Here is a 72,089-nt window from a genome sequence, read left to right as displayed (position 1 = left end):
TCATGCACTTTTTGGAAAAAGTTACTATTTACCAGGAACTTGTCAAATATTTATTTTCATCATTGCACACTTCTTCATTTTTGGATAGGAAATAAAACCCTCTCTTGTTTCTACCCACTAAAGGCTACCCAAATTTGTCAAAAGGAGCTTTGGCTGAAGAGTGACATAGCTTAGGTCAGTTAACACATGGCTTTGCAGAGCTGGATCTGTGAATTACTTGGTGGATAATGCTCCACTGATTTCGATTCTTGTGAAAAGCCAGAGGAAGGGGTTCTTTTGAATTGTTGAATTCCAAACATAGAAGCAACTAAGAACAAATCCCTGAGCAATCTATCCATGGATAAACTGGCAATAAAATCTGAAAAGAAGGAAGGTTGTTTGCCACTATAAGGAAGCTCGTTTGCAGTTCCCTCAGAACCCTGGTAAGAGGGTTGAAGCAGCACTGAAAACGCTCTGCTTGCTGGATAAGTTTGTCTCTAAATGTGATCAGCAGCAAGTGAATCTATATGTAGTCACAGTAAAGGCTGAGAGGAAGGAGCATTGGGAACACACATGTTGAGTGACAGAATTATGCATATTTCCTAATGCACAAGTCATGTCCTCCTCTTTCTTCTTCTAGTCTACCTCCTCCTCTCTTGCTCTCAAAAGGGATGTATAGAATCACAGTGCTTTACTAAGCAAAAGACATTGTGCTTCAGATTAGATCTGTAGCTACTTTTGGGTAAATTATCTTAATATCCAGCCTAAGATATTCTATTTTAAAGTAAACCCAACACTTTTGGTAGAAAACTTTAGTCATTTCACAGATTTAATGTCTATTCATAAGAAAACCGAAAATAATTGGTTTCATCATTCATCCAGCAAATATGTATTGAGTACTTATTATGAGTAAGATTTATGACTGAACAAAATTGAGCTATTAACCAACCTTGTCAATAATGTCTTTAAAAGAAAAACCTCAATTCTAAATGGTGTCTCTTTAAGAAAAAAAAAAATTATTGCTATTGAGTGTATTTGAAAAAAAATCTTTCTGGTTGAGCATTTTGGAAGTTTAACTAGCTTTTTTTCTTTGAGTAAAGTTTTTCTATTTACATCGCTGTGAATAACTATATGATCTCAGCTTATCCTTGAATTTATCTAGTGTCTTTAAATCCACTAGAATGAACTTGACCAATGACCATGATTAAAAAAGAAGTGTGATGGCAACATCTTAGAATAGAATCATTCACTTAACAACTTCCTTCCACTAATCTATTTCTATCTGGTCCGTGGCCACATATAGTTCCTGATTTCTTTCTTTAAACTCTTCTTCATCTTGAGTTTTGTAACAAATGCAGTATATTTATATCTTTCTCAGATTGTCAGCATTATTTTCAACATTTCACTTGATAAAATATTTAGTTTGTGACTTTTGTGTTTATGTATTTATTTTAACCAATTTTTGTATGCTATTGTAGCGTAAAGATCACAAGGCTCATCAACCAAGAAATATAAATAAGGTCATGTTAATGTTAATATGGAAATTTCCCTGAGCAGTTATCTCCTACCTGTACAACTGCAGGATTTCAGCCCACTGGAAAGTCTCTCTAGGTATTGCTGAGACCCCTTAGAGGGTGTTTCACATTTGTTCAGTACTGATTCTTCCATGTCTCCACTGTTGATGATTACGTCAACTTATCTTTCATCATATCTGCTATATTTGCCATGATTGAGGCATCTCAGTGCAGCCTGAAACAAGCCAGAATGTAAAAGGCATTACTTTTCTTTCTATCATTAAAATGCTCTTCATGAAGAAAACAGACTGAAAAGGCTACGTTTTTGTATAATTTAGATTATATGACATTTTAGAAAAGGCAAAATTATAGGGACAAAAAAAACCAAACAGATAAATATTGACCAGTGGCTTGAAGTGACAAGAGGGTTATGTAAAATAGATCACATAGGCCATTTTTAGGGTTGTAGAACTGTATTTTTATTGTGGTTGTGCAATTTGTCAAAACTCATAGAACTGTATAATATAAGGGATCTATGCAACTATGTGTACATTTTATCTGATTAAAAATATCTTTCATAAAAACATTTCCTTTAACTTCTGCCTACCTCTATAGTAGAGTACAAATAACCACTGTAACTGAAGTGGATACTGAGGGAAAGGCACACATTGTAGTCTATTCCTCATTCTTTTAGCTTCACCAGGTATATATTCTTCCTACTGCTTAAGCCAAAACAGAATACTTTAGGTAAATTTCCTCACAAAGTAGACTCTTAGGCCTAATGATTTCAATTCTGTGTATACATTAAAACAAATATATAAATTTTCTTAAATTCAACTAAAAAGAACCCTATATTCATTGCAAAGTTGTTCTCTAACAATGTTAAACTTTTAATCAGTGGATTGTATAATAAAAAAGCATATTTGATTGACTCAATGTATGATTCATTGTAGCAATGAGTTTTGCACAGACGGATAGTCAAAAACTAAATAAATACCTATATGGTGCAAAACATATCTGCTATCTTTTTAAATTTAATTTTTATTTTTTATTTTTTGTGGATACATAGTAGGTTTATATATTTATGGGTTGCATATGACATTTTTAAACAGACATGCAATGCATAATAACTAAATCAGAGAAAATGGGGTACCCATCATCGAAGCATTTATCATTTGTGTTACATAAACAACTCAGTTATTATCTTTTAGTTATTTTAGAATGTACAATTAAATTATTTTTGACTATAGTCACCCTGTTGTGATAACAAATATTAGGCCTTATTAATTCTTTCTCTTTTTTGTACCCATTAATCACCCCCAGTTTCATCCCCCAACCAGCTACCCTTCCCAGCCTCTAGTAACCATCCTTTTCCTCTCTATCTCCATGAATTCAATTGTTTTTATTTGTAGCTCACACAAACAAGTGAGAATATGTGAAATTGTCTTTCTCTACCTGGCTTATTTCACTTTTTAACATAATGACCTACAGTTCTATTCATGTTGTTACAAATGACAGGATCTCATTCTTGTTAATGGCTGAATAGTACTCCATTGTGTATAGGTTTCACATTTTTTTATCCATTTATCTGTTGATGGACACAAGTTGCCTTCAAATTATTGCTGTTGAGAAAAGTATTACAATAACCATGGGAGTAGGAATATCTCTTTGAAATACTCATTAGGATATACTTTTTGGTACATAACTATGAGTTGTATTGCTGGATCATATAGTAACTCTATTTTTAGTTTTTTGAGGAGCCTCCAAACTATTCTTCACAGTTATTGTCCTGATATACATTCCCACCAACAGTGTATGAAGATTCTCTTTTCTTCACATCCTCGCCAGCATCTGTTATTGCCTGTCTTTTGGATAAAAGCCATTTTAACTAGGGTAATATAATAACTTTTTATAGTTTTGATAATGATCAATAATGTAGAGCAACTTTTCATATACCGGTGCTGTTTGTATGCCTTCTTTTAAGAAATGTCTGTTCAGATCTTTTGCCCCTTGTTAAATTGGATTATTGGTTTTTTTTTTTCTTTGTGAGTTCTTTATATATTCTGGTTATTAATCAGTTGTCAGGGCGGTAGTGTGCAAATATTTTCTTCTATTCTGTGGGTTATCTTTTCACTTTGTTGATTGTTTCCTTTGTTGTACAGAAGTTTTTTATTTGATTTTATTTTTAACTTGATGTGATCCCTTTGTCATTTTCACTTTGATTGCCTGTGCTTGTGGGGTATTACTCAAGAAATCTTTGTCCACTCTGATATCCTCAAGAGTTTTTCCAATGTTTTCTTTCAGTAGTTTCATAGTTTCTGATCTTAGATTTAAGTCTTTTAATCAGTTTTGAATTGATTTTTGTATATGGCAAGAGATAGAGGTTTAGTTTCATTCTTCCGCATATGGATATCAAATTTTACCAACATCCTATATTGAAAAGACTGTCTCCAAGGTACGTTCTTGGCAACTTTCTAAAAAATGAGTTCACTGTAGATGTATAAGTTTATGGCCACATTTTCTATTCTATTCCACCGGGCTATGTGTGTGTTTTTAAGCCAGTGCCATGCCATTTTGCTACTACAGCTCTGTATTATAATTTGAAGTCAGGTGATGTGTTTCCTCCAGTTTTTCTCTTTTTGCTTAGGATAGCTTTGGCTATTATGGGACTTTTGTGTACTGATTTCTATCTAGAAGATCTGCTCAATGCTGAAAGTGAGATGCTGAAGTCTTCAGCTATAATTGTATTGGGATCTCTCTCTTTCATTAGTTCTAATCATATTTTCTTTATATCTCCAGGTGTTCCATTATTGGGTAATTATATATTTACAATTGTTAATCCTCTTGCTGAATTGATTCCTTTATCATTATGTAATGACCTTTTTGTGTATTTTTACAGTTTTTTTCTTGAAAAGATTTTATCTGATGTAAGTATAGCTACTGCTGCTCTTTTTTTGTTTCAATTGGTATAAAATATCTTTTCTCTATTCCTTTATTTTCAGTCTATGTGTGTCTTTATAGGTGATGAGTGTTTCCTGCAGGCAAAAGATTATTGGGTCTTGTGTTTTTAATCCATTCAGCCACTCTATGTCTTTCAATTGGAGAGTTTAGAGCATTTCTTTTCAATGTTATTATTGATAAGTAAGAACTTACTCCTGCTGTTCTGTTATTTTTTGTGGTTGTTTTGTGGTCTTCTCTTTCTTCTTACCTGTTTTCCCTTTGGAGAAAGTAATTTTGCCGGGTGGTATGATTTCGTTTCTTTTTATTTTTTTGTCTATCCATTGCATGCTTTTTGAGATTACCATGAAGCATGCAAATACTAACTTATAGGCCATTATTTTAAGCTGATAACAACTTAACACTGGTTGCATAAACAAACAAGCAAAAGGAGAACTAATAAAAACTCTACACTTTAACTTCACCCCTCCACTTTTTAATGTTTTGTTGTTTCTATTTATATCCTATTGTGCTATCTATGTCTTGAACAGTTTTTTAGTTATTGTTCTTGATTGGTGCATGTTTTAGTCTTCCTACTTAAAATAATATAGTTTACACACCACAGTTACAGTGTTATAATATTCTGTTTTTCTGTGTACTTATTATTGCCAGTGAGTTTTGTACTTTCAGATAATTTCTTATTACTTACTAATGTTTTTCCTTTCTGACTGAAGAACTCCTTTAGCATACTTTTGTAGAATAGGTGTGATATTGATTAAATCCCTCAGGTTTTTTTTTTTTCTAAAAAGGTCTTTATGTCTTCTTCATGTTTGAAGAATATTTTCACCTGATACATGATTCTAAGATAAAGTTTTTTCCTTCAGCAATTTAACTATGTCATGCCACTTTCACCTAACCTGTAAGAGTTCCACAGAAAAGTCTGTTGCCAGATGTAGTGGAGATATTGAATGCCATTTGTTTATTTTCTCTTGCTGCTTTCAGGCTTCTTTCTTTCTTTCTTTCTTTTTGAGAAGGAGTTTCGCTTTTGTTACCCAGGCTGGAGTGCAATGGCGCGATCTCGGTTCACCGCAACCTCCGCCTCCTGGGTTCAGGCAATTCTCCTGCCTCAGCCTCCTGAGTAGCTGGGATTACAGGCACGCGCCACTATGCCCAGCTAATTTTCTGTATTTTTAGTAGAGACGGGGTTTCACCATGTTGACCAGGGTGGTCTCGATCTCTTGACCTCGTAATCCACCCGCCTCAGCCTCCCAAAGTGCTGGGATTACAGGCGTGAGCCACCGCGCCCGGCCACTTCTTTCTTTTTTCTTTGACATTTAGGAGTTTATTAAATGCCTTGTGGTAGTCTTCTTAGGGTTAAATCTGCTTTCTGTCCTATAAGCTCTTTGTATTTGGATATTAATATTTCTCTAGATATTAATATCCTAACCTGATATCGTCATTTTGAATGTACTTTCTACCCCTAGCACTTTTTCTACCTCAGCTTTAAGGCCTTTTGAATATACTTTCTACCCCTATCTCTTTCTCTACCTCCTTTTTAAGGCTAATAATTCTTAGATTTGCCATTTTAAGGCTATTTTCTAGATACTGTAGGCATGCATCATTCATTGTTGTTCTTTTTTCTTTTGTCTCTTCTGATAGTGTATTTTCAAATAGCCTGTCTTCAAGCTCACTAATTCTTTCTTCTAATTGATCAATTCTGCTTTTAACAGACTCTGATACATTCTTTAGAATACAATTGCATTTCTCAACTCCAAGATTTCCGCTTGATTCTTTTTAATTATTTCCAATATCTTTTCAAATTTATCATATATAATACTGAATTCTTTCTCCGCATTATTGGAAATTTCTTTGAGTTTCTTCAAAACAGCTATTTTGAATTTACTCTCTGAAAGGTCATATGTCTGTGTTTCTCTGGGATTGGTCCCTGGTGTCTTATTTAGTTAATCTGGTGAAGTCACGTTTTACTGCATGATTTTGTTCCTTGTGATGTTCGCCAGTTTCTGGCACTGAAGAGTTAGGTATTGACTGGAGTCTTTGCAGTCTGGGGTTGTTTGTACCCATCCTTCTTGGGAAGGCTTTCTAGGTATTCAAATTGACTTGGGTGTTGTGATATAAGCTGTATCTTCATTAGGAGACAACCCAAGCCTAGTGGGTCTTGCAGACTTTAAATGTAGCACCTGAAACTCTTGAGTAAGATCTGGGCAGATTATCTGGATTACCCAACAGAGACTCTTGTTCTCTGCCCTTACTTTCTCCCAAACAAATGGAATCTCTTTCTCTGTGCTAAGCTGCCTCGGGCTTGGGGTGGGGTGACACAAACACCCCTGTGGGCACCAGCACTGGGACTCTGCTGGGTCAGACCTAAAGCCAGCACAGCACTGAATCTTGTCCAGGGCCTTCTGTAATGACTACCTGGCTACTGCCTATGTTTGCTCAAGATCCAACTGCTCAACAATGAGAAGGTAGAGAAGCCAGTCAGACTTGTGTCCTTCTCTTCAGGATGGCAATTTCCCCTAGGCCCCAGACAGTTTGAGAGATGCTATCTGAGTGCCAGGAACTAGAGTCAAAAACTTTAGAAGTCTACCTGGTGTTCTACTCTACCGTGGAAGATCTGGCCCTTGCTATGAGACACAGTCCTTCCCATTCTTCCCTTCTTTTACCACAGACAGAAGGGCCTCATACTGTGGCTACCACCACCACAGGCCCACAGAGAGTACTGCTAGGATACCACTGATGTTCACGTAAGACTAAGGCCTCTTTAGTCAGCTCTAGTAAATGCTGCCAAGAATGGGACTCACCATTAAGGGCAATGGGCTCCCCTCTGGTCTAGGGAAGTTCCAGAAATTCCATCCAAAAGCCAAGGCCTGGAATTGGGGGCATCAGGAGGCTGCTTGCTACTTTACCGCACTGTGGTCCAGCTGGTACCTAAGGTTCAAGACAAAGTCCTCTTTTCTTTTTCCTCTGCTTTTCTCAAGCAGAGGAGTTTCTCACCATAACCACCAGACTTGGGAATGGACTGGGGTTTCACCTGAAGCCAACATGTCTAGGAGTCTCACCCAAGGCCTACAGTGTACTACCTGGGTATCGCTGCTGGTTATTCAGGGCACAAGTCTCTTCAATCAGCTGGTGATAGACCTTGCTAGGACTATTATTTTCCTTCAAGGCAGAGTGTTCTCTTCTGGCCCACCGTGTGTCTGGAAATGTCACCTGGGAGGTAGGGTCTGAAATAGGGACCTCACAACTCTGACCAGTGGACTATACTACTGTGGCTAAGCTGGTTCTAAGACGCAAGACCAAAGTCCTTTTTCCTCTTCCCTCTTCTCTCCACAGGTGGAAAGAAGGGATTTCTTTTGCAGCCATGAGCTGTGCTACAGTTTGGAGATGGGCATTACAAGCACTCTCCTTAGCTGTCCTGGCTGAGTCATGTGCCCCTCAAGTCCATGGCTCTGAGTCAACACTAGGCACAACACTAGGACTTATCTAGGAGTTTCAGTCCTTGTGGCCTAGACTGACTTTCAAGTTTATTTAGGTCCCCAGAGAAATTCAGCCAGCAGTGGCCAGACTTGCTGGAATTCAAGTTCTGTCCACTGGGATGGGTGATTTTCCCCTGGTTAAGGGTGGTTTAAATGCTCTCTCCATGGGCGTCAGCTGAATTCAGAGGGTTTTGATTTCTGTTGTGACAGGGCAGCACTGAGTACAAAGTCTCACAATCACTGTACTATTCTTTTCCTGAATGCACAGATTTCCCTATATCACGTGGCTATTGCAGGGGGAGTGGGGAGGAGTGGCGTCCGCAATTTAAGACTGTTTTTTTCTACCCTCTTCAGTGCCTTCTTCAGTGATATAAAATTAAAACTGGATATTGCAAGTGCTGACCTGGTTTTGGTTCTTATGAAGGTGAATTTTTTGTGTAAATAGTTGTTAAATTTGGTATTGCTATGGAGGGGACAATCACCGGAGGCTTCTATTCTGCCATCTTGCTCCACATCATCCATTTCTGCTATCTTGATTTTATAGTCTCTACTTTGAACTCCTCTCAAGAGGTTCTCTTTCCATCTTTATGGAGTTATGAACATTAAAATGGTTTTTATAGACAAGAGAAATGTCTCTTATTTAAACCCACTCACTCTGGTTTACCCTTTTTTCTTTTAAGTTTCAGTGTTCTTATCTCTTTCCATAAAATAACTTGTAAAACCACTAAGATGTCTTTCCTGAGTCTTTTCTCCTTCATCCTGCCACCATTATATGATCCAATTTTTAACTTCAGAACTTGATCTTCTTTTCTGATTTAGATTATTATTATTCTCACTATTTGCATTAGTTGTCTTTATTTATTTTTCATGTTTAAAAAAAAATTTTACTGCCTAGAATTGAACACAGTCCTTCAGAAGATCTGGAGAAAAGATGAGAAATATCACAGATTTCATTTAGATATTATATTTATATTCTTGTCACCTGAGTCCATGTAAACTTTTTTGACATGCATGTAGCTTCATTTTCTGTAGATTCTGGTTTTATTTTTCTCTTTTATTCCAGTTTCATATCATTCATAAATGTTATCAATATGCATTAAATATCCCCATTTCAGTCATGGATACAGTGTTTTTTAAGGCACAGGACAAAAATAATACCCCCAAGATTGGTGTGACCCATTAATTGGAAGTCTTTGAGTGTAGTTTTATCAATCAGATGTAAATTCATCTAATTGTTTAATTACTCAACTCATATTTCTCTACCTAACTCATAAGGATATCATGAGAGACCTTTAAGTATTGTATTTAAAACTGGATATTTGATGTCTGCTGCATTTTTCTGATTTTCTAGTCCAGTAAACATGTCAAAAAGAAAATGAGTTTAGTCTAACAAGGCTTATTCATAGTCAACCCATAGTAATGATTACTGCTTTTCTAGTTGCTTGCAACCCATCATTGTAACTATCAGTTCTGAATTCTTGCCTGAGATTGATGTGAAACCCTCTGATTTTCAAAACATAAATATTTTTTCCTTTTCAAAAGTGAAAATTACAATTTTTCCAGCTTCAGTCTTATGTAGTATTTTTTGTTCTCAATGAATCCTAAGATTTTTTTTTCAAGGAATATTCCATAAATAAAAAGAAGTTTTATAAGGAAGCAAAAAATATTTTTACTAGTCTATTAAAGTCGTATTTAATAATTTATAAATATTAATAAGAAAGTGACAAATACCCAGGGGAAAAATGAAAAGAATGTAACATTTTCTGAATAAAATCAAAATAAATGTTTATAATTTATATAAAAATTATACTCAAATAACAAATTATTGTTTCTCACCTATGAAGTTGCCAAAAATTCATTCAGTTCTTTTATTTATCAAAAAGTTTTAAATTGTATAATCTGCACCAGGTTCTGTTCTAGAGATTGGGGATTTAGTACATGAAATATTACAGATATTTTCTTGCCTTCCAGCCATTCAAATTATAATTAAAAACTGAGGGAACCAAACAAAAACATAGACTTTCTAAATTAGGTTATTTCTGGTAGTGACATGAACTAACTTGAAGAATTATCTTTAATGGATATTCTTAAATATTTAACGTGTGAACATAAATCTTTTTTAGCCTTCTAAGCTGAGTATTTATTAAACATAGAGAATCATTTTCACAAATTATCATGTAGGGAGTTATCACTCAGAAGGGAAATAGCATAAATATGAAAGTTATTAGAAATGTAGAGGAAGTAATTCACTAAGCGAAAGAAAAGTGAATAATTTTATACAAAGATTTTAAAGCACTGTAATATGTAAAACTATAAAGTTATAATTTTTTCAATGGTAATGCAGTAAAGGAATAAAGTGCAAAGAAATAACATATTTATCAAGAATATTAATTAGGAGATTTAAATATTAATGGTTTGAATCTACAAATTCTCATTCTAGGATCCCAAACTAAAAATATGATAAATAAAATAATTAATGCTTTCCGACAAGCATTATTTTTATAGTTAAAAAAAATGAACAAATTCTATGGCCTATATAGGGCAAATAGGTAAGTAAATTATAATGAAGCTATGTTACTGATTGTATGCAGTGGTCAAATATGGCATATTCCAAGACTCAACTTACCTTTGATTAACAAATCAAGTCATAATCATAAGTAACAAAAATGTTATAAATAATATATAATGTAAGATTTCAACTTTTTGATAAAAAGCCTAACCAAATTAAAACATATAATACACAAAATATTTATAACAAATAAATAAACAAACAAGATTTACAGATTGGAGAATACCATCAGCATAATGAAACAAATGAACAAAAGTATACAGAAACAATTTCAAATAGAACTTCAAATGAAAACTAAATAAAGAAAACCCTGCTCCCTTTAACATTCAGGGTGAAAGTAGAGTAAATGTAATGTAAGCTTTTTCATTACATTGTGAAAAATTCAAAAGTGCTGGTAGGGATGTAGAGAGAGGGAGAGAGAGGAATCCTCTCATACATTGTGGGAGGGAATAAGGGAATAAAAAAACGATCAGGAAGTATTTTGTAATATGTTTTCAAGGCACTTACATTTTGATTTCACTTCTGGGAATATACAATATAGAAATGAATGTGTCAGCATGTCTGTGCAATGATGTTTATTACAGCATTGTCTGGTTGGTCATAAATAAGGTAGGAAAAAATACATAGTTTTATACATATAGCCTATAATATTATGCAGCTATTAAAAGTAATATTAGAGATGTATGTATCAATATAGATGGAGCAGTATATTTTTACAAAAAAGCAAATTGCAAATACATGTATGCTTCTGTGTTAATAATCTTTACTTAAAAATATGAAAAATTAGAGGTATAATATGTTCCAGACTATTAATATTGATTTCACTGGAAGAGGAGAAAGAAGACAGGGTAGAGAAAGATAAAGACAAGCAAAACAAATGGAATAAATACCCACAGCATGATTTCAATCAAAAATGTAGAAGACAAACTTCAAATAGTAATCATATTTTAAGTAGGTAAGAATTGAATATGCTTATAGACCATGTAACAGACATAAAATAAACTATTAATATGAGTCCAGAAAAATTTTTGTTCTTATTTATTAGCATTTTAATTTCATTCTGAGGCAAACTGACATTTCTATTAAATAAGCAGGAAAAAATAAAGAAGGAAAGAAGAAAATGACTGGTTTATTGGAAGTTCCAGTGTTTTTAATTTTCTATGGAAATGACATTGTGAAATATGTGTATGTATATATACACATACATACATATTCTCTAAGTATTTTGTAATTAGCATGTTTTATAGTTATAACTACATTAAGTTATATAATATGAAAACCTTATACTAAAAGTCGTGATACAGAAATAATTTAGTAATGAGACTTCAGATTGAATGTTTCTAAAGAGATTTCAAAGCTCTCAAGAAATGAACACTATGTATTTTAAAATTATCCCAAGAAAGAAGAAAAGAATGTATTGAGATTACATGTTTAAAATGTGAAAAGAGAAACATATCCAAGCATGAGATTTTTAAAAGTTATGGGTACCCTCCCTATATAGATTCAGGGGGGCAAAGTAAGTGTTACTGCTTCCTCTTCCTCTCCTTCCCTCAGAACCTCCAGATAACCAAATAGTGAAAAATCTGAGTGAGTGCTGGAAATCAGGCAAGATTGTCTACACTTATATGCCTTGAACTTCCTTAATTTCAATTGTAAGATGAGAGTGAAGGATGACAAGGATATTAGCACAGGTTTGCATCATTTGAGTAGAGAAATCTCAGTATCTCAGTTATCACTCCACTTGCAATTTATAATTTAGAGATAAGACCTTTGGGCATGGTCTGTCTAGAAGCTAAACGGAGGATAGATGGTAGATTGAGATCATATAGTGTTAAACCTTTGGGTTTTACTTTTGTTTTGCATCTAAAAAGCAACATGCTTACAAACAAATTCAATTCAAAGTCATGTTTGAGCTAAGGTTACCACAAACAGAAAGCAGAGAGTTAGTGCTTCTCCTTGGCATTGTGAGTTATGCCAGACTCAGGGAAAGTAACTAACATTGTTGGAAAACAAAGATAAAACTTGAGGTGATTATATCAAGTTATAAGCAGCAGAGGCAACTGTCCACAGGCTAAAGTGTTAAGTATGGACAATAGGTAATGCAATTCACAGCAGCGACTAGGTTGCTTGCAAATTTCAAAAATCTTAATTTTTAGAATATCAGCTATTGGTCCACTTTATTCACAATCGGATTCCTTTCTCATTCACAATCACTGCTGGTTTAATTCATAGATGACTAGAGAATCTCCATAACCCATAGAAAATCCTGTTACCAAGAATCACTAAGTATTTGTATTAAAACAATTCTAAACGCCGTACATTATAAAGCCAATACAAAGGGATTAGAGTTAATATTGCAAACAGAAAAAGAAAACTTTGCATATAATAAAATTAAAACCTCATAATGATGAGAGATTTTTTTATGAAATAAAAATATGCTGTTACGCAAAAGGTTACACAATAGGCTGTTGCACAAAACAAAAAACAAAATTAAAACAAACACATAGCATATTGATTCAACATTTCCTGATCCTCCTAAATTAATATCTCCACCATTTACTCAGTTACTCAGCATAAATCCTAGGAATCAGGGCTTCATTCTTTTATTTACCTCACAATCCACATCCAGTCCATCAGAAAAGAGCTGTTGGCTCTACCTCCAAAACGTATCCAGATATATAGCATCTCCAGTGCTAGCACAATAGACTAAGACAGAACGACCTGCCTTGATCACTATGAGAGCCCCCTACCATTTTTCCTGTTTCCGTGCTTGACCACTACAGTCCATTCTCAATGTAGCAGCAAAGTATTTTTCCCAGAACAAATCAAGTCATAACCCTCCCCAGATTTTTACACTCCAATTGCATGCTTCTATTCCTCATCATTATAGTGACCATACAAGATGGCCATTGTCTACCTCTGAATTTTTCCCAACCCTTTCTCCAGAATCCACTGTTCATCAGTCACCTCGGCCTTTCTTGCTGTCCCTTGTCTCAAAGGTTTTAAACTATTTCCCTCTGAAGTACTATTCTTTCCCTGAATCTCCACATGTTTGCCTCCTTCATATCACGGGGATCTTAGTTGAATTATGCACTTCTCAGGAAGGCCAGACTAAGAGAGCTAAACTTGCCACCTCAGTCCTTCATCAGGGAATCTGTACCCAGGGTTCTCCTTCTCTGAAGGGCCTTTTATTAGCACTCAGTAAAGTAGCCTTCAGTCTCCAATCTTCTCTATTTACTTTGTTTTTTCTTTATATCTGTACTATATTTCATATAATAAAAGTTGTTTTGTGTTAACTTGCTTATTTTGATTTTTAGCACTAAGCAACCTATACCATGTAACAGAGACTTTGACGTATTTATTGTTGTATTTTCAACAACATTTTTTTGTAATTATAGGTGCTCAATAAATATTTGCCAAATTCCTGATTTAACCATTTGTTTAATTTTCTCTCAAACACGTATTATTTCCAAGTAAATATTACTCTTACTTATTTTAATTTAAGTAAGGATGATATTGACAGAGAGACTGTGAAGACTGTGAACATTTTTTGTCATTGTCTTTGTGCTTCTGGGCATTAAGAGTTCTCTAATGTAAAATCAAAACAATTGGGAAAATAAGCAACTTACTCTGGGGCAGAGAAACATTTCCTTTTGAATGGTGACATTTTAATGATTTATGAATAAAAGGAAAGAGAGAAAATCTTCCATTGTCATTGCTTTGTGATCTTGTTGAGCAGCTTGTCTTAGTTTGGACAACCACATACTATGCAATACTGTGGCATTGCCATGTCGAGATAGTTGTAATTGTCAAACAGGGAGACTCTAAAGGCAATTTACATGTTTTTAAAAAGGTTTCAAAAAGATTCTAGACCATGCATAAACCCACAAGTTACAGTCTGTTATTCATTACATACAATCTTAAGAGCTGCTCAGAGTCGTGATTGGTTGGCATGCTGGCATTTAATGTTCTGCATGAGCCACAAGGCACAGCTAGAAATGCTGTTCAATGTTTTGAATCACTACTTTTATTATCCAAACTTAAAAAAATGCCTATACAATAAGTGCTTTTGATTTATATTAAAATACAAAAGGAATCTAATATAAAATAATCATAGCTTCATAATATTGTATTTCTAATCATTCCCTCACACTGAAATATTTTATGGTTTATGTAATATACATACATAACATTTATTACTTTACATGGATACTCTCATGCTTTCTAATTATTGATGGGCAGAGAATTTCTTTTATTACTGGTTTATGGTTGAATTTATTCTGTTTTTCATTTCAATTGTCTCATCTATTGGCTATCTGTCTATCTATCTACATTAACCATCAAAATTTGGAAGGAGTAGGTGTAGTCATACATTAGAAAAATGTAACTAATATTTTAATCACCAAAGTATTCTTTAATTGAATGACTGAATCTCTTAAATTCTTAGATTACATACCCAAGGAATTCAGCTATTCTGCCTTATTACAAATTATTTTATATCAACATTAGCCAGGATCATATCATATTCCTTGTCAGTGGTAAAAACAGCCTTGAATTATAATATGGCAAAATAAAAATAAGTGTAGGTGTGACAATTCAAAAATGCTGCTGTTAGACATATGCTGCAAATTTGTATTTCTAGCTTTTGAGCAACAACTGTAAGAAGAGCATAGTTCCAAAATGTATGATATCTGAGTTAAGTTTTTCAGCCCTTTGTTGAGTTTTAGAGGTCTACTTTGTTACTTCTGTAAAGGAAGACGATCACTATTTATAATCTTTGTAGAATAACTGGGAAAAGCAAAACAAAACAACAAGAAATCCGAAATCCTGAGAATAGGTAACATATTGCAAAAGAAAGTGTCTGTGTGTGTGTGTGTGTGTGTGTGTGTGTGTGTGAGAGAGAGAGAGAGAGAGAGAGAGAGAGAGAGAGAAATGCATGGAAAGCTATCTTAAAACTTTTCAAAATGCTTAGAAGACAAAGAAAATATGTCTAAACTCTCATGTTTGTGCAATGGTTTTACTGAATTACTTTGGTTTGATGAATAGCTTATTAATGCTAAAAAATTCCAGGTCTCCTTTTGGAATTTTTTAACTGCAATCTTATATTGTTTCCTAGAAAATTTATCAACTATGCTGACACAAATTTTACTTAACTTTCAAGGATTCTTAAAATCAATGTGTGTCATAAATTGATAGATTCAGAAGAACATCTTTATTTTTCTTTTTTAAAGTAGTGTGTGAAGGAACAAGCTAAATAAATACATCTTTTTTTAATCTAGGGGTAGAGATTATATAACTTTTCTCAGCAAAATAATTCTCCTTAGTAGCTTGGTAAAAAATTCTCTCTTTGAGCCAACTTAATTCTCGGTATAATTTAAGCTTATTACCACTCGTTTGGGTTTTACTAGTTTTCTGGGCATATGGAAAAGCTTTTCAGTGTTGCAGGACTTCTGTTGCCTTTATGGTACAGTACTCCTAAGTTATTATTATTGCATTACAATTGTAAGTTTACCGATTAAATATAGTTTTGAAAATGTAAAATTGTAACTGTTTTTTATTTCTCCATATTAAGATTAAAAACAACCTAGGACATTTTCTAAATTATACATTTATTTTGGCAAGTTTATATTAAAATTTCCATGAAAAATTGGTGGGTTTTGTCTATGAGAAATAGGTAAAAAAAAAAAAAAAAAAAAAAAAAAAAAAGACATTATTTTAGACCCTGTTGCAAACTGGGAAAGTTATAATGCTCTTATGACTACAGTTCTGAAGGCAAAGTTGTTTTAACACAATCACTTTTGTGTCTTTCCAGTTTCAAACACATAATAATAATATATTTATATGCTTTATTTTATTCTTGATGGCTTAGGGAAGATTTAAACTTGATCCAGCTATTTTGATCCTTTCAGTTTTAGACACATAATATTTTTATATTTGTGTGGCTATTGTAGATAGAATAGGGAAGCTTTAGACTTGAGGAAGCTATTGTGGAATAATTGCAGGCAATTTCCAATGCTGTCTTTCTTTAGGAGTCTGTCAATCTATTATAAAAATTTTGAAAATGTTTGGCATGCATCTAGTTAATTGTGCATGTGCAACAATAACAAAACAACAAAACAAATTAGATCACTTTTCAGTAATTGGTCAGTATCTCAGCATTTGGCTATCATAATCTGTGAAAAAATCTGAATGAAACTGAAATGGTAAATTTCACAGTGCCTTTGAGATATGAGTTTTCTGTACATCTTACAAGAATAGAAAATGCCAGTGTCTTGTGGGTTAAAATGCATTAATTCTACATAAAGCACTCTACAAAAGGAAAGGATATTTGATTTGTATAGCTTTAAAGTTTTAACAGATGAGTCTATCCCTGTGAGACCACAGACCATTTACCATCACTAGATTGATTTCTTTCAATGTTAAAGGCCTGATGGTACTTTTCAGCACAGTTCATTGCGAGTAGAATGATACTTCAAATACACATTAACTAAAGAGTCTTCAGAGGCCATATTGAGATGAAACTCTGAGTGTCAGAGGAGGTAGTAGCATTTAGTAAGAAACAAAATTCTTGATGAGCTTTATGTATATAAATAAAAGTGCTATAATAATTTGTTTCTTTATAGGCATTGAAATAATCTAATAGCTTTGTGGTTAGTTCAGTACTAATTTATTTTAAGGAAAAGTGTTTGTAGTAATTTTAGTGTTTTTGTCAACTTATTAAATGTGTGTTCTGTAATTTTTTTTCTGAAGTTATTTTGTTTGTAAGATGAATATGTTTGCAAGATGGATACACCAAATGACAACTAATATCAGTGAAAGAAACATGCATTAAGAAATTGAAATTTAATTTCTACTATAGGAAATTTTACTTTCTAAACCTTTAGTTAAATTTTAAATGGCATAGGAGAATCAAAAGAGACAATAATGCAACATTAAGATGCAAAATGAAACACAATAGTTATCTTTAAATGTGAGAATTTTAGATAATTTTTTAAAGCTTTTTAATACTTTCCACATAACTACTTTTGACATCAGAAAAATATATTTAAAAAATTATCATTTTTAAGGATGATAACTACTTAGGGAAGTCATCTACCAGATGTTCTATCTACCTTAAATGGTGACTGGGCTGAAATGTCATAGTCTTCAAGACATTTTAGGAGAAGGGACAAAGACAATGACATTTCTTTTGAACAGAAACAAATGATGCAAAAGAATGTGGGTGTTAAATTAATTTTTTATGATAACTATTCTCAAATGTGTTCATACCAATTAGGTAATTGGTGACTCAAAAATTAATTTAAACTTTAATAATTATGTTCATTGTACTTTGTTATCAAAATTAGATAATTATCCATGTCACTTTGTCACTTTGGGTTATAAAGTGAGAAAGAAAAGAAACTCTTATGTAAGAAATGTGAGGCTCCTCTAAATTATCAGGCTCAGAGAGTTATAGAAATGGCACAGCAGTCATGTCCCATTTTCCCCCTAAGTAATCATCTTTTAAAGCTGTTTGCCACCACAAGTAGCTATAAATTCACCTAAAAATGCTGCATACCAGATACCATAACCCATATCAGCTGTGGTCTGTTACTCATAGTGTTATATCTGTAAACAAATGAGAATTCTAGACAAACAACTTTGTATCAACTCACTCCTTGTCCTTTTTTTTTGCCTTAAAAAATCTGCTTGAAACAATGACCAAACAGGGGTTTGACCCAATGTTACTCAAGTCTGAGTCTTCCAGGCAGATGTCCTCATTTTGGCTCAAGTAAACTCTTTAAAATAATATTTTGTGCCTCAGTTTCTTTCTTTAGGTCAATAAATGTGTAAAGTGTGTGTGTGTGTTTGTGTGTATGAATATTCCTAGACTAGGGTGGAGCCAAGCTTCTCACCCTTGAATTTGTTTTTCATTTCCTGGCTACCTTATTCATTAAGAGCTCTTCATATTGATGTTGCTCTTTTCAACTTCAGTGCTTACGGTCTGCCCTGTCTAAGTGAGTAGTTTTTGTGTAGAGCCTGTGTCCCAGCATATGGTAGCTCTGTCTTTGCAAAGACATAAATTATTTAAAGTTCTGATATCCTTTTTGCCCCCAATCTTTCTACCATGGTAGACACTCCAACAATATTTATTGATATATTGACTTGAAAGAACATTTTAATGTCATATTGATTTATTATGATAATGTGCATAATGGGCCACTCTACAATGCAAAGGTAAAATCTTTTTCAATTTCCTATGAACGTTCATTTAGTCTCTGTGAGAGTCCTGTAAAAATTCTCATCATATTATGGAATTAAACATTTTGATTTTTAAAATTTGGTCTAGTTTATTCTGGCTTAAAATTAATACTGAATAAGTATGACCTTATTTAAAATCATCAATAAAATCCATACATGACAGACAGATATAAAAACAAACAACTTGGACATAAATTCTTTAACTAAGAATTAAGAATTTAACTCCTCCTAAAGGAGGAGTTAGCTCTAATTATTTAATCAATAGCATTACTTTATATCAAAAAAAGCAAACAAGCAAACATACCAAAAAATAAATAAACATAAACTAGATCCCATTTTTATGATCCTTGGGCTTTGCCTATGCATATCCTTCCTATTTTATTCCCTGCTCCAGTGTTTGCCCATTATTTTAAAGACCTAGTTCCTTTCTATGAAAGGTTAGCTGCAAATGCTGCTTTTTGGAGTGACTGGGAAATTGATCTCTTTCAATCAATGGCTTTCTACATCTCCTGAGAAGTTTGAACTCTTGGAAAACAGAAGGATAGAAAGGTTCAGGAAGAACACTTGGTAGCAATGCATGCTGGGGAGTATCAATTTGCTTTATTGCTGTGCTTTACTGAGTCAGAGACACTATATTGGGAGGTTAATTGTAGGACTAGCACCTTGTAAGGACAGCTGAGCTACACCTACTGAATCTATGCTAGGAATGGGACCATGCCTAGGACTGTGAAAATCAGCCTCCCCTTCAGTATGAAAGTTGAGCAGAGAATATGGTCTCATTTGAATGGTGAGTGAGGAAAGCTAAGGCATGTCCACAATGCCTGTGTTCCTATACCACAGGGATACCCAACTCCTTAGTCATGGTACTGGTGGTCTATGACCTTTGGGAATAAGGCTGCACAGTAAGAGTGGTGGGCAGGTGAACAAAGCTTCATCTGTGTTTACAGCCTCTCCATCACTTGCATTACTGCCTGAGCTCCACCTCCTATCAAATCAACAGTGGCATTAGATTCTCATAAGAGCATGGACCTTATTGGGAACTGTGTGTGTGAGTGATCTAGGTTGTTCACTCCTTATAAGAATCTAATGCCTGATGCTCTGTCGCTGTCTCTCATCACCCCTATCCTGTCTAGTTGCAGGATAACAAGCTCAGGGCTCCCATTGATACTACATTATGGTGAGTTGTATAATTAAATTATATATCACAGTACAATAATAATAGAAATAAAGTGCACAATAAATGTAATGTGCTTAAATCATTCTGAAAGCATCCCCCACCTCTTGTCCATGGAAAAATTGTCTTCCATGAAAGTGGTTTCTGGTGCCAAAAAAGTAGGGGACTGCTGCTATAGCAAGTATGGGGATCTTGCTTGCTTACAAGGTGAATAAAATGGAAAAAAAAAGAAACTAATTTAGGGCCTATAAAAACACATCACACATGATTTAGAGGAAATTCACTATTTTGAAATTCAGTATTTCAGGTCCAGTTTATTATCAAAGAAAATACATTCTTAACAAAATACAAGAACAATTTACTTCTAAGAAATAAAGAAGTAAAAGAGGAACCTAAAGGCAAGGGGAAGAGATAAAAGATTTCAGTCTATCTAAAATTTAATAGAGAAATTAAAATTTATACTACATGAAGGCAATAACGAGATTGTTTCCAATAGACAAAATCTCAAAAAGTGTAACACAGAACTTCAAAATTCAGTCAATTTAAAAGAAAAAATCAATGTAAAGAACTGAAGAATGAAAAACAAAAAACCATGACCTATAATTTTAGAAATACTGGGAGAGAGAATTATGGAGCATGTGCGTGTATGTGTTATGAGCAAGGTAGGTGGGGAGTGGGATAAAACTGGCCTACATTATAGGAGTAATCATTAAATAACTTTTATTTCTTTTTTGTTGAAATGAAATACAGATTTGATCATATTTATTAAGACTCAATACATTAAGAAAATAGAAATCAATAAAGAATAAAACAAAGAAAATTTAAAAATGAAAACCTTCAGGGAAGTATCAAAGAAATTACAAAGATTCTAGGATAAGTCATGTTATTGCACCAAATGCTTATGGTCTAACAAAATTAACATGTTCATGGTTTGGGTTCTTTGGAACGTAATTAGAATCTAAGATGAGCTCATGAAAGAGGAGTACTCTTGAATGGGGTAAGTGTCTTCATAAGAGTCTGGAGAGAGTTTGTTTCCTTTATCCACCATGAGAGAACTTCTGCAACAAGAAATCGGCAGTCTACAATACAAAATAAGATCCTCGCCAGATCCTCATCATGTTGACAAACTGACTTGGACTTTCAGTTTCCAGAACTGTGAGAAATAAAAATTTTCTGTAGTGTATAAGCCAGTAATTCTACAGTATTTGTAATGTAGCCTGAAGGGATCAAGACAGGTCAACACAAAACCAATATATATGTTATTTAGGAGAAATAAATCTAAAACAGAATGACAAAGAAAGATGAAATAGAATAGAAGCAGTAATTGTGTGCTAGGTATATGTAAACAAAAACCAAAACATGGATGGCTAGCGTAAATACATATTCGGTCACAAGTGGGAAATGAAATATAATTATATATTGATAAGAGAGGCAACTTATTTTGGGGTAGAATTAATCAAGATACATGATAATTCTTTTTATTACCTAGTGTAGAAGGCTAAATTATAAGATGACATTCCCCCACCTACTATTACCACTAACCTCATGTAATCTCTTCTTGAGTGTGGCCAGAATCTGTGAATATAATGAGTTATCACTCCCATAATTATTGTAGATTATATGGCAAAAGTAAAGACATTATGGTCCCAAATAAGTTGATTTTAAGTTGGGAGATTATTTTGAGTTACTCTGACCAGATTAGACAGGCCCTTAAAAGAACTGAGCTCCTTCCGGAGAGAGAGATTCAAGGCTCCAAAGGAGTTTGGCACCAGTGAGATTCTCTATCGCTGACCACATGGGAAGGCATGCAGGAAAGCAACTAGGGTTATTAGCAGCTCCTGGCTGACAGCCAATAAGGAACCAGTGACCTCAGTCCTAAAACTGCAAGGAACTGAGTGCGATCAACAACCTAAATGAGTGTGGAAGTGAATTTTTTGTTCAGCCTTATAAGATCCTCAGTACAGTACCCAGTCACATCATACCTAGAATTCCAACTTACAAATCTTTGAACTAGTAAATGGATGGTTTGGGTAAAAAAAGTCCTTAAGTTTGTGATAATTTGTTACATAGCAGTAGAAAACTGATATACAAGGGAATAAAGCATGTTAAGTCATGAATTCAGGAGAACTGTACAAAGTCAGCAAAGTATTATGTAGAAATAAATAAGACAAAGAGAGTAATTCTGAGTGCTAGCACTACAAAATAATGAGCCAAGATCTCAGCTGAAACACTAATGCTAGAACTTGGTAAACGAAGTAAAAACTTAACTGGCCAAGAACTCTCCTGGATGATTAGTTATATTGCCTTTCTTCAACCTAATGATACTATAAACAGAAAAGTGCCAAACTAATAGAGTAGCCTGTGGCCTGGCATTTTGGATATAGGTTCTGGAAGTGTTTTGGAGAGACTTTCACCAAACAACAACAACAACAATAACAACAAAAGGATGAGATTTTAAGGTGATGGTTCTTGGTCTCTTAGGATCTGTAAATACTTTATATCTCCTATAACTTGGTCATGGCATCTATCAAAGTAAATATATATTTGTGGTTCCATATTGCCCCTCCCTCTTATATGGTACCATGTCTCATGAAATGAAATTCTAGAGGCAGCAATGATTAATATTGCACTGAAGTACCTGCTGAAAAATTCTGTTAGGAAAAAATCCAAAGTTACAATCACAGCCACAGACTTTAGAATACATTTTGTTTTTCTATTTTTGATAGACCATATAAAAAGACATATGATGTAGATGATTAATTTAGTAAGCAGGCCTTTATTAATAAATAAGCCACAAAAATAACATGTACAAGCTTATAAAAAAGAGAAGAAATCATCCTAGAATATTAAAGGATATTTAGAAATATCAAAGCCACTCTGGACCATTAAGAACATCTCAAAAAATTTCAGCTCTAAGGAGTTTTATATAATATTTCCTATCATCAGCATGCAGACATTAGTCGTAAACCCCACAACCATCTGAAGCTCAAAAATCTTACGTATGGATAAGGAAAATAATAAAGAATATTATAATTTACTTAGAATTTAATTTTACCTAATTGTTGTAACTTAAAATTTATGAAATGTGAAAAAGACAATATTTAGATTAAAATAATTTAATCATATATAATACATTATTATTTATAAAAACAAATTTTAAATAAGCATGAAAAAAGTGAGAAAAATAACTACAAATATGCCTAAGAAAATAGAAAAAATACTAAAAGTTTAAAAATTGCAAATGTTAAAAAAGGAGAAATAGAATACAAAAGGGTATAACCGACAAACCTATTTTCTTTCAAACATTCAAAAAATTAAAACCTGTGACAAACCAATAAATTAAAAAAAATACATGGAAATACAGAAATGAGCTTAATTTAAAACAAGATGCTACCTTTTAAGATTTTGACAATACACTAATTTCCTATTTCTATGATAATTATCCTGATAAATATTTTATGTTAGTAGATGAGTATTATATAAAAATTCTTTATACTCATTTGATATAAGGGGCAAATTATCAGGACTTTTAATTGCAAGTAACAAACAATTGTGCAACACAGTTTATTTTCAACAAAGTGTAATATATTTTTTCCCATAATTTATATGTTCAGGGACAGGGCTAACTGAAAGTTCCCTTGCTGCAGGGTTTTTATTTCACCAGGTTCTCTCCCTAGAGGTCTTGGTTTCACTTCTTCTAGGTTAGCTGCTTTCTTTGAAAGATTTTCTCCTTGTAGCTCTAGATTTCCCTATATTTCACATTTAACAATTATATTTCAGACATTTGAAAATGTATATTTATAATGTTTGTAAAATCAATAGAATTACTGGTAAATCAGAAAAAAACTTGTTTCTTTGCTATAAAATATACTACAAATAATCAGTTAAAAAAGCTTAAATATATGAGATTTATCAGCTTGAACATTCTAGACCTATGAATCAACATTTTTATGCACAATTAATTACACATGTGAAGCAATGATAAACTGACAGGACCTATGATTGTAATATGTTAAATTGTGCTACTTTAAATATGTTTAAAAGTTTTTCAGGTAAAATTTTTTATAGTTTTCAATTTATGTATTATAAAAGGTTATCATCTTCATGTATCTTTTAAAAATTTATAATTTTTGATATAGGAATTTGCTTAGCTTATTTTAAAGCAACTATTTATCTTTCATTTCTATTATAGAAAGAGAGTTGGTGTGTTATAACTAAAATGAAAATTGTAAAATACCAACTCTTTCTTCCCTAAGTTTTGCATAACATTCAATTTAGCAGTTTTTGTGTTTTAGACTTCTCTTTGAAAATAATATAAACATTTTTATGGAGAATGCAGAGAAGGTCTTTGCTGTAATTTTATGAAAGTGTAATAAAATTTTTGCTTTACAATGTGATTATTATTGTCTATAATATCACATGTGCAATGCTTTCAATTTAATAAATTACATTGAGACAAATTAAAATTTTTCATGCTGTGCTAAAGATGCCCAAACATCAGAGTTACCTAAATAGTAAGTTAATATATTCATTTGTGGGCTTCAATTCTAGAAATTTAGATTACATAGGTCTGGGGTAGGGTTTGGGCTTTTAAAAAGTTACAAAAAAAAAATCCTCTGAGGCTGCTCAAGAGCCAGTTTGGAGTCTGAGGGGCAGATGCAGAGCACACAATAGAAGGGCATTCTTTCATCTTTCCCCTCCTGCACTTGAAACATAACATCCCTGCTTTCATATCATTTGTGTATTAGGAATACACATAAAGTTTCATCTGATGAAAGAGATGCGTGAGTAAAAAATGTTTGAATTTTACTACATTATTTCATCATAGTTAGAAAGGGAAAAATAAGAGAAGATTATCTCTATAGAGAAGCCTGAAATATGATCACACTGACTCAAAAATGAAGGCTGCAGCTATATGATAGATCAGTGTATATTTTATCATATGTATTTCTAAAAAACCAGTAGTATTGCAAACAAAAATTTTGGCAAAGGCTTGAAGAACCATAAAGTAATAAATAATAGGCAAATCCTTTTTGGTCTCCTTTCTCAGTAGGGAAGCACCAAGAAAATTTAAATTGATAATTTAAAAAAAAAATAGAATTCTTTTTCTGATCAGTATGTAGAAAGCAGCAAGAGAATGTTACTCAACACCTAACAGTGAGAAAAGAAACATAGATAATCAGCAAAAAGTCATAATCTCCTGAAACCGTCAGAGAGTTACAGTTGTAAGGTAACAAGCAAATTGAAACAGAAAGAGTGACAACACGTCTAAGGATCGATGAGACATAGCATTTGTTCACCTCCAGACTTTGGTCACTGGAGGAAGTGGTGGTCATCATACAATCAGGTAAGAAGAAATCAGCTAAAATATTCATAAATTCTTAAAGCCCTGATGTAGGCTCACATGAAGCTGTTAAAATTGAGAACACAAGATGCAGGAGAGCCTGCGTTTCTCACAAACTCTGTTTCCCAGCCCTTTATCAGGTAATAAAGATTTGTGGCAAGGCAGGAAGCTGCTGAGGGTCCCCCCAGGGAGCTGGTAGGCAGGAGTTGGTCTGCTGGCACAAGAGGGAGTGCAGTAACTGATCACCACCTGTTTCTCTCTCTCTCTTTTTTTGAGATTGAGTCACTCTGTCACCCAGGCTGGAGTGCTGTGGCGCTATTTCTGCTCACCACAACCTCCACCTCCCAGGTTCTCGTGCCTTAGCCTCCTGAGTAGCTGGAACCACAGGGACGCACCACCATGCCTGGCTACTGTTTGTATTTTTAGTAGACACGGGGTCGTCATGTTGGCCAGTCTTGTCTCAAACTCCTGAGCTCAAGTTATCCGCCCGTCTCCACCTCCTAAAGTGCTGGGATTACAGGTGTAAGCCACCATGCCATGATCACCACCTATTTCTCTACCTGCTCTGATATGAAGCAAAAGCTTAAGGTACTCGGGAGATGGGCGACCAATATTGACCTCCAGGATCAAAGTTAAAATTCATTGCTTTTGGGGGAGGGGGGAAAGCAAAAATCCTCTACATCTGAGAAGTATCTAGAAATCCTTCTTTTATGAATGAGAAGCAGAGGTCTGCTCCTTCTGGGAGGAGGTCAGGAAACTTCCAACCAAGAACACCACAGACACAAGGCAGAAATAGATGACCACTAGGAGAATAGCAAAAGTGAGAAAGCACCACACCTGAGGCTCAGATGAACAGGTCTTTTAAGAAGACTGAAGCTGTGCCGGGAGCGCAGAAGCCCTACCGCCCCCTCTACCTCACCCCCAAAAAGAAAAAAGTTGGGAGAGAATTCTCTACCATTGGGAGAGAATTCCAACCGTGAGGAGGGACCCCTCAGTAGCACAGCTGTGTAGAGACTGCTAAAAGCTGAAAGTGGAGCAGGAACACTAAGAAAAATCACTCAGAAGCCAGAGCAACCATATAAGCACAAGGTAATAGCAGGGCCTCCCCTGAAGAAACTGAAGCTTTTAGTGCACTAATGCAAAGGGTAGCAATGACAAAATGGAAATCCAGCTCAACCTCTAACCACTGCTTTGACTCTACCCATTGCTATAATGGCTTGACAGAAGATGAAGCTGCTTAATTCCAGGGATAGATAATAATGACCTTGGTCTTCTCTGTTCTTCTATATACAATGCCAGTATCCAATCAAAAATTATGACACACACACACACGCACACACACACACACAGCCCTATGAAGAAATACAGCATTCAAAACAATCAGATTTAGAGAAACCCAAGACTCAAAACCATCAGGGAAAAAAAATCAGGTAGAGACTTTAACCAAGATAAGTGTGTAAAAGGGTTCAAGGAAAAGGTGGTCGATATGAAGGGACTGAGTCAAAAGCCAGCAAACAAACAACAACTAAGAATAAATAATGAACACCTCAAGGTTTGATTTAAAAACCTTCAGAGAAGAACCCTTTTAAAACAATGGTAAAACATCATTAGAAAGTGTTTGTGCGAATGTAGATATGCTATGAAATGTTTTCTATCAAACTTATCTGTATATATATGTCTGTATACATGTCAGTATAAATCTGATACATGTATTTATGTAGAAATTCTTTTCCTATCTCTTTAAATTTTGTTCTGCCTCTGATTTGATAATGTGATAACTTAGTACTAAAGTCCTCATTATTCCTTTCCTCTTATATATGTCCTTGAGAAATTTTGTATGTGCTACACAATTTGTCATTTAATTATGTATATTCTGGTCATCTAAATACTCGTATTCCTCTCCCAGAGTCCATCTAGATATGTAGCAACGATCCTAGGAAAGTAGAAAAGAGTGCCTTGCTTAATTGGAAGGGAATTTTTCAAAAAGTCATTCAAGTTCAAAGCAGCAGTGACCCCCCACTTCTATCAGAGCACCTTCGATACTCTTTTGCATTAATTTGTTCATTTGTTTGTCTACATTTACTAGATTTAATCCTTTGAGGGTGAGAAGCATTGTTTTATTCATCTTTGTATCCAGGACAATGTTTGGCATACATTAGATACATAATAAATTTGTGCTGAATGAACGCATGAGTGAATAGAGGAATGAAAAATATGTCTGTGGCCCAGCTGGAGTCTTTTGCATTATCCTCTCATGTTTTCATTTTGCCTTAGTACAACTTAACTACCTGATGCTGAAGTGGATAATCATCTAACCAGCTGGTAAGCAGGTAATACCCGAACTTTCATCTTCTTTCTATATTCTAAAAGTACTAGCAGAGGCTGCTTCTTTCAATATAACAACAATCCACACTGTTACGTTTGTTTTCATATGACTTGCATGATAGAAAGACTTCATTGTAATAGTTTTGTTCTTTCTCTCCATTACTATGATATTAAGCTCAGATTTGCTTAGATGCCATTTATTCTAATGCTGATGAAGATTCTCTTTATAACTAGTTCTTTTTATTATTCTTATTATGTGTTGTAAGTTTTTATGGTGGCACTTTATTATTTGGTGGCAAAATGACTATTTTTTTATTTCTATATCTAATGCATAATTTATCTTATTAATCTAAGATTTCTGCTCTGAAATACAAGTTTCTACTTTCCTTTAAAGGAGAGAATATTCTGAAGAAATTTACACTCAGAATGATGAACATGTAATGAAAATATGGAGTATTGAATTTTAATGAAATGGTGCTATGGTATTAAAGTGTAGAATGTCTTCTGGTTCAATTATGCTGGAATTTCTAATCAGAGTACTAGAGGTAGGCATGAATTTCATTGTAGTTAAACATTTGTTGACAAGCCAGCCTTTCAATTTGACTTTGTATGTTAAATAGAGAAATATGATCTTGGTCAGTTTTCTATTAGAGAATGTTTTCCCACCAGGTCTACTTCTTAGGAAGCTTTATAGTTGACAAGGTGTGATTCTTTTACCTACCCATTTTTAGGTGTATAAATACCTGATTAGAGATGAATATCTAAATAAATAATTGTACTGATCACTGGGAAAAAAAATAAAGCAAACTATTACAGGAAGTTGCTTAAGATAATGCAAAACAAACACAAATATTTTCAAAGGAGCTTTATATTGTAGTAATATTTAATTGAATCTCAGCAGCATAATATTGTAACAAATTTTATTTTTATAGAATACATGGAATATTTTTAGATATAGATAATAAATATTTGACCACATATCAATTTAATCATCAATGTTTTTAATATTAATTTCTATTGTATAAAATAACCAAAGCTGAAGACATTCTTTCAGTTGCCCTTTTATTGTGAAGTTGCCTTATGCACATTTGTGTAAGATTAAAATAGCAGTTTTTTTCTGAGTTAAAATATCAAATATTGTTTTATATTCTTTCTCTCTAAAAGAAATACTTAGAAATTTATATTTATTTAGTAATACAGCTTGAAGATTGGTAATTGATTTTTCTAAAATTTAAAAGACATTTAAAGTATATAGCAATTATTTCAAGCTAATAGTTTTTCTCTACAGACTATCAGTGGAGATATCAAGAACTTGTTTTAAAAAATAGAAACTTTAGAAATTGTTATTTAGAACACCACCAAAACAAAGCCTGGACCTATAAGGTTAGTGTTTTAGACATCATGTAAAAAGAAAATACTGTTGCTTATTAATAATTTATGTCCTTTCGTATTTAGCCTCAACAATACAGAAAACTCACTGTATATTTTGCCTCATTTTCATAATTGTGTATATTTGATGACATTCTTTGTTTTATGGGGGAATATTATTGAACATTTATTCAATCTCCCAGGATAGTATAAGAAAAAATTTGAAATTACATTTAACAGGTTAAATAATATTGCTAAATGCCTGCTCTAATTCACGCTGTGTTACTACAAGGCAAATGATTTATGGATTTACCACATTGTTTTGCAGGAAACATTTCTCCCCCGTACCGAATAACAATTCTCTCCGTCACCATCTATATTATATACACTAATCTTTAATACTATTATATACTCAGCTTCTTCACTCGTAGTCTAGAGTTTTCCACGTCACTATGTAGATAAACTCTATAGTTTTACATAGAAATACTGTATTTCAGTTTATAATCCTAATATTTATGTAAATATAGAAAGAATAATCATTCAGTAATAAAGAACACTAAAATATCTTTGGCATAAAAAAACAATAATTTTTTAAAAATTTCTTGGGATGCATGTTCATTGCAGGTTTCTTTTAGACGTTGCTATCTGTCTTTCTGTCTATTGGATCCAGTTGACCAAGCAGCAACCATCTATAGGCTTGCTGACTGTGAGAGACAGTATGATAAAACATCTTTGGTGTTTAAGATCTCAGTCCAGAAGTGACCCAGGTAACTTACACTAACGTTTATGGTTTTGCCAAACTTCATGAGTCCTGGAAAGTTGAATCCTACCAATGTGCCTAGACAAAGAAGATCCAGAAATAGACAAACTGTGCTAATTCTATAACTTATTTTGTAAATATCATACTAATTAACATTTATTTATCTTTTTCTTTTCTGTTTCTTTTTATTGTCCTATTTCTTTCATCTTGTTTTTTTTTTTTTGCTATAAATTATGCTTCTCTGCAAATGTTACAAATTTAAGTACTTGTCACCCATCTCCATGATATTTAGATTTAATTATGTTTCTGCCACATTGTGTCTGCAGAAAAGAATTTATATTGAAACATATTATAGCATTTCTGAAATACCGAACACCCCAAGGTGGTGCTATTGATACTTTAAGGTAACTGAATTTACATTGTATGATGTACCATTTCAACATATTGCTTCTGTAAATGTTCAGTAATTTACAGCATAAACACTACTGTACTGTGAATATAAGAACGAATAGTAACAATACAATAATGAATGTTCATAAATATACATTTTCTTTTAATATATTTTGTTAAGCAGTATTGTAGAGACCATCTTAAGGTGATCAGACAGAATACAGTACGGTAACATAAAGAACAGCTTATATATTACTCTGTTTATATAAGTCTTATTAAAACAATTGCTTTTGGAACTGATTATAATTGCTTTTTCACTTCTAAAGTTGTTGACATTATTTAAACAATTAAAAAATAACTCTGTTTACTCATTAATGAAAGAGAAAATTCAGTTTTTCATAACTTAAAAATATTCCCAGTTCTGGTATTATTTATTTGCCATATTAGCAGTTAAAAGTCTGGGAGTATCGTGCAGATTTTCTTCATAAATAGCTTTATTGAAAATTGCCACAGAAGTAGCTGCTAATTGTGTTGTGATTGATACTGATTCTGCTGTTATAGGTTGTGTGAATTTAGTCATGTTGTTTAATCTTGTTGGTCAGTTTTCTTGTTGGTAAAATAGGTACAATAATATAACTTACCTTATTAGATGTGGTGAATATTTTAGAATTTAATATGTAAAGTGCCTAAAGTTGTATCCCCCATATAACTATCATCACAATCTTCATCATTATCATCACCATCATTATCAACTTCCTAGAACTGTAGGATAGATCATTTCTGAAGTCCTATTAGATATGGCTCATGTTGTATTGCTTATCTTTTTATGATATACAACTTTTAGTGTTGTCTGTAGACTTATTTCTGTTGTGTTGAAATGTTTAACTGTTTTGTCTAATTTGGTTTACTGTGTCTTTGCTTATCTCACCTTTAGCACCCTTTGTTTCTTTGTGCAGATTAAACTTTCTGTCTAGTATTACATTCCTTCTGCTTAAAATGTTTCTTGTAAATGCAAGTCTGCTGGTAATGAATTTGCTGAGATTTTATTGGAATTAAAATGTAGTTATATGTTTTTTATTTTTGAAAGATCTTCACAGGTTATAGAATTCTTAGTGGACAGTTTTTCCCTCTCTCTAACAGTCTAAACTTGTCACACTATCATCTTTTGAGTTATATACATTTTGCAAATTCTTGTCTAATTCCCTGCTCCCCTGTAAGCAATGAATCCTTTTTCTCTGAATGCCTTCAGGATGGTGTCTTCATCCATGATTTTTACTAATTTGAATATGATATGTCTAGGGTGTGCCTGCCTGCCTCCCTCCCTCTCTCCCTCCCTCCCTTCTTCCTCCCTCCCTCCCTCCCGCCCTTCCTTCCTTCCTTCCTCCCTTCTTGCTTCCTTCTTTCCTTCCTTCCTTTCTCTGCTTTTTTATCTTTCTTTTGGCATTGATTAATCATGGTTCACTGAGCTTCTTGGATCTGTATTTTGGTATCTATCACTGTTTTTGGAAAATTTTCAGCCATTATTTGTTTTCCAAATATTACATCTGCCCCATTCTCACTTCTCCTTCTAGAACTATAATAGTAACATGTATTTTGGAGCATTTATATTATATCGTGGCTCATTGATGCTCTGATTCCTTTTCTCTTTTATTTTACTATATTGTCTCTTTGTGTAGGAGTTTGCATAATTTCTAATGACATAGTTAAGTTCACAAATTCTTTGCTTGGATATGTTGAGATAGGGATAATTTCATCACAATTATTTTAGCATCTCTATTGATTCTCTTTATATTTTTATTTCCTTGATGCCATCCCTCATTTATTCATTCCTATTTCCCATCTTACTCATTTAAGTTTTTAATATATTAATTATTATTATTTAAAATTCCTGCCTTGTGGTTTCAGAATGTGGAGAATGTCACATTTGATTCTTTCGGTTGCTTTGTCTCACTGTAATAAAAGTGTTGTTATTTCTTCTGGTTATTGTTGTTGTTTTGTGTGTTTCTCGTGATTTGTGGTTAAAGTTCTATATATAGTATAGAACAGTAGAGACTGATGAAATAATATTTTTAGCTCAAAATAGGCATAACTCCTGTTAGCTAGCCCACTGGTGTAGGATATCAAGTCAAAATAGATGAGGATTGACATAAAATTGGTTTGGTTTTCTGGCTTGAAATCCTCAACCTTTGTGCTAGCTTAAGGTCAGGTATGTGGACTGCAGGAAGGTTCTTCACACTCACTATTCTTATCCCACCTGCAGCTTCTGCTTTCCCTGCAAGTCTGCACTTTGGATGTGCTTTTTCTACGATTTTGCCTTCTCCCCAACTTTAGACTGCTGTTACTTGTTATTCAATGCCTTTTTGGTAGTCCTGGACACAGGTGGGTATTTTCTTTTGTCCAGTTTTTGCCACAGTCTTAGGCCAGGCTTAAAGGTCTGTCTCTCCTAGGTAGGCCCTTCTCAGAGCTTCTGCTCCTCCCCCAGCAGCAGGAAACTTGCTCTGGGCCTAGAATCATTTTTCTACCTGACCCAAACATAAAGGGTTTTACTTTGTTTGTTGTTTTTGTTTTCTTCTTCCTACGTATAACCACAGTGGTTCTACTCCCGTTATCTGAGGATAGCAGGGCAATCTGTTTGCCCAGTAGATTAAGAATATTTTTCTGTACAGGAGAAAGATTCTGGTGTTTCCTCGTGTCTTGCCCACAGTATTTGCCATATGCTTTGACCCTCAGGCCTTGACTATGATGCATATATTCTCTGGTTCCCTTTCTAGCCCTCCATCTTTGCTCGTGGGTTTAGAGAAAAGAACCATAAGTGAGTGCATCTGCATTATCAGGGGCTTTATACTGTCATACTAGCCTTAATGATTTGTTAAGCATTTTAGCTGAATTCTTCCTGGCTTATTTCTCACCTTGGAAGCTTGTGCTCATTCTGTCTCTCCTTAGAGAAGTCTATCTTTTCTGAGATCTCAGGATGATTGGTTGTCCTATGACCTTAGTTTTGTAATGGGTTAAGAAATTATGACTTTTGTGGATTATTTGAGGCTCTTTCCATCTTTCTACTCCCTAATGGAAGCTGAAAGTTCTGTAATGACTGTTTGATGTAGCAAATTTGATGAGTAAATGATATAATCTGTAAATGATACCAAGATAATTTACTTTCAGTTTTTACTATTCATTATAATAACTGTTTCACTTGATTACAATTTATATAAAAACATTCAATTCTAAGACTTTAAAAAAGAAAGAGATAAAAGTTATTAAATTATATATCTAAAAAGTTAAATGGTTAAGCAGAGTGGCTCATGCCTGTAATCCCGACATTTCAGGAGGCTGAGGCAGGAGGAATACTTGAGCCTCGGAGTTCAAGACTGGCCTAAACCACATAGTGAGACTTTATCTCTCCAAATAATAATAATAATAAATAGTCAGGCATAATGGCACACACCTGTAGTCCCAGCTACTCGGGAGGCTGAGGGGCAAGGATTGTTTAAGCTGAGAGCTTGAACCTGTAGTGAGCTGAGATAACATCACTGCACTCCAGCCTGGGTGACAGAGCGAGACCCTGTGTCAAACAAATAAAATAAAAAATTAGAGATACATTCCACTCAGGCACTAGATCTAGCCATTCATATGGTAAAAATATGACATGAAATCCCTACTTTCTGCTCCATGTTTTCTGTGTTGGTTGCATTTCCAAAGAGATAGTCTCCTTGTGCTAGCGTAAAGAATTTGAACTGAAAGGGCTAAATTCTACATTAATTTATGTTCAGCAGCTAAGACAGTATTGCTTTTTCTAATTATCTCAGTAAGCTTCCTGTGCCTCACAGTCATTGGATCATATGCCACCTTCCAATACACTTATGGTGGCCAGGGAACAGAATGCTCCTGAGAATTGATGCACAAATCACACAGTTTTCCAGTTATACACCAACTGAGAATGAGGAAAAGGTGGATTTTCAAATGTTAGTTGAATCAATAAATACCTTGTGGTCAGTAACTGAAAATATTAGCCACATTATTCTTACATTTGATGTGGTATTTCTAGTCTATGATACACTGTATTATTAGACTTGTACTGCAGTAGGAGTTTTTAAATACCCAATTAAAATCTTTTCTTTTTCCCTTCAGTACTATAATTAACCTCTAATAATATAATTCCACTTAGCTTTTTTTTCTGGTTATTTATATGGTTGGTATCTTTCTTGCCATATTAATTTTGTTATTATTCTTTATACTGTATCATATCTGCTAAACTTTTACCTGATTTGTCTTTTTAACAGTTTTTGATTTAAAGTGAATAAAAACAGAATCCAAATTTAAGTTTTTAATTCTAATTTATTTATATTTTTATCTGGAAGATTACTAAATAGAGAAATTCTTATAGAAGTACAAAAGAATATTTTTTGATGTGAATGTTTCAAAATGCCTTTAATTTTGCCTTCACTTGTATTTATTTGTTTGACAGCGTATACAGTTCTTTATCTTTTAACATGGCAAATATTTCCATAGTATTTCTCAGAATTTTTGGTTGCAGTTGAGAAGTCTGATGCTAATCTTATTATATTGATTATTTTCCAATAATTTGGTTGCATTTGTAAGATTGACTTATTAGTTTATTCTGGGAGTATGACATTTTACCTTGCTAAGTTTAGCTGCTATGTTCACTTAATGCTCCTATACTACTTTCAGTTCTGACATCTTCTTTTTAAATTTTTATTTGAAAATAGTTCTGAAATTGACTTCCAGGATATTCTAGCAATAAAGGAAAAGATAAAGATACATTTATAGCTCTGCTTGCTTTTCATTAGACATTGTAAATATTTGGACAAATGTTGAAAATGTCCATTATCCTGGGGTATCCAAAACATACTAAAAACGCTATTAAAAAAATAAATTGCCATAGGCATACTGGAAGGAGAACATATAATCTGAGTGATACCACCCATGGCAGCAAGCCTCTAAAATGCTCCTTTTTCCCAATCCTTGCTTTTTGGTATTCCCATTCATATAGTTTCCTCAGAACTGTGTCAGGTGGAACCCTGTCCAAAATTGTACAGGTGTGGCTGCTCTCTCTTTTTCTTAGACTTTTTTTTGGGGAATAACTAGTGACTGTATCTTGAGGCCCCTTTAGTACCCTGTGGAGATGTACACAGGGAAATGTACTGTAGTTCCATGATTAAATCAAGTTGCCAGCCCTGTGATTGAGCCAGTGTGAAAGCAAATTCTGCAGCCACCATGGAGCCTTTAGGTGATGCCACGTGATGCTATAGCTTGACTGCAACTTAACATAAAGTCCTTGGCCAGAACTGCCCAGCTATTTTGCATCTGAATTTCTGAATCATGGGAATTGTGAGAGATAATAGATTTTTAATATAATTTTAAGTCATTAGGTTTTAGAAACAATTCTTATGTATGAATAGATAACTAATACACTGCTGTCAAGAACTGCACACAGCGTAAGATTTTTATCCTGACTGTAAGCTAATAAGTTAGCCTGACACAGTTTCTTAGATGATGGTAGAAGACATAAGTCTTCTGGGTCAGGCATAAAACACTTCATTACTTATGGCACAGAATGAATTACACAAGCTTTATGCTTTCATTGTCCCTCCTTGCTCCCAAAGTCCCATGGAGATGAGGCTGAGGTTGGCCCAGATAAATGTGTGTACCCAGTGGTTTCGTGTCACAGCTGAGGAACACCAGTTTTAGGCAACTCCAAATCTTACAAGGAATCTACTAGCAAACCTGCCCAAATTTGCACCGGAGGGAAACATTATCTTTATTGTTCTGGTACGGAAAGAAATTTGCTTTTGCCAAAGAGGAAGACACTAGCTCTATCTGCCAAGGATGTTTGTATAGCAAAGGTAGTCAGGGACAAAAGTTGTCACAGGACATGTAGAAACACCATATAAAATATCTCACAACATTACATCTAAAAGTTTACTGCCTAAAGGGATATACACACATACCAATTTCACAGTGCCAGTACTACAACTGGGAATCTAAAGCCCACGAACATAGTTTAGTGAAGTGACGTAATCAAAATTTAACCCATAGCATGTTATTCCTAATGAAAGCAATAAACATTTCTATTTTAAACTCTGTTAACTTAAATAAAATACATTAAAGGAAAATGCATTTAACAATACAACACATCAAATAAAGACAATATTTTAAATTTCTCTTAGGTTCGGGGTACATGTGCAGGTTTGTTATGTAGGTAAACTCATGTCATGGGGGTTTGTTGTGCAGATTATTTTGTCACCTGGTATTAATCCTGGAACCCAATAGTTATTTTTTCTAATCCTCTTTTTTTCCCACCCTTCACCCTCAAGTAGGCCCCAGTGTCAGTTGTTGCCCATTTGCTCTTTGTTTTCATCATTTAGTTCCCACTTATAAGTGAAAACATGTGGTATTTACTTGTCTGTGCCTGCATTAGTTTGCTAAGGATAAAGGCCTCTAGCTCCATTCATGTACCTGCAGAAGACATGAACTAATTCCTTTTTATGGCTGCATAGTATTCCATGATGTATATGTGTCACATTTTCTTTATCCAGTCTATCATTGAATGGGCATTAATGTTGATTCCATGTCTTTGTTATTGTGAATAGTGCTGCAATGAACATTCACGTGCATGTGTCTTTATGACAGAATAATTTATATTTCTTTAGGTATGTACCCAGTAATGGGTTGCTGGGTTGAATGGTTTTACTGTTTTTAGCTCTTTGAGGAATTGTCACGCTGCTTTCCATAATGGTTGAACTAATTTATACCCCCACCAGCAATGTACAAGTGTTCCCCTTTTTCCACAAGCTCACCAGAATCTGTTATTTTTTTACTTTTTAATAATTGCCATTCTGACTGGTGTGGGATAGTATCTCATCGTGGTTTTGATTTGCATTTGTCTAATAATCACTGATATTGAGCATTTTTTCTTTTATCTTCCTAGTAATAACTGATTGATATTAAAAATAAAAACTTCTTTCTCATCAGTAAAAGTAGTTTTTCATCTTCCTTATTTTGATAGTACTTAGGATAAGAAAACATGTTAACTTCACATAATATCTATTTGAGAAAATAAATTTTTAATGAGCATCAAACTACCATTTTCTACACTGAATATGGATAAATACTGCTTATCAAGATTTTCAGCAATGGTTAATAGAATTTATACCAAATTTACAAAACAATTTTGTTAAGTCTTTCATTATAAAGAGACTATTCAGTCTGAATTTCTACATGTATGCAATTTTATTAACAAAAACCCACACATTACTCTACAGTACTCTTAAAATTTTGATTAATCATTAAGTCTATTCCTCAATCCTCAAGGGATGAATACAGTGTCAAATATTTGTGGATACATAGTATTGATTACTATTATCAAGAATGCACAGAACATTATGGAACTCAATTCCTCATCTGAATTGACTCTACTATTTTCTTCATAATATTAACAAAAAAAAGCATCTTATATTACTAAATTATACATACTAAAGCTTTAAAAATATATTCACTCTAAGAGTTTCTTTAATTCTATATGAAGAACTGTTAACACTTGAAAGGTTTATTAATTTAGATATTTACATATTTAAATCAACAGGCAGAAAAAGGGAATGATATAGAAATAAAATTCAGACCAGATAATTTTATACTCCGTAAGACAAATTTTTTCCAATGACATTTTGCTCAGGTGACATTTCTCTGAAATAATTCATATTTTAAGATTGAATATGATACTGTAAATGTTTCTCAAATGTTTCTTGTTTATTTGGTGCTTTTATGTGTCGAGGCAAAATTCCTAAATATATAACTGAAATAACTAAATAAATTAAATTATTTTATTGGCAAATTCATTATAAATTAAAATTTTAGCTATTTTTTCTCTGCTCACTTCATTACATCAGAGTAGAGTGATGCTCCTTCCTTTCATGCTTAACAAATGGCTTTATGATAGTAATAAAAATTCCAAGCCAATAGATATGTTTTTTATAGAATGCTGATTATTATTAAGTGTATATTATGGCTAAATGGCAATATGGGATTTGCTTGGTTTGATTCTTTGTTATATAATTATTGTTTGAAAATTAAATAAAATGCTAAAACAAATAAACCTAACAACAAGAACAACTGATGTAGTTTTTTTGTTATATCCTCGGTGTATAGACTGTGGAAGAATACAACTGTCTTGATTCATTATTAAAGAACTACCCACAAAGTTAATCTCTGATCCACCAAACAACAGATAAGTTATTCAACAGATAAAAACTCAATTGTTTTAACTCTTGTTTATACATTTGATTACATTAAAAATGATGCTCATCTACGTTGTGCCATAATTCAATTTTCACAAGAAAATAATTACTTCACTAGAACATAATCAGTTAATAGAATTATTGACTAAACAACTTTACCAATGTATGAAACAATAAATTCTATTTTAGCTTTAAGATATAAGATTGCTGATTTTTATATACTTAAAAATATTTACACATTTAAGTCTTATGGTAGAAATTCCAAATTACCAGATTGTCAATATTAGTCTTGTTAACAGATTAATAAACTGTAAAATAATAAAAAATCTTTATTGTATCATGGATTTTATCATAGTACAACAGCATATTTCTCCTGGATTCAATATAGAATTTATTCAGAGAGTAAAATATTAGATTTTTGTCCTTTAACAGAATTAATGTTATTTTTCATACAAATTTACAAATATTTTCTTCTCTGAGATTGATAAGAATTTATATTTAACTTCAGACACCTGTTTCATGAAGTATTACATTAACTACATAATTTTAATAAGTGTTATTTTATTATGTATATACAAGTTATATCAATCTATTTTCTTGATTTTTGTCTTATTTTTGTGCTTTTGTTTTCTCACAACACCATCTGCTTATTATATTTCTCTTAAGTTTAAGCCTAACAGTTTCATCTGCAAAGATTATTTACATCTGTTTAAGTTGTGTGAGCCTCGTCTTTCATCCATGACCCACTGCTTGCTTGGGTATACTTCCATGATTAATATCAAGTAGTCTAAAATAAAGGTTTTGGATATCTAAGGATTACACACAAATATCTCTTTGCATCTGAAATCAAGTGGGATGTTTCAATGGTTTTCCACAGTCTCTGCAAAAAAAAAAAATTCTTTTCCACCCAAATTCAACTACAGAATTATATATGAAGATTAAAACACTCTTCTCCACCTTTTCTTCTCATCATAAGCAATAATACCTTCACAGGAAACAGAAATGAAAGGGCCAGCCATGTGCAAATCTGGGAAAATTAGGAACTCCTGCCAATAATAAGAAAACCTAGAAATTATAAATTTTCTTAGAAACCATATCCAAGACTGTTTTAAGAAAAAAAAATGCAGTTGATAAGAAAATGATGATATTATGTATAATCATAAGTGTATCAGTACATGAAAGCCACTTGCTCCATTGCAGATGTCACTTACAAATAAAGAGCACAGGACAAGCAGAAGAGGATCAGCAAAACTTGGGCCATGTCAGAGGAATGAAATAAATATAAACATAAATTATAATCTAACTCTGGGCTAAAATAAATGAAAAAGTCTTGTTTCTATTATTCATAATTCATCTTTTAGGCTTAAACATAAATTCCAGCTCTTTTCTTCATTACCAAATCTATTGAACCTGTCAACACATACACACACTACATTCGAAAACATTACCCTATTTATTTAACTCCTAGAACTTACCACTATCTGAAGTTATCTTTTTACTTTACTTGATTGTTTACAAATATCTTGCTTGTTTTCTCTTTTCACTACTAGAAAGCAAAATCTATGAGGAAGGGTTCTTATGTATGCATGTCTCATACAGTAGTTAATAGCCGTAGGTGGCTACTTAAATTTAAATTAATTACACTTGAATAATATGAAGACAAAAATAGTTTCTTTTCCATACTTCAAGTATTCAGGAGCCACATGTGGAGAGTGGTTACCATATATGCCTACACAAATTTAATTTCTATTAGTAGTTATGTTTATAGTTTGAAATAATGTTTCCCTTAAATGTATATTTCTTGTGTAACCAACCCAGAAGTGGAAAAATCAGTATTAAGTTCTCCCAAGTCAAATGAGAAAATTAATTCACCTGCTCTTATTCCAGTTTGTTTTCCTGAATTATTACATTTTTCTAGTCGGTTTTCTGAAATAGTTTAATAACATTCAAAGCAATAGTTTTGTAACATTGTCGTTGTAGTTTCTCTCTGAATTTGTGGAAAACTCTACATTTAAGACATGCCCATAAAATTGGGAGTTATCTCTGAAATGATTTGTTTGCATAGTAGCTTTGCAGAATGTGGGTATAAATTCTTACTTTGGTAAGAATTTATTTAGTATGAATAAAATGAATAATTGCTGTGAATAAAAAAAAAACACTCTCTTCTATTCATTGGGCTTGTATTGTAATTTTATTTTTATTGATTTATTTATTTTGAGACAGGGTCTTGCTCTGTCATCCAGGCTGGAGTTCAGTGTTTCAGTCGACGCTTCCTGGAGCCTCAAAATCCTACATTCAAGCAATCCTCCCACCTCAGCCTCCCAAGTAGCTGGGACTACAGGTGCATGCCACCATACTTGGCTAATTTTTGTATTTTTTGTTGAGATGAGTCTCGCTGTGTTGTCCAGGCTGGTCTTGAACTCCTGGGCTCAAGTGATCCTCCTGCCTTGGCCTCCCAAAGTGCTGGGATTACAGGTGTGAACCACCATACCTGGCCGATATTATGACTTTCTATGGATGTTTACTTTGCTTTTAAAGCCGTAAGAAAGCTTGCTTCCATACTTACACCTCCTTGTAGAATTCAAGACTGAGACTAAAAATGAAATTATGCTACTATGTAACCAACATATTCTCTTTCAGTTCTTAAACTATTGTTTACTAGAAAGTGTAAAATAGGTTCTGAGACTACTGTGGCCTACCCAGCACTCTTTTTAAACAGGTAGATACTACCAAGGTCTGTAAGAAATGCTTCCGTTTTTGATAGATCATTCTGTCTCAGATCCAGAAAGTTTTTTAGCTTATTTTTATTTCTTTTATTTCTTTTGTTTTCTTTGTCTTTGTTTTTCTTCAATATTATTCACATTCTTATGTAACATGAGGTGAATAGTTTTTTGTAACTCTCATTTTCTATTGTTAATTTTCCCATTTAATTGTACATTTGATGGTGGTATCATAGCAAAATGTTTGAATACTGCCATTCTTCCCAGAACTTGCACTGTTTTTTAACCCCTAAAATTCTTAATTAAGAAAAATAATTATTTTTATACATATTAAATTGGAAATCTTGTGCTCTACTTCAAAATTGCCATTAATGACATTAATGTTCTGCTTTTAAAAGAGGGAAAACAGTGTCTTCACAAAAGATTGCTTTGTTGAGATATGTTTCTTTCTGTTTAGGTAATATACATTGAAATAGCACTGTATTTATATTATTATTAATTATTTTTCCCTAGTAAACTTTGGAAAAAAGACTTTCTCTTATTCCCATACAAACAATCAGTCACTCGAAGAATGTCTAATGAGTACATGAAAGAAATAATGAATGCATAGGAACCTAGTTACTAATCTAGTTCAACTAGTATACTATATGAACTTTGTTTTAGAAGATAAAAGAAGAAACCTCCCAGATCGTCTTTATAAAGACAAAAAAGATGTCAATAAAAGGAGCAAAGATCACTATTTAGTGAAAGGCTGTACACCTACCTGATTGACAAATGGTACCTACCTGATTGACAAATGGCAATTTTGAGTTCTTATTTACAGAAAGAATCTCAGTAAGTCAGTTTTGGTTTACACATTTAAAAGATATAGTAGAAAGTCAGCTTGGTCAGAATAAGAAACAGAGAGTAAGCAATATTGCTTAATAAAAAATGTATTGGGAGGCTGAGGTGGGTGGATCATGAGGTCAAGAGATCGAGACCATCCTGGTCAACATGGTGAAACCCCATCTCTACTAAAAATACAAAAAAATTAGCTGGGCATGGTGGCGCGTGCCTGTAATCCCAGCTACTCAGGAGGCTGAGGTAGGAGAATTGCCTGAACCCAGGAGGCGGAGGTTGCGGTGAGCCGAGATCGCGCCATTGCACTCTAGCCTGGGTAACAAGAGCGAAACTTCGTCTCAAAAAAAAAAAAAAAGTGTAAGTTGCTAAACCTACCAAAGTGGTCTTACAGTAGGCACATGAAATATAAGGAAGTGGAGTTTAATTCAGAACCTCTGGAATTTCAGTGTTCAGGGTTGGAGTAATTCTATATATAGGTTAAGGACATAGGCTGGACAACACCATATATGAAGAAGCCCACCTCTAATATACGCGAAGTCTAAGACAAAAGAGTAAAAATAAAGGACAGCATACCATCTTACAAATATTTAATTCATAAATAAAATTAACATTTATAAATAAAATGAAATCGATATTATAATAGACTTTTTTTTTGAGATGGAGGGGTCTCATTATGTTCCCCGGGCTGGTCCTGAACTCCTGGGCTCAAGCAATCTTCCCACCTTAGCCTTCCAAATAGCTGGGATTACAGGCATGTGTCCTATGTTATAATAGATTTTATAGACCTAGTTTGACAAATGTATCTTCATAATGACAAAATAGAAAAATCTGTTTAAATATATAGTTTTAAATAAAAACTCTTAAAAATGGCAAATGTTTATATTCATGTCTGATGTTTCTCTGGGTAGATTCTATCAAGAACTGTGAAAAGTGGGAGATTTTACTGTACTTGCTGTCCAACAAGTTAGTCTGCCACACTTTGATGAATAGTTGAAGGTGATATGAGAGTCCTGGATAAGAGACAAAGGACTTTATTACTTACAGCATGTAGTAGCCAAAGTATCATAATTTACATAAGCTCATTGAACCCCAGTTCCCACAAGGTGACATGAGAAAAGCTCCATAATGACTGTGCATACAGTATCTTTCAGTAAAGTGGTACAACCTGGAGCATAAGAATACTGAATCTTTCAGAGGAGTGCAAGCGAACCTATCTAAACCTTATCTCCAAGGTAGATACTGTCTTTATTATTCTGGATAGCGATATTCTGCCTTTGTGTCTGGAGGTACACAGTAGCTCTATCTGTCAAGTATGTATGCTATACAAACATTCTTCAAAAGGTAGTCTGGAACAAGACTGTCACTCTCCTTACAAGTTGTGCAAAAATTCAAGATACCTATGGAGAAATATCTCCCAAGAGTCCTGCTATGTTTGAGAAAATAAAAAATACATGATTCACAAATATGTATTTATTTCATAAAATTATTATTTGTGTCTTTTGTGTCTTAATTTCAGCAAAATGTTAGTGTAAACAAATATTTCACATAGTTTATGTTTTATTGAAAATAGTGACATGTTACACCTTTCACTAAGTCATTGTATTACTTAGACTATGTTCTGACAATATTAATTTACTTTTCTAGGGAAGTTGGAATGAAATTGTCAATAAAATTTGTAAAGTAATTCTTTTTTTTTCTCTTTTTTTTTTTTTTTTTTTTTTTTTTAGGAGGTAAGTGTGCTCTCTAAACCTCTTCACTCTAAATGCAAACATTTGCTGCTCTAAAAAAATGTTTTATTATCTCAGAGTTGGTCATACGGAATGGATTTTGAATTAGGATTATCTAATAAGGTTGATTATATTTTCCTTACCCATTTTTTTGTTTAGAAAGAAAGAAAGAAAGAAAGAAAGAAAGAAAGAAAGAGAAAAAATGAAGAAGAGGAAGAAAAAGGAAGAGAAAGAGAGAGAGAGAATGGGAGTATTGTTTTCTTGCCCAGGCTAGAATGCAGTTTAGTAATGGGTATTGAAAACCTCTTTTATACCAATAATTATACTTGATGTAGACAGGAAGGAATAAGGGAAGAAAATAACAAACAAGCAGCCAACCAATATTTCATTTAAACCTATGAAATGCTATGCGATTACTGAGGAGTGATTTACTTCCAATTATGTAGTCACTTTTGGAATAGGTGTGAGGTGGTAATGTATGTTTTGTGTATTTGAAGTGGAGAGTTCTGTAAATGTTTATTAAGTTTACTTGTTCCGGGTCTGGGTTCAAGTCCTGAATGTCCTTGTTAATTTTCTGTCTCATTGACCTATAAAATCGTTAGCTCTTCTTGTTACATTGATCTTTTTGCCATTATATAATGTCCTTCTTTGCCTCTTTTGCTCTTTGTTGCTTTAAAGTCTACTTTATCACAGGCGAGAATTGCATCTCCTGCTTTTTGTTTATTTGTTTATTTTTACTCTCTGATTGGTTGATAAATCTTCCTCCTTCTCTTTGTTTTGAGTCTTTGTATATCGTTGCATGTGAGATGGGTCTGGATGCAGCATACCGATGAGTTTTGGCTTTTTATCGAATTAGAATATATATATATATATAGGTTTAATACTGGCATTTGATGCTAGCTGGCTGTTTTGCCCATTAGTTAGTGTAAATTTTTCATTGTGTTAATGCTCTTTGCTTATTGATATATTTTTGGAAAGGCTGATATTGGTTGTTCCTTTATATGTATAGTGCTTCTTTGAGAAGCTCTTGTAAAGCAGGCCTGGTGGTGGTGAATTCTCTAAGTACTTGTTTGTTCGCAAAAGATTTAATTTTTCCTTCGCTCATAAAGCTTAGTTTGGCTGGATAGGAAATTCTGGGTTGAAAGTTCTTTTCTTTAAGGATGTTAAATATTGGTCCCCACTCTTTTCTGGCTTGTAGGGTTTCTGCTGAGAGATCTGCTGTAAGTCTGATAGGTTTCCCTTTATGGGTAACCTGACCTTTCTCTCTGGCTGCCCTTAGTATTTTCTCCTTCATTTCAACCCTAATAAATCTGGCAATTATGTGCCTTGGGATAGGTCTTCTTGAAGAATATCTTTGTGGTGTTCTCTGTATTACCTGGAGTTGAATATTACCCTGCCTTGCCAGGTTGGGAAAGTTTTCCTGAATGATATCCTGAAGAGTATTTTCCAACTTGGATTCATTCTCTTCATCACATTCAGGTACACCTATCAAACGTAAATTAGGTCTTTTCACATAGTCCCATATTTCCTGGAGACTTTGCTCATTCCTTTTCATCCTTTTTTCTCCATTCTTGTCTTCTTGTTTCATTTCACTGAGCTGGTCCTCGACTTCTGATATCCTTTCTTCTGCTTGATCAATTCGACTGTTTAAACTTGTGCATGCTTCACGAAGTTCTCGTGTTGTGTTTTTCAGCTCCATCAATTCACTTATATTCTTCTCTAAATTGTCCATTCTCGTTAACATTTCGTCAAACCTTTCTTCAAGGTTCTTAGTTTCTTTGCATTGGGTTAGAACAAGTTCTTTTAATTCACAGAAGTTTCTTATCACCCACATTTTGAAGCCTGCTTCTGTTATTGGAACACACTCCTAATCTATTAAGCCTTGTTCCGTTACTGATGAGGAATTGCGATCCCCTGTAGAGGGAGAGGCATTCTGATTTTGAGTATTCTCTGCCTTTTTACGCTGGTTTCTTCCCTTCATTATATATTTATCCGTCTGTCATCTTTATAATTACCGACTTTCTAACTAGGTCTCTGAGCAGACATCCAACTTGTTGATTCCCAGTGCCGAAATCTGAGCAATCCACTGCGCTGGCCAAAATAGCGGTGTTAAGATTGATGGTGCTTTTCTGCCCGGGAATCTCCGGACTCTGCACCAAGAACTGGCACGCTAAGGTGCAAGCAAAACCGCCGCACCGGCCACAAGAGTCACCCTGGCGACCCGTGGGGCTCCTCCGCTGGGAATCTCCTGGTCCATGAGCAACAAATATTCGTCTGAAAGTGTGGCGTCCTCTCGTTCTCTGCGCTTTCACTGGGAATTATGAGCCCGAGCTGCTAGTGATCAGTCATCTTGGTGTAAAGTAATTCTTAAACTCAAAAATAAAGTAGAATTTTGGATTAGAGATCAAACTTTGTGTTGGGGATATATGTAAGATATTATCATAAAATATAAAATACTCTAATTTAATCACATAAATTACTACTCTTAAATTGAAATCTTAACAGTTTTTAACATTTATTTGTATAATAGTAAAGAATTCTGATCACATGTTTAATTTATATATATATATATATATATGAATTGTTTAGCATTGCAAACTATTACTGAGCTGTCATGATTTGGGAATTACAAAATAATTACTTTGGGATTTTTTTTTTTAGAACTATGAATTGGAGCACAAAGAAAAGCAATGAAAGAATCCTTAGCATTGATCTGCATCATGAAAAAATCTATAATATTTACGTAATCTATTATGAAGGCCCTATCTTCAAGCTCACTTATCTTTTCTTCTGCAATATGTAATGTGCTGATATTCCTAGAGAGTGAACTATTAGCCACTAAAATTTCCTTTTCTCCTTATTTTTCTTTATTTTTATGCCTTCCTTGAAATTACTAAACATATTTATAATTTATAACATATGTTTTAAAATTTTCATCTGTCAATTGCAGACATCAATTTTATAATTCATTTCTCCTGATTATTCTCGTATCACTTTTTCTTCTTTATATAATGAGGTCTTGATTAAATGGTGAACACTGTAAATATTATGTTTTGAATTTCTGAAATTGTTTTTCTTTACAAATGTTAAGGTTTTTTCTGGCAGGATGTTATTTGTAGATTAGCTTGATCTTTTGAAAGCTTGTTGTATGCATTGTTAGAACAGGTCTAAAATAGTCTTTACTTAATGGTTTATCACTACTAAAATGTGTGTCTCCTTTCTTGGTCTCTACTTAAAGCCTTAAGGGTTCAATAATATCTCTATATGCTTTTTTCCTGAATTCAAATGTCTTTCTACTCTGCATGAGTTTTGATAATTGTTTAGTTTACAAATTCAAGCTAGATTTTCATTGTTCAGTCTGTGGAATATAATTTTATACATTCACATCTTAGACTTTAGCTGAAGACTAAAGGGAAGTTGATGGGGATTTCCAAAGCTCTTTCTCTGCATGACACCCTATGTGATGTTTTGCTCCATATATTCCAGCTGTCTCTACATCCATGAACTCTGAGCTTTATCTCCTTAACATAGACAGAATGTTTCTTCTAATTTATTTCCTTCTCACTATAGTCCAGAAAGTACCTCCAGACATTCAGCAATGGGACAATTATAAAATTCATCTTGTGTCTCTTCTATCAGGATTACAGCCCCTTAATGACTCTTGTTCAAAATCTAAAAGCATTTTCTGGTTATGTCAGAAGTGCTAGTCTAGTAACATTTAGTACATTATAACTAGAAGCAAATTATTTTGGTTCTTCTTTATATTTTTCATTTCTGTGTTGTGATTTTTCACCTTCTGCTTCATGCTGTCTATAGTTTTAAATCTCTGAACATAAACATAATCGCTCTTTAAACTTTCTTGTGTGCTAATTTCAGTGACATCTCTGCATGCCTCTTGACTCTTTTTCCTTTTAGCTATATATCAGTTTCCCTCTTCTGTGTGTGGGTATTAATTTGTGATTGCATGCTGGCCCTGTGGATGTCATGTGGTTGAAAATCTGGATTCTGTGGGATAATTTTTTTTTAATGATGAGTTTGGGGTTTTATAGACAGTTAATTTACCATTTCCATTGAGTTTTGGTTTTAGGATTTATTAGGGAAGTTCTGAAGTAGCACTTACTCTAGCATGAGTGTAGTCCTGTTTCTAAGGGAGAAATTTCTATCATTTCAATTGAATCAAGTCTCATATCCTGTTTTGTAAATTTTAGCTGCTTCAGAGGTTCCATATTTCAATGACCATTTCCTCTTCAACAAGTGATTGCTTATGTCTTTGGGGGCTCATCTTCCTTCTCTTATCATTCAAAAAGATTCCCCAGGTGGAACTCTTACAGAACGTGATGTCCACCTAATGGATTTCCCTTGTCTGATAGATAATAGCCTTGTGCTTTATATTTTTCAGTGTCTGAAAAAAACCTTCTTCATTTAGTGTTTCCAGTGCTATAGCTTTTTATGGTGGTAAGATAAGTCTGACACCTGTTATTTCACTTTTAAGGATATTTCTTCTGAATATAGAATTGTATATTGAAAATTTTTCTAGCGCTTAAATATGTCATTAAACTGCCATCTGGCTTTGATTGTTTTTGTTGAAAACTCATCAATCTTATTGTTCCTTGGAAAGTAATACATCTTTTGTTTCTCTGGCTACTGTCAACATCTTCTCTTCATCTTTCATTTTCAATAATTTCACTGTGATGTGACTGGATATGATTTTATTTACATTTATCTTGCATATAATTCAATGAAATATTTGCATCTCCATGGGATTCACTGAGGCTTTCTCAGCAGTTTTAAATAATTATTTGCTGTTTCTTCTTTGAGTATTGATTGTTTTATTTTCTTTCTCCTCTTTACTTAAGACTCAACTTCATATAGGTTAGAACTTTTGATCATGTCTCATATATCCTCTTGAATTTTGTGTAATTTATTTTATTTTTCCCATTCCTGTTTCCTTCAGTGTTCAGATTACACATACTCTACTTCTAGTTTGCTCATATTCTACTTTGTTTGCTCTCTTCTGTGTCCTATTGTGAAATATTCTATTTATAGTCTAATTCTATGTCTATTGTGTCCAATCTCATCGAATGTGCTCTTATTTGAGATATTGTATATTTTCTATCCAGTCTACCATTGATGGGCACTTAGCTTGATTCCATGTCTTTGCTATTGGGAATAGTACTGCAATGAACATACAAATATATGTGTCTTTATGATAGATTGATTTATATTTCTTTGGGCATATAACAAGTATTGGGATTGCTGGGTAAAACGGTAGTTCTGTTTTTAGGTCTTTGAGGAATCATCACACTGCTTTTCACAACGGTTGAACTAATTTACACTCCCACCAGCAGAATGTAACTGTTCTCTTTTCTTTACAACCTTCCCAGCATCTTGTTTTTTGACTTTATAGTACTAGTCATTCTGACTCGTGTGGGACTGTATCTCATTGTCATTTTGAAATGCAGTTCTCTAATAACCAGTGATATTGAGCATTATTTCATGTGATTTTTGGCCACATGTATGTCTTCTTTTAAAAAGTGTCTGTTCATGTCCTTTGCCCACATTTCAATGAGACTGGGCTTTTTAATGCAAATTTATTTAAGTTTTTTTTATAGTTGTTGAATATTAGATCTTCCTCAGATATATAGTTTGCAAATATTTTCTCTCATTCTGTAGGTCGTCTGTTTACTCTGTTGATAGTTTCTTTTGCTGTGCAGAAGCTCTTCAGTTTAATTAGATCCCATGTGTCAATTTTTGCTTTTTATGCAATTGCTTTTGGTGTCTTCATTCAAAAATCTTCTGCCAGTTACTATGCTCACTATGGTATTGCCTAGATTTTCTTCCAGGGTTTTTACAGTTTGGGGATTTATAGTTAAGTCTTTAATCCATCTTGAGTTCATTTTTGTATATGGTGTAAGGAAGGGGTCCAGTTTTAATCTTCTGCATAAGGCTAGCCAGTTCTCCCAGTACCATTTATTAAATAGTGAGTCCTTTCCCTATTGCTTGTTTTTGTCAGCCGTATCGAAGATCAGATGGCCTGTTCTGTTTCATTTGTCTATGCCTATCTTTTTAAACCAGTACCATGCTGTTTTTGTTACTGTACCTCTATAATATAATTTGAAATCAAGTAGCATGATGCCCCCTGCTTTGTGCATATTGCTTAGGATTTCCTTGGCTCTTTGGGCTCTTTTTTTAGTTCTGTATGAATTTTAAGTTATTTTTCTAGTTTTGTGAAGAATGTCAGTGGTGGATTGATATAAATAGCATTGAATCTATAAATTGCTGTGAGCAGTATGGCCATTTTATCAATGTTGATTCTTCCTATCTGTGAGCATGGAATGTTTTTCCTTTTTTTTTTTTTTGGTGTTATCACTGATTCCTTTGAACAGCATTTAATAATTCTCATTGTAGAGATTTTTCACCTTTCTGGTTAGCTGAAGTCCTAGGTATTTTCTCCTTTTTTAGCAATGTAAATTAGATTGCATTTCTGATTTGGCTCTTGTCTTGGCTGTTTTTGGTGTCTAGGAATGCTAGTCATTTTTGTACATTGATTTTGTATCCTGAAACTTTGTTGAAGCTGTTTATCAGCTTACGGAGCTTTTTGGTCAAGACTATGGGGTTTTTAGATATAAAATCATTATGTATGAACCAGGATAGTTTTACTTCCTCTATTCCTAGTTTCCTAGTTGAATGCCCTTCATTTCTTTATCTTGCCTGGTCACTCTGGCCAGGACCTCCAATACTATGTTAAATAGGAGGCATGAAAGAGGTGTCCTTGTCTTGTGCTGGTTTTCAAGGGGAATGCTTTTCAGCTTCTGACTATCCAGTATTATGTTGGCTGTGGGTTTGACATAGATGGTTTTTCTTATTTTGAGGTATGTTCCTTCAATACCTAGTTTGTTGAGAGTTTTTAACATGAAGGGATGCAAAAGCCTTTCTGCATCTATTGATATAATTACGTGGTTTTTGGTCTTTAGTTCTGTTTATGTGATGAATCACATTTATTGATTTGTATATGTTGAACCAACCTTGCACTCCAGAGATAAAGCCTACTTGAGGCTGGGTGCAGTGGCTCACGCCTGTAATCCCAGCACTTTGGGAGGCCGAGGCTGGTGGATCACAAGGTCAAGAGATCGAGACCATCCTGGTCAACATGGTGAAACCCCGTCTCTACTAAAAATATAAAAAATTAGCTGGGCATGGTGGAGCGTGCCTGTAATCCCAGCTACTCAGGAGGCTGAGGCAGAAGAATTGCCTGAACCCAGGAGGCGGAGGTTGCGGTGAGCCGAGATCGCGCCATTGCACTCCAGCCTGGGTAACAAGAGTGAAACTCTGTCTCCAAAAAAAAGAAAAGCCTACTTGATCATGTTGGATTCATTTTTTGATGTGCTATTAAATTTGATTTGCTAGTATTTTGTTGAGGATTTTTGTATCAGTGTTGATCAGGGATACTGGAATGAAGTTTTCTTTTCTTATCTCTCTATTAGGTTTTGTTATCAGGAGGATGCTGGGCTCATAGAATTAGTTGGGAAGGAGTCCCTCCCCTTCAATTTTTTGGAATAGTTTCAGTGAAAATGGTACTAGCTCTTTGTACATCTGGTAAAATTCAACTGTGTACCATTTCAGTGAAAATGGTACTAGCTCTTTGTACATCTGGCAAAATTCAGCTGTGAATCAGTCTGGTCTTTGCCTTTTTTTGATTGGTAGGCTAGTTCCTACTGATTCAATTTTGGAGCTCATTATTGGTCTGTTTAGGGATTTAGTTTCTTCCTGACTTAGTCTTGGGAGGGTGTATGTGTCCAGAAATTTACACATTTCTTCTAGATTTTCTAGTTTGCATAGAGGTGTTCATAGTAGTTTCTGATGGTTATTTATATTTCTTTGGGGTCACTGGTAATATTCTTTGTCATTTCTTACTGTGTTTATTTGGATATTCTCATCTTTCTTCATTAGTCTAGATAGCAGTCTATATATCTTAACAATTTTTTCAAAAAAATCTCCAGCTCCTGTATTTGTTGATCTCATGATTTTTAAATGATTTTTCATGTGTCAATCTCCTTCAGTTCAGCTCTGATTTTGGCTATTGCTTGTCCTGTGCTAACTTTGGGGTTGATTTGCTCTTAATTCTCTAGTTTTCCAGTTGTGATGTTAGGCTGTTAATGTGAGATCTTTCTAACTTTTTGATGTGAGCACTTAGTGCTATAAATTTCTCTATTAATGGTGCCTTAGCTGTGCCCCTAATATTCTGGTATGTTGTATCTTTGTTCTCATTAGTTTTAAAGAATTTACTGATTTCTGTTTTAATTTCAATTTTTGTCCAAAATTCATTGAGGAGCTGCTTGTTTTATTTCCATGTAATTTTGTTGTTTTGAGCAATTTTCTGGGTCTTGATGTCCATTTATATTGCACTGTGACCTGAAAGAGTTTTTGATATAATTTGGTTCCTTTGTATTTATTGAGAATTGTTTTATGTCTGATTGTGTGTTCTATTTTAGAGTATGTACCATGTGGCAATGAAAGGAGTGTATATACTGTAGGTTTGGGTGAAGAGTTCTGTAGATATCTATCGGGCCCATTTGGTTCAATGTTAAGTTCAGGTCCTGGATATCTTCATTAATATTTTGTCTCAATTAACTTTCTAATACTGTCAGTGAAGTGTTGAATGCTTCCACTATTTCTGGTGAGAGCTTAAGTCTATTTGAATATCTCTAAGAATTTTCTTTATGAATCTGGGTGTTGCTGTGTTTGGGGCACATATATTCAGGATACTTAGGTCTTTTTGTTGAATTGAACCCTTTACCATATGTAATGCCATTCTTCATCATTTTTTTATGTTTGTTGGTTTAAAGTCCATTTTGTCTGAATTTAGAATTGCAACCTTTGCTATATTTGGTTTCTCATTTTCTTGGGAAATTTTTCTCTATCCCTTCATTTTGAGCCTATGGTTGTCACTGCATGTAAGATGGGTCTCTTGAAGACAGCATACCATTGGGTCTTGCTTCTTTATCCAGCTTGCTACTCTGTGTCTTTTAATTGGTCATTTAGTCATTTACATTTAAGGTTAGTATTGATATGTGTAGATTTGATCCTCTTGTCATGTCGTTAGGTAGTTATACAGACTTGTTTGTGTGGTTGCTTTATAGTGTCACTGGTCTGTGTACTTATGTGGGTTTCTGTAGTGGCTGGTAATGATCTTTCTTTTCCATATTTAGTCCTTTCTTCAGGAACTCTTGTAAGGAAGATCTGGTGGTAACAATTTCTCTGAGCAATTGCTTTTCTGAAAATAATCTATTTTTTTCCTTTGCTTGTGCTTAGTTTGGCTGGTTATGAAATTCTGGGTTGGAATTTCTTTAAGAATGTTGAGGCCAGGTGTGGTGGCTCATGCCTGTAATCCCAGCCCCTTGGGAGGCTGAGGTGGGTGGATCAGGAGATCGAGACCATCCTGGCTAACATGGTGAAACTCCATCTCTACTAAAAATACAGAAATTAGCTGGGCGTGGTGGTGTGTGCCTGTAATCCCACTACTTGGGAGGCTGAGTCAGGTTGAGGAAGTTTGCATGGATGATACACTGAAATATATTTTTCCCAGTGTTTATTCTTCTTATATCTTTCAGCGATGCCAATTAGTTGTAGATAATCCCACAATTCTTGGAGGTTTTGTTTCTTTCCATTTTTTTTTCATTCTTGTCTGTTTTATTTTACAAAGCCAGTCTCGAAGCTCTGAGATTATTTCCCAACTTGATCTATTCTGCTGTTAATACCTGAGATTACATCATGAAATTCTTGGAACATATTTTTCACCTCTATCAGGTAGATTACTTCTTTTGTTTATTGGCTACTTTTTCTGTCAGTTCCTGTATCATTTTATTGGGATTCTTAGCTTTCTTAGATTGGGTTTTAATGTTCACTTGAATATCAATGACCTTCATCCTTATCCATATTCTGAATTCTAGTTCTGTCATTTCAAGCATCTCAGCCCAGTTTAGAACCTTTACTGGAGAACTAGTCTGATAGTTTGAAGGAAAAAAGACACTCTGACTTTTTAAGTTGTCAGAATTCTTGTGCTGTGCCTTTCTCATATTTGTGGGCTGATGTTCCTTTAATCTTTGATATTGTTCTCCTTTGGATGGGTTTTGTTTTTCTTTTATCCTATTTGATGATTGTGGAGGTTTCATCATGGTATAAGATGGTTTTAGTCAACTGGCTTCATTTCTGAGAAATCTTTGGAAGGCAAGGTTCAGCTCAGGACTCCTGGACTGCGCTCTAACTCTGGGGACTGGTATCAGGCCCTGGCTTTGTTCTCTGGCTCCTTGAGTTGGGGAACCTGCTGCAATGGAGAGGCCAAGATGCTCTTGGACAGCCAGTCATAACACTGTGACAGCTGGCGCCAGCCAGAATGCTTTGTAGGGCTGTGACGGGGGATCTGTTTTCATTTGCACACACCAGCAGCAGCAGTAGCATGGCAAAGTTCATGCCTGTCAGCTGTGGCAGGGTGCTAGTGGGGATGTCAGGGTGCTGGCCACTGTGTGAATATTCACAATAGTGGTGGTAGCATGACTCATGGAGGGGGCCTGCTGGCTATGCATTGACACTGGTGGTGGTGTTAGTATGGGAGCAGGGAACTGGCACATTTTCTGTGCATGTTCACAGAGGCAGTGGAGGCTGCTCAGGGCAGAGGTGGGTCTGCTGTTTTCTGTGCCTAGTTTCAAATTGGTGGAAATGTCCATGTACAGGGCATGGTACTGACGGGGGTGGGCCTGTGGATTCCATGCCCAGCTATGCTTTCACAACAATGGCAGTGCTGCAGGAAGAGAGGTAGTATGGTGAGGAGTGGTGGTCTGCACTCACACTGGCAGCATTGGCTAGGCAGGGTACATGTGAACATGCACAATGTCAAAGAAGGGAAGGTAATGTTACCTGTGTACACACACACCAGCAAAGCAGTGTAGGAGGTAGCTGTGTGTGTGTGTGTGTGTGTGCAAGCATGCGCGTGAAGGCAAAGTGGCATGGGGAGGCTGCAGTCGGGGGAAGGTGTGGGCAGGCTGGTGCATGTCCAGTGAGGGCTGCCCTGCCAGAGCATTCTGCTGCTCAGGTTAAGTCCACTAGCACAGGAGCTATGATGTGCAACACCAGGAGGTTTGGGGGCTGCAATGCAAGCAAACATGGCCAGTCTGGGGCCCTGGGAGAGGCCAGCTCACCGGGGGATAATCAGCTCAGACTGGCCTCATCTCATGGGCAAGAATGCCCTACAGAGTTCAAAACTGTCGGTTCCCCTATTGCTAAAGTCTCCTACAGGAGCAGCCTGAGCCTAGAGGGATGAACATCCTTGGCTTTTCTCCACCAAAGATGCTCCTGCACCAAACCCTTTTGTTCCACACTAGCTGGAGTTCTGCCCCTACCACTTTTCTAAGCACCTCTCCCTGTCAACTCAAGTGTCTGTGGTGGTCAAGGGGTCTCCTCCTATGGGCATTCCAGAGGCCCATGGCAAGAGCAGGTTGCTCCCTGTCTGTTCAACTCACCTCTTCCCAAAGAGTCATTGAGAGTCAGGAACAAGTCTTGGTGCATGGTAACCTCATGCACTGTTCCCAGTTTCCTCCCCCTTAACCACAGCATGTGTCTTCCCTTGTCCCCTCTCAATGCCTTCGCTTTTACTATTTGCCAAGAGTGTGTCAGTCTTCCTGATGTCCCAGTCCCTTGGTGGGAGATGTTCTTCCTCACTGTGACTAGTCAGCCATCTTCTATTTGTTTTTAACATTTGCCTTCTAAAAGGAGGTAACAGATTAATACTAATGTTTGAAAAATAAAATGTGATATTTGTATATTCACAGTCTCACAGACTTTAAAATACTATTAAGTGATTACATAGTACTCTACTCCAAACTGGAGATAACCTGTCTAGGTTATCTGATTTATCCTGCCTCACTTTTGTTTTTCATGTTGTTTTTAATGTGTTAGCAAGTATTCAAGTTTTTCACACACATAAAATTGTCTAACACCTCTTTGTTTCTCAGGTAATGTTGTTCATCTGCGTTTTATTATTTCATCATCTTTGTTTTTCTCCAGTCATCATTTCCTTTAAGAGTATCTTTAAATAGGAAATGAATGTAACATATAAATCGAAACTAAATGTCTTGTTTAGCAAGTCACAATGCTGATTTTCGTTGCGATTTCCTGCTAGGTGTTTAGTAGATGTAATATTGTATGACTGAAAACTGCAGTAGTAGGCAAACTGGAAACACTAACATACACATTTCAGAAACTACAAAGAAAGGATTTTTTTCCTTAAACAAAATTTGCATTTTAGTAAATAATTTCCTGAAGTTTAGAAACTTTCCAAGTCACTGTTTTGCAACTTATTTGCATTGAATTACCTGCTTTAGTTAAAATAATCTCCAGTGAACTTCATTTGAATGTGCATATTGTGTTTTGGCAGGTCCTTAGTAAAGGAATAATTTTCAGACATTTTAAAGTATACTCTCCTGCTCTGGTTGTGTGTAGAGTTATATGTACAGTCAAACACTCTCAGAATGAAAGTTGGCATGTCTGACAGTGATTCAAAAAGAATCATCCAGTAGTTCTACTTTAATATACTTCCTGAGAAGTAATTAGACATGTACAAAAGGATATGTGTGCTAAATGTTTATCGCATAATTTTTCATCCAAGTGAAATATTTGAAAAAGACTACAGTAAAAATTGGTGGTGAATTAAAATAATTAAAATATATAGCTTCACACATTTGCTCAAAAAACAAATATTTAATACTTATGTTTTGGTGTTTTTGGAATAACACTGTAGCAAAAATATAGAAGATAAATATGAGAGAATTAGTATAAAGTATAACCACATAAAATTGCCATTAAAAATTGTGGTATGTTGGTAATTCTACATAGTTCTCTCTAATTCACCCAGGAGGTTTAGTTAAAAAGTGGTTCCAGTCAAGGAAAAGAGGAAAAACTAGTGGCTTGTACTAGTTGATGGCAATAGATATGTAAACAATTAAAGAGGCATTTAAGGAAAATCAAAATGATTTGTAACTGGAGGTAACATTGAGGAAGGGGATAGTAGAGTCAAGGGTAACTTTCTTATTTGTGACTTGAATCATGAGCAGATTGTGTGTCATTTATGAAACAGGGAACATTGAAAGAGGAGCAGCTTTGATTTGGATGAGTGAGGTGGCAATGATGAGTTCATGAGACTTTGTTAATGTCCATGTTGTGTTTGATGTGCTGCTCAGATGTCCTAGTGGAGAAGCCTGGATGGTAACTGGCTAAGCATATAGCAGTCATGGACTTGTCGGCTCTTGAGGTATAGCAGCTGTGAGAGTGAAGATGACGGTTGATACATATAAAAGCATGAGAATATTTTGAAAACAATGTAGAGTGAGATCAGAGAGCTAAAACCATTCTGAGAATCATTGAGATTTAAGAAGATAGAAGAAACCAAAAATCAGATAAAGAAAGAACATCCAGTATTGTAGAAAAACAAAAGGGTGTTGTGGAATAGGAAGGATTATAGACTACTTTTGCTGAACAATCAATAGTGTCAAATGATATAGATATTTTGAACAAGATACTGGTTGAAAAACATCCATTGGATTTAGTCACAGGGAAGTAACTGGTGACCCTCATATAAGGAAATAAAGTGGAGTAGTTGAAGTATGTCCTTTATAGTAGTTGGTTGAAGTATGTAATAAAGTACTATGGAGTCATGGAAGAGAAAATTTATGTATTAGTAAATTTTTAAATATCAGTTTACAAAGCAGTTTTATAATAAAATCTATTTTATAAGAACATATTTATATATACACACATAAAAGCATGAAATGACAGTAAAGAATGAACAGAAACTACACACCACACAGTTTTCTTAAAACTTTATAGTAGTATATCAGAGACTTTCTATGAAAAGTAAATGAGATGTGAAACCACAATTATAGTAAGTCTATGATCACACAATGAATAAATCATTGGGGCTACAATTCTATTCAGGTAGTCTCCCACCCCTAAACTCCTGAAAAATATCAGTAAGTTTAATTTATACCAAGGATTGGATACATTTAGAATTATTTTGTAATGTGTTATGCATAGGCAAGAAAACTTTAAAAGTGAGCCATAAAACAACCTCAGAGAAATATTTAATGCATAACCATTCTTATAACTCAAAAATTCAGTTCTAGAATATGAATCCATCTTAAAATAAGACAAAGGTGATTGAGAAAAATTATATAAAGTACATTCATATTTTTAATAAAAATTATTCCAGAATGTTTTAGGCAATGTTCAAGTAAGTGTTAAGTTTTTAGAAAATATCTTACCAACAGAATGGGAAAAAATTTTTGCAATCTACCCCTCTGACAAAGAGCTAATATCCAGAATCTACAAAGAACTAAAACAGATACACAAGAAAAAAACAAACAACCCCATTCAAAAGTGGGCGAAGGATATGATCAGACACTTTTCAAAAGAAGACATTTATGAGGCCAACAAACATATGAGTAAATGCTCATTATCACTGGTCATTAGAGAACTGCAAATCAAAACCACATTGAGATACCATCTCATGCCACTTAGAATGGCGATCAATAAAAAATCTGGAGACAGATGCTGGAGAGGATGTGGAGAAATAGGAACACTTTTACACAGTTGGTGGGAGTGTAAATTAGTTCAACCATTGTGGAAGACAGTGTGGCAATTCCTCAAGGATCTAGAAATAGAAATTCCGTTTGACCTAGCAATCCCATTACTGGATATACACCCAAACAACTATAAATCATTCTACTATAAAGACACATGCACACGTATGTTCACTGCACCCATTTGTACAATAGCAAAGACCTGGAACCAACCCAAATGCCCATCAGTGATAGACTGGACAAAGAAAATGTGGTACATATACACCATGGAATCCTACATAGCCATAAAAAACGATGAATTTGTGTCTTTGTAGGGACTTAGATGAATCTGGAAATCATTCTCAGCAAATTGACACAAGAACAGAAAGCCAAACACTGCATGTTCTCACTCATAGGTGGGTGTTGAACAATGAGAACACGTGGACTCAGGGAGAGGAGCATCACACACTGGGGGCAGTTTGTGGGGGTAGGGGAGAGGCAGCGGGGTGTGGAGAGGGATAACATGGGGAGAAATGACAGATATAGTATGCACCTAAAGTAAAATAAATAAATTTAAAAAATAAAAGAAAATATCTTAAAACCTAACAGATACATTAATATGTCTAAAATCTCAAAACTTGAAATATTACGTTCAGTAGGACTATGCCTAATAGAACAGGGGCATTGAAGCATGGTAAAACTGGTTGCTATGGATATGAGGTCACAATAATCATACTTCCCTCTCTATAACATTGACAACAAATATTAGTAGTGAAAATTGAGCATGGTATTCTTACTGAAAATCCTATAGATTGATTGTGCTGCCTATACTTAGATAAAAGATCAGCAAATGCAAAATGGAATGGACATCGTAGGTCAGAGGAACTTGCACATGAACTGCATAATACATTTCATTTCCTTGAGCTCCCTAGATTATTGCTCCAGTTCTTCATTGTCTTTAAATGCTCATTTTGTTTAGTTATGAGTTGCAATAGAACTGTAATTAGAACCCTCTTATATCATAAAATAATAAAAATTAGTTTATCAATTTCCAAAAACAAATATATGAATTTGGATAGTATGTGTTAATGATATTTTATAATTAAAATATTTTTTTGGTTATATAAGTATACTTTTAACATATTTTGGTATATTTAGTTATATATATATTTACATTGCTATGGTTATATATAAGATAAATATTTAGCAACAAATATAAACATTGCATTTTTTCATATAAATGAAGGTAGAAAATTTTATGTGTTAGTAAACAGCACTTCTGATACATTTCAAGTTTTACTCATCATGTCCCAGGATCTAAAATGGAGGGTGAGCCAGCCACTTTCATGGTTCTGGCTTAATAGGACCAATTCCTCAATAGCTCCTTCTCTGAAAATAATTTTTCACAAGCAACAGCATTCTCCCAATGGCCTCCATTACTGTGATTGACAGAGAATATGTAGGAAGTTGGCTAATACACCATAGTATAGGACGCAGTGTTCCAGGATTACCATTTTTAAGTGGCGACAGGTGTGAACCAAATAAGCATACAAAGGAGAAATATCACTTTGCTAGGTACTGCTCCTATGTCCTTTCAAAATGGCTATATTAATAGCTCACTTGGTATCTTGCAATTTTGCTCTTTCATTTGGATTAAATTAACCAGTACCAGGCAAGACAATATGTTTTGAATGTTGTCATTTGATACACTTGATATGAATGGGAAATAGTACTAATTATTATTTTAGCCTCCAGTAATTATCTGAGAATCTTGAAAATTCTTTCACAGAAACACACAACTGAAACAAAAGGTTACAGAAGATATTTACCAAGTTCTTTGCATTTCACATTCTAACAACTGCCAGGTGAACAACTATCACACTACTAAAGTACAATTATAAGAATTACACTGGCATTTGCTTTTGTTTGGACACTTTTAAAAAACTTTAATAAGAATGGAACATTTTGAGCCAATATTTTGTGAAAACTTAGGCTACGCTACAGCTTTACATAAATTATGTCCATTCCTACAGCTTTAAAAAATGTTAACTTCATTTCCATTAACATCTTCACAGCTATCACTTCTATTAGCATGTTCATATCCCTACTAAGTGTGTTACAATTATGAACCAAAGTCTGTTTATTTGAAAGTCATAAAATATGCTAGCACTTTGAAAGTGATTCAGACATTAAAATCAATATGTTCAAAACATAAAAAAATAACCATTGTGACTGTTTTCAATTGGAACTCATTACCTCAGTTATTCTGATATATTTTCTTCACAGTGCTTAACAAAATCTAAATATTTTTGAGAATATAGTATAGATCTCTATTTGTGGTTTCTCTTCAATTTGAGGACAGGGGACTTGTGACTTATCTCATTTATGACTGTGTTCCCTGGGGCATTTCCTGGCACCATGCCAGTATTTAATTATTATTAGTTGAAATTTTAAAAAGTGAGAATTTCAAATTGAATTTATTCTTAGAGAGTCATAAACATTTTATATTACTTTAATTGTACATGATTATGATGAAATCTGTTTGTATATACTATTGTTATATTATATATAACAATCATATTAATACTGTGAGAATTAAAGAAAAAGGTATTCTAAAGAAATGGATATTTACAATGTATTAAAAATTATCCTACATTTTAATTTTGAAATACATTATCCTTTGAGATATAGACTTTTAAAATCACCATACCAAATGCAGAGCTAGGTCTCTAAAAGTTGTCAAAATTCTAAAAATTTACATCCTAAAATATAATTAATCTTAATTTAGTTAGGGCAAAGGTATTCTGGCAAAATTTCAACCAGAGAAAAATAAGATGGATACTAACTATTTCTTCAGAATTTGATTCTTAAGTGACAGGTCATTCTTCAAGCTCTGTTATTTACATGAATGCCATGTTCTCCATACCTTCCATCTGTATCTGAAGAGAATTTTCATGTATGCTTTCCACAGTGCTAATTAAATCTTCACCACTCTTAAACACTTTTCATTATTGTCTTTGTTAACCAATATTTTATTGCAGATCAAATTACCTTTTTCCTCTTTTAGTTTCATTGAATTTCTGGTTTATCATCTTCAGTTTTTCCTATATGGCTATGAATGTAGCCTCTTACATCTTTTGGGGGATAATGAGTAGATTCCTGGAAAAGGTGGTTCTCTTCTCTGCAGAGATTCATTTTCAGTGACTGGCACATCTCAGCACATCTATGGCATTATTTTCTTTCCTTTGAGATTTTTAAAGGCACACACTGTTTTGTTGTTTATTTATCTTCCATTAGTAAGAGAACTAACAATGCCAGTATTTGTTATAAGACAGGATTTAACGGAATTCTTGATGGTGGCTGAAAAAAGTTCAAAGTAAAAAATTCTCCACTGAGAAAGAGAATATATTGACACAACCATTTAAGATTTCCAGTAGTATATCAGGTATGGATGGATCCAAGGACTCAAATGACATTATCAGTCACTCTATTTCTCATATCTGTTCCATTTATTTTGTCCTCATTCAGGAAGCCTCTTCACATGTTTTGGCAATATGATCTTCAGATGGTCACTCTATGAAATCTTTGCATAAAAAAATTTCTTCCCCATACTGTAGTTTCACAAAAGTTTCTATGATTGATTTGGATGTTCTCCTATTCAGCTTGTTTGTGAGCAATCACTTTGGGCAAGATTTGTGAGTATGTTGATCCAGCCTAGGTTTCATGCTCATCTTTAATGATGAAAAGAGGGATTAGTTTTTTCCACTGCATGAAATGAGAGTTGGAGGAGAGTTTCCAAATAAAAGAAAATGATGAGGATATGATTGCTGGAAAGAAAAACCATTGCTCACTACACATGGATCATATAAGTTTTTCTTAATTTTTCTTAATATCTAGTCAAGCCCAAACTTCTTCAGATACAGGCATAGTAGCCTGGGTTTGGGTCCATTATTTCTTATTCAAATAAGGCCTGCAGTGATGAAAAGTGCAATCCAAATTTTAAAAATTTGGTTCCAATTCTAACTTTGCAACTATCTATTTGAGCTTCAGTAGGTCACTTGACACTTCAAGGTCTCTATTTCCTCAAGTATAAATTAAGGCGATTATATTAGATTTTGTTCAATTGATTATTGGATTACACATCTTCAAAGTGTAACCTGGAACAATGCAAATTTTATTAATCTGATGTATATTAGTCCTATAAATCTCATTTGTATATAATTTAATAAATCCCAGTAGCTATCTGCTCTAATTTTAACCCTTCAAACACTGATGATGTTTTGTAAGTGACTCAACTTACCAAAATAAAAAATAATTTTTATTTTGTAAAGTTAATATTTATTAATGTTTAAACAAATTAATTGAAGTATAATATAGACAATTTAATCCATGACACAAAATCTTATTTTGTGTTTGTTTTGAAACAACATAGAACAGAAACCTAGTAATATCTGCTTCACTTTTCAGTGCAATAGAATATGTTAGTGTGACTATTGACTACTTATATGGAGCATAGAAAATAATGTGGTATCTTATCTGCATATTAATTACTGATTGTCATGTTGCTTCTGAGATATGCATTTTTAGAATACATTTGCTGCTGCTTTTACAATCAGAGTTAAACAATTCAGCCTGTTCATTTTCAACAGTTCTATTGGAATACAAACATTGTATTAATTTTTAAGCTAATACTTTTTCACCTATGGAACAGTATCTGAGGCATTTTTACTCTATAAAAAATTTATCTAACCTCTGCATTGCTACTGAGTTTTATCTGGTAGCATTTAACATATCAGAAGTGCAATTTACTGTAAACTTCTCCCTGTAGTATTTAACATTTTTCTCATCAAACTCACATACTTTTTAAAATGAAAATCATACAGCCTTTGCATGAACAAAAGCCCTGTCATTCACTTGTTGCTTTCTCCCACATTTCTCATAGAGTATTGTATTATGTAATGTGTAAGGTGAGCTATTGTTCATAGAGCCCCTGTAATGAGGTAGATTCATTCTTTGTTTTATGATGCAGTAATTACTTACACTGCTAGTCATAATTGTAACATGAATAGTGCAACTGTCAGTGGATAAAATGTGCTCTTTGAGCATGGAAGGTACGTAGATATGATTTGGAGGTTTGCTGAATGGGAAAACATTAAATGCCAACTCATAACAAAGAAGTTTTTATGAGTAGAGCAAACTAGAAAGCAATAGAAATGAGTTCTTTTGATATAATTGTCATTCTGAACATGGTTTCTGAAGAAATTCTTAATTTGTCTGTTGTTTATTCTTTGATTATCTACTTAGTGACCTTATTTTTAGTGTTGCATAAAATGCAACATTTATTGAGCACTTATTGTGTGCAACCATCACTTACTGGCACATAGTAGGTAACATGTGGACTCTCTTGCTATAAAAATGAATGATACTTTCACTACATAAAGACTGCATAATCCATGGTATATGTGTAAAACAGGATCAATAATGGTGCTGTGGAAATTTCAGATGAAGCAGTTCATTTCAAAATTTTCCTTATAAAAATTAAAATAATTCAAAAGGAAGAAAATTATTACATGTAAATAATACATAAGCTCTTAAAATTAATAAAACATATTATATTTTGGAGTAATGCAAGGCAAAACAATGTATTCAATGGATCCAACCAATAGATTAAGACAAAGGCTATATTTTACTTGAAATCTTTTGATTTTTAATTATTTCTCTAAGCCAGATTAATTACTCATCACTCTTTAAAGCATCTATTAAATCTCTTGCCAAACTAATCAATGACATTATTTAAATAATATAATTTTTCCACAGTTATATTTCACTGATACTGACACAGTTCAAAGTAATGGAGAAAATAGGTTGAATTTGTTATATAGCCTTGGGAGGAAATACGTATACATAAGGCAAGCAACATGAATTTTTAGCAGCCTGAAATACATATAACAGTCAAACTTTGGTTCCTTGTGTGTTGATATGATGGAAGGCTATGTTTTTAGTATTGTTTTCAATCTGTGCTTTACTCAGGCTCTCTTTGAGTGGTTTAGAAAAAGGATTGCTTACCCTTTAGATGGTATTAAATTAGCATACTTCTTCCTCAGAAAAAAGTAAGCTACCTAAATATGTTCTATATCAGTGACATGTCCTCTATAGCCTAAAATATACATTCAAACAACAGTTAGAAATGTCAACTGCATTTGACACTGGCCAACTGATGAAAATAATTTGTCCTATTGACTTAACTCCCACAATTTGCCCCGTTTGCCATGCTGCTACATAGTGTGCTTTTAGCTACAGTGACCTGTGCTGCTGTAAGAAATGAGTTTTGGAAATGGTCTTTATCCTCCCAAATAAAGTTAGTGCATCCAGATTTGGAAACTGACAGCAGTAATATTCCCCCACTAAAGCTAGAGCTTAGCCCTGTTATACTTATTAAAAAGCCTATTCATACAAATTAAATCCATTCCATATCCTGGCCTCTGATGACAGCTCCATTTTTTTTCTTGTCTGGTTTGAATTACCTCAAGTCCATACCCAGAAAGAATTTATCCCTTTCAAGAGACTTCTCCAAGCCTATAATAAATTCTCATGGGTCGTCCCATCAATGTAGTGAATTTGCATTATTATTTCATTATGAGTAGGAAAGAAAGCGGATTAGATCTCTTCCAGCATTGGCAGGGCCTAATTCAACCTGAACACATGATTAAAGCTGGCATTTATGACTATAACTGTCAAAGAAAACTAATTGTAAACTGAGAACTGTGGATAATTATGGCTTTTGCTATTAAACCATTTCTGTCCTATTTATCACAGAAACAACTACATACTTTACTACTGTTTGCATTTAGTTCTCTGATTACTATGAGCCTACTTAAGCAAATGAAAATTGATATGCATTCTCAAATTGAAGGCTTTACGTAGACCTAAGCTCAATTGTGCTTTAGTATATGTGTTTTAATTTTGTCTTTTCCTTTAGATTTTTTTTTTTAATTTTTGAAAGGGTGATATGACACTAACATCACTTTGTTCAAGACAATACATTTTGCATTGTTCGAATTACAGATCTTGAAGCAGATTCCTGGTAAGAAGCTGGAAACATGCCATTTGAAATAAGTTTTATGAGACTTTTAAAAAATATGCCACTTTTATGTGTACATATAGACTTTAAAACCATGTGTATACATGCTTATGTACTTTATGTTCATATAATTATACAGGTATGAATAACTATACACATAGAAAATATAGATCTATAACTATGCAAGTAAAAAGATATCTCTAGTACATATATATAGTATATAAATGTATAAATACATATACACATGTAAAAATGTGTATACATATATACCTACATGTATAAAAGTATACATACATATATACATACATAGACAATAGCCACAAATATATGAACCTTATAAGTCCTTCATGAGGGACCAAGTGCCTCTTTAAATCTATAGGAAGTTGTATGGGGTTGTGGTTCATCATGCAAGCTCTACAGTATTTCTACTTAAGATTCAATTTTCTTCAATAAAATACTGGCAAACAGATTGCAACAGCACATCAAATAGCTTATCCATCACAATCAAGTAGGCTTCATCCTGGGGATGCAAGCCTGGTTCAACATACACAAGTCTATAAATGTAATCCACCACATAAACAGAACCAAAGACAAAAACCACTTGATTATCTCAATAGATGCAGAGAAGGCCTTCGACAAAATTCAGCAGCCATTTATGCTAAAAACTCTCAATAAACTAGGTATCGACGCAATGTATCTCAAAATAATAAAAGCTATTTACAACAAACCCACAGCCAATATCATAATGAATGGGCCAAAACTGGAAGCATTCCCTTTGAAATCTGGCACTAGACAAGGATGCCCTCTCTCACCACTCCTATTCAACATAGTATTGGAAGTTCTAGCCTGAACAATCAGGCAAGAAAAAGAAATAAAGGGTATTCAATTAGGAAAGGAGGAAGTCAAATTGTTTCTATTTGCAGACAACATGATTGTATATTTAGAAGACCCCATCATCTCAGTCCAAAATCTTCTTAAATTGATAAGCAACTTCAGCAAAGTCTCAGGATACAAAATCAATGTGCAGAAATCACAAGCATTCCTATACACCAATAACAGATTTAAAGAGAGTCAAATCAAGAGCGAACTCCCATTCATAATTGCTACAAAGAGAATAAAATACCTAGGAATACAACTAACCAAGGATGTAAGACACCTCTTCGAGGAGAACTACAAACCATTGCTCAACAAAATAAGAGAGGACACAAACAGATGGAAAAACATTCCACATTCCATGCTCATGGTTAGGAATAATCAATATTGTGAAAATTGCCATGTTGCCCAAAGTAATTTATAGATTCAACGCTATCCCCATCAAGCTACCTATGACCCTCTTCACAGAACTGGAAAAAACCACCTTAAACTTCATATGGAACCAAAAGAGAGCCTGCATAGCCAAGTGAATTCTAAGCAAAAAGAATAAAGCTGGAGGCATCAGGCTACCTTACTTCAAACAATACTACAAGGCTACAGTAATCAAAAGAGCTCAGTACTGGTACCAAAATAGAGATATAGACCAATGGAACAGAACAGAGGTCTCAGAGGCAACGCCACCCATCTACAACCATCTGATCTTTGACAAACCTGACAAAAACAAGCAATGGGGAAAGGATTCCCTGTTTAATAAATGGTGTTGGGAAAACCGGATAGCCATATGCAGAAAGCTGAAACTGGATCCCTTCCTGACACCTTACACTAAAATTAACTCCAGATGGATTAGTCTTAAACATAAAACCTGACACCATAAAAACCCTAGAAGAAAACCTAGGCAACACCATTCAGGAAATAGGCATAGGCAAGGACTTCATGACTAAAACACCAAAAGCATTGGCAACAAAAGCCAAAATAGACAAATGGGATCTAATTAAACTCCAGAGCTTCTGTACAGAAGAAACAATCATTAGAGTGAACCAGCAACCAACAGAATGGGAAAAAATTTTTGCAATCAACCCTTCTGACAATGGGCTAATATCCAGAATCTGCAAGGAACTAAAACAAATTTACAAGAATAAAACAAACAAATCCATTCAAAAGTGGGTGAAGGCTATGAACAGACACTTTTGAAAAGAAGACATTTATGAGGCCAAAAAACATATGAAAAAATGCTCATCATCACTGGTCATTAGAGAAATGCAAATCAAAACCACATTGAGATACCATCTCACGCCAGTTAGAATGGCCATCATTAAAATATCTGGAGACAACAGATGCTGGAGAGGATGTGGAGAAATAGGAACATTTTTACACTGTTGGTGGGAGTGTAAATTAGTTCAAACATTGTGGAAGACAGTGTGGTGATTCCTCAAGGATCTAGAAATAGAAATTCCATTCGACCTAGCAATCTCATTACTGGGTATATATCCAAAGGATTATAAATTGTTCTATTTTAAAGACACATGCACACGTATGTTCTTTGCGGCACTGTTTACAATAACAAAGACCTGGAACCAACCAAAATGCCCATCGATGATAGATTGGACAAGGAAAATGTGGCACATATACACCATAGAATACTATGCAGCCATTAAAAACGGTGAGTGTGTGTCCTTTGTGGGGACATGGATGAATCTAGAGACCATCATTTTCAGCAAACTGACACAAGCACAGAAAATGAAACACCACATGTTCTCACTCATAGGTGGGTGTTGAACAATGAGAACACATGGACACAGGGAGGGGAGCATCACACACTGGGGTCTGTTGTAGTGGGAATAGAGGAGAGACAGTGGGGAGTTAGGGAGGTTGGGGAGGGATAACATGGGGAGAAATGCCAGATATAGGTGATGAGGGGATGGAGGCAGCAAACCACATTGACATTCAGGTACCTATGCAACAATCCTACATGTTCTGCACATGTATCCCAGAACCTAAACCTAAAGTGCAATAATATATATATAAAGATTCAATTCCAGTTTTACCATTTATCAGCTATGCACACTTCCATATCTTCCTAATTTTAAAAATGTATAAATATTATGAGTGGGATAAATAAAATAATTGATGTAATCTAATTTGCACACAAGAAGTGCTCAATAAATGTTAGCTTTTAGCTAGTTTTATCAAATACTATTATTGTGACTGTGAATCACTGTTTGTATGAATTTATGTGGCCATGTAATGTAAGGTAAAAATGTAATAATAGAAATATGTATAACTTACGTACAGGATTCAATTTTATGATGCAGCTTTAATTCATAAAATCATATTTAGGAAACGCAATTATTTAAAAGCTTAAGTAGCAGAATTTAATTTGTATAACTGTAAAAATTATTAATGAATAATAAATTGCACATCAAAGGCAAAAAAAAACTTCTTTTGTCTAGTGCCTTGGTTTTCAATTCAGGGAATAGTTTCTCTGAATCATATATAATAGTACTGATAATGAAAAAATGAATTATAAATTGGTTAAGAGTAAGCTATTTTAAAATATCAAGAAATGAGAAATTTTGCTATTATAGGTATTAGAGTAGAAAGAGGAATGCCGAAATGTTACTCTATCAACACCTGAATATTAGGAAAAATAAAATCAACAAGAGTTGGAAAATAGGAAGGGTCATTTAGAAAGCTCAGCTCAATTACCAAAATGGTATTTGATTCTCTGAGGATCAATTAAATTAACATTTCATTCCAATTGTTCAGCAATATTGGAACTGGAACTCATGGTTTATGGAATTCACAACTGTATTTAATACGTTTAATATTTAACCTATAAAATAATTCTAAATGTTTAAAATCATTAATTTATACTATAAACATAATATTATTTTACTATGAACTTCAGATCTGTAAAAAAATATATATAAAAATTTAACATGGAGACTTTTGAATCAGTATTTATTAATATTTATTTAATTATGAAATAAAAGATATATAAAGCAATCTTTGTGTTTGTATATTGCCTTTTAACTATGCATGAGCATTATGAATTTTGGCAGTTACGTTAATAGTGTACATGCATTGTGGGTACCACTTCTTCACTTAATATTAGTTAATATACGTCAATCTATGTTTTCATATATCTTTGTATTTAAATCACCTCTTAAAATTCCATTTTGGTGACATGCCATAATTTACTCAAGCCATTCTCTACTCTTGTATGACTTTGAGGGTGTTTTAAAAATAGTTATATATAATGATCACTAGGAAAATCTTACAGTATATTTCTTTGTTTGTATTACTTATTTAGAATTAATTATCTGGAATCAGATTAAATTTTTAAAGGTATGAAACTATGAAGTTTGAAAATTTTTGCCATACTATTTTCCAAAATAGTAATATTAACAATAAGCTGTTCCTAATATTCTTATAGTATCATTTTGATTTTATTTTTATTATTTTGTCAAGTCAGTGGTATAGAAATATTATCACATGTCAATGATTTTTAAAATCCTCTTGTTTTGTTTAGTGAATAGTTTTCTTATGTATTGTTTCATTGTGGAAAAAACAGCAGAATAAATGGGTCTCATTTTAAAATGAATTTCTTAGTGTTAGGTGAAAAACCAAAGGTAACAAATCGACAATTATGAAATCAAGTTTGTTCTCTGTGTATACATTAAATGACATCTAATTATTTGGTTGCACTTTCTGAGCACTTGCACTTTGCTCATGGCTCCTGAGGGAGCATTGATAAATAAATAAATTATTCTTGCATTTCAGAAATCTTAATTTCATATTAAAATGATCATTTGAGTCAACACTTCCAGGCTGGAGTGCAATGGTACAATCTGGGCTTACTGCAATCTTTGCCTCCCTGGTTCAAGCAATTCTCCTGCCCCAGCCTCCTGAGTAGCTGGGATTACAGGCTTATGCCACCACACTTGGCTAAGTTTTGTAGTTTTACTAGAGATGGGGTTTTACAACGTTGGCCAGGCTGGTCTCGAACTCCTGACTTCAACTGATCCACTTGACTTGGCCTCCCAACATGCTGGGATTACAGGCATGAGCCAACGTGCCTGGCTGAGTCAACACTTCTGATGGATAAAGTAGCACTGAATATAGCACTTAGCTTTGTTAACTGTAGTTAAAGAGAACAGATAAGTTTTTTTAAAAGTCCTTATTCTTGTGTGCAGTAGAACATCTTAGCTTATGTGTCAAATTGTCATTAAAATTAAAGCATAAAGTAGGTAGCTCTGTATGTACATGCATATTTTCTGATTCCGATCATGGCATGCATAGATAAAAAAATATTTACCCAATAGAGATAGTAACTTAGAATGAAAGAAGTATAATTTTTTTCACAATAACATTTTAATAAATTTTTGTAATTCAGTGATGATTTAATAATATAGATTTTACATAAAACTGCTTTTCATATAAACTTTCTTTAAATTTTCTACAAAAAACAGATCCCAGGTGGATTTATATTTAGAGATGTTTTTGCATCTGGAAAATACACATAAATATACATTTATTTTAAGTATATGGAGAAAAAATTCTGAACCATTAAAATGTATGTTTACAATATAAATACTGCTGGGATATAGAAACTTTTCCAATATGGAAATATGCTTCAACTTTGACTTCATTGTTTGAAAATAGTAATAGCTCATTTCAATTCTTTCTCATATCAAATAATTTCTGCAATCTCTACTCGTTAATATAAAAAACAATAAATTTGATCTACCAAAGTAGCGTCAGATAAAAGTTGTAGAAAATGTTATTAAACATTTGTAGATATATAGGAGTAATTTTGTTAGATGTTTTGTTAGAAATACAGCCCTTTGTTTTAATTAATTTAGCATTATTAATGATGTCTCTGTAGTAGTAGATTAGTAGATTGACATGCAAAGAAGTTATCAAGCAAACCAAGACACATGAAAAATTTAAATGGAAAGTATTTTACAGATTCATGTTTTCTCAAGAAATTCTTGACATCCAATTAAACAATATAGGAATACAATTACTCAGAAAAACACAGTAGATAGAATCAGAGTAATAATGGATTAAAGAGGAGTAATGTATCATTGTCTAACTATAGTTCAAAGCCTGTTGTACATTATTAAGCAGAAGAAAGCATACAACTTGAATGAAAGTAAAGAAAAATTGAAGTCCAAAAATACTAGATGGAAGCCTGAGAATTTAGCAAGTTTTTCATGACTGACTGGAAAACCTACTACACTGCACAGAAATGTGGATGCTTGCATGCTTATTGATTGGCAGCAGAAGTCAAGACTAAGTGAGGTTTACAGTTAATATGAGAACCCTTGGTGCTCTGGCTGAATTAGGCAGGGTTGGTGGCTACGCATCAAAACTTTAATCAATTCTTTTCTTTCACTTTATTATACACATTGAAATAAGATATTTTCTGATTAAGGTCTCAATAATATAGCTGTATAAAAGGATAAGAAAAATCCCATGAACATTGTTACTTTTAATATTTTCTTTCTTTTATTAAAAATAATTTATATTAAAATAACACAATCTTTATTTATTTATTTTTGAGAGTGTCACACTGTTACCCAGGTTGATGTACAGTGGTGTGATCTCAGTTCACAGCAACCTATGCCTCCCAGATTAAAGCAATTCTCCTGCCTTTGCCTCCGGAGTAGCTGGGATTACAGGCACCTGCCACCCTGCCTTGCTAATTTTTGTATTTTTTAGTAGAGACGGGGTTTCACCACGTTGGCCAGGCTGGTCTCCAACTCCTGACCTCAAGTGATCCCCCTGCCTTGGCTTTCCAAAGTGCTGGGATTACAGGTGTGAGCCACTATGCCCAGCCTAAAATAAGACAATCTTTTAAAAAGGCTCTACCTTTAAGCATCA

Source organism: Aotus nancymaae, unplaced genomic scaffold (assembly GCF_030222135.1).
Source record: "Aotus nancymaae isolate 86718 unplaced genomic scaffold, 86718_ANA_hifiasm-v0.15.2.pri h1tg000014l, whole genome shotgun sequence".
Classification (NCBI taxonomy): domain Eukaryota; kingdom Metazoa; phylum Chordata; class Mammalia; order Primates; family Aotidae; genus Aotus; species Aotus nancymaae.
Note: the sequence above shows the minus strand (reverse complement) of the source record.